Genomic DNA, 72089 nt, shown 5'->3' with positions numbered 1-72089 from the left:
AATAAACCTATTTAAAGTGTATGCGCACATAACTAATAAAAAAAACGAAGAAATATCTCTCGGTAATTTCCTGAAACATATTTTACTTCCGGCTAATATGTTGAATGAAATAAAAACGAAGAAATATATGTCGGCATCATTGTTGACGTTTTTGTAACGACTATCATCAAACGAAATAGTAATATATCTTAACGGAAAAGCAAAAGCGAATTTTTAATATATATCGACACATTGCCGGCGGTGTCATGTTGGGCGGTGTATGATACACCATGACGCGATTTTAAAAAATATATCTCTGCATTTTCCCGCGTGTGTGGATTGTTCTCAATTATTGCTGACACCGAGTCTAAAAGTAAAACCATCGATAAAAATGAAATCATATGGTGAGTTAGATTGGAGATAAAGGCGTGAGAGAGACTCAATGGCCTTGAAGTTACAGGCCTTTGAGAATTCATTTCGTTCTATAAACGGCAACTTTCATCGGATTTTCTTCCCGTTTTTTTTCAACCGAGTCTAAAACTATGTTAGCGACTGTGAAAAATGAAATGATTTATCGAATTTGATTTGAAATAAAACTGGGGGAGAGCAAGACACCACGGGCCTACAAAACAGGACTCAAAGCTATGCGAGTTAATAAAATGGTGGATATTTGTTTATAGCCACTCCCAGAATGGGTGGAGCTATGGGTGGAGCTACTCTGCAAACCGAGTAAGCCACACCCCGGACAGACACCCAACAGATAGACAGACAGACAGACAGAATCATCTACGGCTATTATAATATAGACTAGCGGGGTCACCCGTGGGAATCCCACGGGCATGGATGTGTGTGACATTTCGACATATTGAGTTATATGCTGCACATTCATTTTTACAAAATGGTTACTGGCAAGTCATCAGATCCAGAAATGGTGTGAATTTAGTTATTTCACATAATATGTGACCCCTCACTCCTCTCCACCTGACACTCTCCTGTCTCCACCTGACACTCTCCTGTCTCCACCTGACACTCTCCTCTCTCCACCTAGCACTCCTCTCCTCTCCAAACCCTCACATCCCTCTCCTTTCCAATCCCTCACCTCTCCAATCCCTCACACTCCTCTCCTCTCCAATCCTTCACACGCCTCTCCAATCGCGCCTCACACTCCTCTCCAATCGCGCCTCACACTCCTCTCCAATCGCGCCTCACACTCCTCTCCAATCGTGCCTCACACTCCTCTCCAATCGTGCCTCACACTCCCCTCCAATCACTCCTCTCCAATCGTGCCTCACACTCCTCTCCAATCACGCCTCACACTCCTCTCCAATCGTGCCTCACACTCCTCTCCAATCGCGCCTCACACTCCTCTCCAATCGCGCCTCACTCGCCTCTCCAATCGGCTTTCCCCGTCTCGTTTCTCTCCTTTTTCTCCCGTCTCGTTCTTTTTCTTGCTCCAAATCGGCCCGTCGGAATCGGAAATCGGCCCGTCTCGCCCGTCGGCCCGTCGGAATCGGAAATCGGCCCGTCTTGCTTTTGTGCTTGTGCGTAAATAAATTGTGTTCATGACACCATTTCTGGTGTTGGGCTAGCGGCTAGGGTGCCGGCTTAGGATCCTGGGTTCGAATCTCGGTCGATCGCCGAATTAATGCCAGGGGGGTTGACTCAGCCTGTCATCCTTCCGAGGTCGGCTAATTGAGTACCAGTTCACTGGTAATTCCCTGTTTGTCGTTGAAGGCGGCAAAAAGGGTTGGCGTCAGGAAGGGCATCCGGCCGTAAAACATTGCTTCAAAAAGGGGACAAAAAAACAACAACTACCACGGTCCCCGAAAAGGCCAACCCCCGCTTTGCGGGGAAAAATGGCCTCTAAACGGTGGTTTTTACACCATTTCTGGATCTGATGACTTGCCAGTAACCATTTTGTAAAAATGAATGTGCAGCATCTAACTCAATATGTCGAAATGTCACACACATCCATGCCCGTGGGATTCCCACGGGTGACCCCGCAAGTTTGCATTGACGTTCGTCGATGGACTCGTTCGCCGTCTCATTCGTTTTCTTGCTGCATCCTGTTCAAGTCTGCGTTCTTCATCGATCGTCTCATTCATTTTGGAAATAGAAGTTTCCACGCAGCGCATGAATTGTCACGATCCTCAAGAGGAATTTGTCTCGTAATCATCAAATGATAAATGGCAAGTAAATTATATTGTGGAAAATTAAAGATTTCAAATAAACCTATTTAAAGTGTATTCGCACATAACTAATTTTAAAAAACGAAGAAATATCTCTCGGTAATTTCCTGAAACATATTTTACTTCCGGCTAATAATGTTGAATTAAATAAAAACGAAGAAATATATGTCGGCATCATTGTTGACGTTTTTGTGACGACTGTCATCAAACGAAAAAGTAATATATCTTAACGGAAAAGCAAAAGCGAATTTTTAATATATATCGACACGTTGCCGTCGGTGTCATGTTGGGCGGTGTATGATACACCATGACGCGATTTTTAAAAATATATCTCTGCATTTTCCCGCGTGTGTGGAATGTTCTCAATTATTGCTGACACCGAGTCCAAAACCATCGATAAAAATGAAATCATATGGTGAGTTAGATTGGAGATAAAGGCGTGAGAGAGACTCAATGGCCTTGAAGTTGAAGTTACAGGCGTTTGAGAATTCATTTCGTTCTATAAACGGCAACTTTCATTGGATTTCCTTCCCGTTTTTTTTCAACCCAGTCGAAAACTATGTTAGCGACTGTGAAAAATGAAATGATATATCGAATTTTTAATATGTATCGACACGTTGCCGTCGGTGTCATGTTAGGCGGTGTATGATACACCATGACGCGATTTTAAAAAATATATCTGCATTTTCGCGCGTGTGTGGAATGTTCTCAATTATTGCTGACACCGACTCTAAAACCATCGATAAAAATGAAATCATATGGTGAGTTAGATTGGAGATAAAGGCGTGAGAGAGACTCAATGGCCTTGAAGTTACAGGCATTTGAGAATTCATTTCCTTCTATAAACGGCAACTTTCATCGGATTTTCTTCTCGTTTTTTTTCAACCGAGTCTAAAACTATGTTAGCGACTGTGAAAAATGAAATGATATATCGAATTTAAAATAGATATCGACACATTGCCGTCGGTGTCATGTTGGGCGGTGTATGATACACCATGACGCGATTTTAAAAAATATATCTCTGCATTTTCCCGCGTGTGTGGAATGTTTGTGGAAAATTAAAGATTTCAAATAAACCTATTTAAAGTGTATGCGCACATAACTAATAAAAAAAACGAAGAAATATCTCTCGGTAATTTCCTGAAACATATTTTACTTCCGGCTAATATGTTGAATGAAATAAAAACGAAGAAATATATGTCGGCATCATTGTTGACGTTTTTGTGACGACTATCATCAAACGAAATAGTAATATATCTTAACGGAAAAGCAAAAGCGAATTTTTAATATATATCGACACATTGCCGGCGGTGTCATGTTGGGCGGTGTATGATACACCATGACGCGATTTTAAAAAATATATCTCTGCATTTTCCCGCGTGTGTGGATTGTTCTCAATTATTGCTGACACCGAGTCTAAAAGTAAAACCATCGATAAAAATGAAATCATATGGTGAGTTAGATTGGAGATAAAGGCGTGAGAGAGACTCAATGGCCTTGAAGTTACAGGCCTTTGAGAATTCATTTCGTTCTATAAACGGCAACTTTCATCGGATTTTCTTCCCGTTTTTTTTCAACCGAGTCTAAAACTATGTTAGCGACTGTGAAAAATGAAATGATTTATCGAATTTGATTTGAAATAAAACTGGGGGAGAGCAAGACACCACGGGCCTACAAAACAGGACTCAAAGCTATGCGAGTTAATAAAATGGTGGATATTTGTTTATAGCCACTCCCAGAATGGGTGGAGCTATGGGTGGAGCTACTCTGCAAACCGAGTAAGCCACACCCCGGACAGACACCCAACAGATAGACAGACAGACAGACAGAATCATCTACGGCTATTATAATATAGATATTATATATATATATAATATAATATATATTATATAATGTTATAATATATTATAATAGGCTACGGTGATTAACATATATATATATAAACAGCATAATGATGTACCTGCCCCACTCACTATACAGTATAACTCCTTCCAAGGTAAATAAATCAGATAAACTGATAGCTTCAATTCATGTGGTGCTTCCAAAGTACAGACATGATGCCGATGGATTAAATGGACTCCTCTCATCTGTGTCCAAGTTCCAAGTCCAATCTAGAACGCCTGACAAATCGTAAATACTTCCCAAACAAAAACATCATTTTTTTTTCAACCATAATACGTTTGAAAAAGGGTAACTCACTTTGGATTAACAAACGTGCCGGCCATGTAATCATCTTCCATAATGCCCGTCCCGTTACGCTATTCCGCGTCGACCAAAAATTTAGACTCGGCAACGAGACTCAGGCCTCCTGAATGTTGCTCGCCAGCTTAACCTGTTCTTTCCTTGTCGAATTCATCCGCATTACCGATACCTCAAAAGAGTTGTAAACGTATCGTAACACATCATATAGTGCGAAATATCTTTCACTTAGGATATTAAAAGTTACGCTGATATGGATTAAGAAAAAAACGATCGGGCAGTAGATGATGCATACACCGAACAGAGAGGCACAACCAGCTACACCGCCCATGGAGGAACAACCAGCTACACCGACCACGGAGGCACATCCAGCTACACCGACCACGGAGGCACAACCAGCTACACCGCCAAACCCATTATCGGTAAGTAGTTGGAGCTGGAGTGGAGGTAAAGTCAGAGGTCAGTATTGGATTTGGATTTACTGGAAAATAAATACCCACTCCCTCCGTGAGTGTATTGGGATGACGGTGTGGGGTGTGAGGTGTAAGGTGTAAGGTGTAAGGTGTATGGTATAAGGTATAAGGTATAAGGTGTAGGCTGTAAGATTTATGTGTGGGGGGTGTTGGGTGTAGGATATAGGGTGTAAGGTGGAGGCTGTAGGGTGTGGGGTGTGGGTTTATGGTGGCCGGTGAGGGGATTGTTTGGGATTGTTGAGGAGGGCGGGGGGGTTGTTGGCATGGGCGGGAGGATTGTTGGGGAGGGCGGGGGGGTTGTTGGCATGGGCGGGAGGATTGTTGGGGAGGGCGGGGGGGTTGTTGGCATGGGCGGGAGGATTGTTGAGGCGGGCGGGGGGGAGTGTTGGGGAGGGGGGGAGGATATGTTGGGGAGGGCGGGGGGGTTGTTGGCATGGGCGGGAGGATTGTTGAGGAGGGCGGGGGGGAGTGTTGGGGAGGGGAGGGATGTTTGTTTTGGGTGTGTGTGTGGGGGAATGGGGGAAAGGATGTTGGGGTGGGGGAGATGTTTGGTGGGGGTGTGGGTGAGGGAGGGTGGGGAGATATTTGGTGGGGTTGTTTGGGAGGGCGAGGGGGAATGTTGGGTTCTGTTGGGGAGGGCGGGGGGAATGTTGGGTTCTGTTGGGGAGGGCGGGGGGGTTGTTGGGTTCTGTTGGGGAGGGCGGGGGGGTTGTTGGCATGGCGTGGGGGTTGTTGGCATGGCGTGGGGGTTGTTGGGGAGTGTGGGGGGATTGTTGGAGAGGGTGGGGGAGGGGTTGTTGGAGAGGGCGGGGGGAGGGAGTGTTGGGGAGGGCGGGGATATTTGTTTTGGGTGGGTATGTGGGGGAATTGGGGAAAGGATGTTGGGGTGGGGGAGATGTTTGGTGGGGGTGGGGGCGGGGGAGGGTGGGGAGATATTTGGTGGGGTTGTTTGGGAGGGTGGGGGGGAATGTGGGGTTGTTTGGGAGGGCGGGGGGAATGTTGGGGAGGGCGGGGGATTGTTGGCATGGGCGGGGGGTTGTTGGGGAGGGCCGGGGGACTGTTGGAGAGGGGGGGGGGGGAATGTTGGAGAGGGCGTGGGGGAGGGAGTGTTGGGGAGGGTTGGGGGGAGTGTTGTGGGTGGGCGATGTTGGATGCGGGTGAGCAATTGGGGGGGTGGCGGGGGAGGGTGGGGAGATGTTTGTTGGGGTGGGGTGAGGTGAGCGATGTTGGACGCGGGTGAGCAATTGGGGGGGGGGGGAGATGTTTGTTTTGGGTGGGTGGGGGAATGGCGGAGTTGTTTTGTGGGGTGGAGGAGATGTTTGTTGGGGTGTGGTCGGGAGATGTGGGTTTGGGAAAAGTTGTGGTGAGAGGGGAGACGTGAAGGAGGGAGATGTGGTGGGGTGGGAGGTGGTGCGATGCGGATGTGGGGTGGGTTGTGCCCATGGTTAGGATATGATGTGGGGTGAGTGGTGTTAAATGTTGTGGGGAAAATGAATTTTGTGCCCGCAGGATCCCTCCCTCCCTCCGGCCGGGCCCGGAGTCAGTGGAGAAACGTGCATATTGTGCCACGTGCTCAGGGGGGAAATCTGAAGTCATCAACCCACCCTCGCGGAGGTGGAGGTATATAAGGGAGGGAATTATTTTGTGACAATGACCTGACTCTGGGTACCCGCAGCACGTGAAAAGTTCGGTTGATAGAACTAGCCGTTTTTCAATCTACAAGTGATCCGTTCCTCATTTGTCCCTCGTTCACCGTGCTGGGACCAGGACTGCACTTCATGTCACCTGAAGATCAGTTATTTCCATATAAAACATTACAACAAATGACGTCACACTCGAAACGCAAACTCCATTCCACAAGTATGTATTTCAAGTAGAACGAAGTTTGAACAATGTGATATTAAAACACCCAAAGGTCTCCAGGGAAGGGTAACTAATTACCTCCACGGCCGAAGGTAGACGCAGGTTATGGTTTCACCGCTTTCGGTTTGTCTTTTTGAGCGTATGTCAAAAGGTTGTGGCAACAAACCTTGGTGTGTGAATACTTCCGTGGTTGACTTGTGCTCGTCGAAGTTTCGCAATTAGTGTACGGACTATGGTACTTGTTCGGAGAGTAGCAAACCTCTGCGGTAATTCACTTGGAATGTTTTTGAGTCTTTTGATTGTTCGACTCGGACCCTTATACAAAGAACAACAACAAAACAGGTTCTGATTATGTATTTTTAGGCCAAGTTGATTACGTATTTTTAGGCCAAGTTGATTACTCCCGCCAGCGAGTAATGCATTCGATCGTGTCCGTGTGTGTGTGTGTGTGTGTGTGTGTGTGTGTGTGACGTGTGTGTGTGTGTTTGTGAACAAGATATCTGGAAAAGTTCTGAACGGATTTGGATGAAAGCTGGTGGTATGATTGCCCTTGGGATAAGGAAGAATTGATTAGTTTTTGGTGAAGCTCAGGATATTATTCCGGATCCAGCAATTTTTTGAAGGATTTTTTTTACCATTGGAAGATGGGGCTCATTTTTTTTTAACATTATCTTCTATATATTCTATATTTAACATTATGATTTGAAAATAGTTTTCATATCTCTATATAATTCCAGCAATCTCTGTGTGTGTGTGTGTGTGTGTGTGTGTGTGTGTGTGTGTGTGTGTGTGTGTGTGTGTGTGTGTGTGTGTGTGTGTGTGTGTGTGTGTGTGTGTGTGTGTGTGTGTGTCTGTGTCTGTGTGTCTGTCTGTCTGTCTGCGACCGCTGTTTCTCGACAACTACCCGTCCGATCTAATTGAAACTTGCCAGGTATATTGCTGGGGACCCGAGGATGTGCCTTTTCAAGGTTTGAAATTAATCGGACAAGTGGTTCCCAAGGTATGGTCACCGTACTCGCAAGCCGTTCGCTTTGGCTTTGCGAATGGACCAAACCATTTCATGTAAATAGAGGGGGGGATTGGCCTATACACAGCCTCTCTGGATGTTAACTTTGCCAAAAACAAGAAAATAAAAACAACCGTTAGTTTAATTGGTCTATTATAGTTCTATTAAAGATGATAGGTTAATAATTTAATATTGAGAATTTGTGCTTCCCAAGTTATGGTCTCTCACATTCGCCTATATTTTCTTGCTCCGTATTCTGTGGTCGTTTCTGACACGTGGTGTCAAAAAAAATTTTTTTGTTGTTGTTGTTGTTGTTCTCTTCTCTTTTCTTTGTTTTCCCTTGCGAAAAGATAAAATACGTTTGCGATAATTGAATAATTGGCCATTAAAACTAAATTGCGAATAATCGTAATTCTGGCACGTGGTTTCAAAACTTTTTTCCTTTTGCACGCACGTACGGGCACGCCCGAGTCTCTATATAATTCCAGCAATCTGTGTGTGTGTGTGTGTGTGTGTGTGTGTGTGTGTGTGTGTGTGTGTGTGTGTGTGTGTGTGTGTGTGTGTGTGTGTGTGTGTGTGTGTGTGTGTGTGTGTGTGTGTGTGTGTGTGTGTGTGTGTGTGTGTGTGTGTGTGTGTGTGTGTGTGTGTGTGTGTCTGTCTGTATGCGACCGCTGTTTCTCGACAACTACCGGTCCGATATACTTGAAACTTGCCAGGTATATTGCTGGGGACCCGAGGATGTGCCTTTTCAAGGTTTGAAATTAATCGGACAAGTGGTTCCCAAGGTATGGTCACCGTACTCGCAAGCCGTTCGCTTTGGCTTTGCGAATGGACCAAACCATTTCATGTAAATAGAGGGGGGGGATTGGCCTATACACAGCCTCTCTGGATGTTAACTTTGCCAAAAACAAGAAAATAAAAACAACCGTTAGTTTAATTGGTCTATTATAGTTCTATTAAAGATGATAGGTTAATAATTTAATATTGAGAATTTGTGCTTCCCAAGTTATGGTCTCTCACATTCGCCTATATTTTCTTGCTCCGTATTCTGTGGTCGTTTCTGACACGTGGTGTCAAAAATTTTTTTTGTTGTTGTTGTTGTTGTTGTTCTCTTCTCTTTTCTTTGTTTGTCCTTGCGAAAAGACAAAATACGTTTGCGATAATTGAATAATTAGCCATTAAAACTAAATTGCGAATAATCGTAATTCTGGCACGTGGTTTCAAAACTTTTTTCCTTTTGCACGCACGTACGGGCACGCCCTAGTTTGTTGTAAATGTAGTTTAAACTTGTGGTTATGCGTTAGAGCGGTGTATTTTGTTAGCAGCGTCGTCTTCAAGGTTCTTCTTTTTTTTTCTAATAAAGACATATTCTGTCATTTTAAAACCACCAAAGTGTGTATTAGGTTTCCCCGTTTCATAAAATGTATCGTTTGATACGTATAATGCTTTAAAACTGTTTTTTGTTTGTTTTTGTTTTTTTACCTCAGAAGAGATATCAACATTTTAATACCTCACCGAATGTCAATCGCGGTGTCAGTATTTGATGAACTTATAAAGACTTAGGTGGGTTATAAGTTATAAGTGTGGCCAGCATGTGCACGGGATTCTTCCCAGAAGAATGAGTGGTCGCATTAGCTTGTACGACTTAAAATGAGCGAGTTTTGTTTTGACGTTTGGGCCAGTTTTACATGTTGTATCCCTAAGGAATGAAACGAACGTTTTCATGGCTTACAATTTTATTTGAAGTCACACACCTCAAAATACACTCACTTATATAGAATTGAACGCTGAATCCGAAAATGTAAGTGAAATTGCCTTGTTTTTTTTTTTAACATTATCTTCTACATATTCTAAATATATATCTGTGCAGTGTCTGTCTTGTGTTGTCTCGCCTTGAGTTGTCACTGAACTACTCCCTCAAACTTTTGTGAAATCGTACTATTCCAACTTGACCCACGGCGGGAGTATGCGCTCCACTGAGTGGCGTTCGAGTTGATTCATGAAAATGTCTCAGCTAAATAAAGAACAATTCAGAGAATGTTTTTGGGATTCTTTGAATAGCCATGCAAGGGTTGGCAGGATGGATTCCATGTACGAACTCTCCTCTAAGCTGCTCAACCTGAGTTCGAATCCCCTCCGCCTCCACCCCCCGATGGTTGAAGATTGAATAGCTCCCAATAGATCTCTTGATTTGTCTCCATTGCACTTTCTATTGTGGGGGTCACATGAAAGGAAATGTTCCAGAACTTAGTGTTGAAGTTCAAGAACTTGTGACGTTTCACAAACTGCAGGATTAAGTAACAATATTTGGACTGGAATTCCTTGATGCATCGAATAATCTTTCCTTTCAAGTTACTTTCTCATCACCATAAAACTAGGAAAAAAAAAGTTTGAGCACTTTAATCTGTGTAACTTCTTGAGGTACAGGTGAGGAAAAGATCCAGCTCTATCATGTCTCCTTTGTCGATGGTTACTTGTCCAGGTGTCATCCTAATCAGGATGTTAAAACCAGGTTCCCAGCTTGTAGAAACGTACAAAACAATCTTCCTCCATGTAACAAAAACCAACACCAAGCGCTTAACTTCTGGCATTCTTGATGGCAAAAGATGGTCATTATCTCAGCCACCAAAGGTGGATGGAGGTTATGTTTTCACCCCTGTCTGTCTGTGAACAAAATATCTCAAAAAGTTGTGGCCGGATTCGGACGAGATGTAGCGTGTGACAAGGTCGAAATGATTAGATTTTGGTGAAGATCAGGATTCGGATCCGGCTACTAGAAATTAAGTGAATCTTCACCATTGGGAGATAGGGCCAAAATCGATACATAGCAGGATATCGAAAAAAGTTGTGGACGGATTTGGACGAAACTTGGTGGACCGATTGGGTGTGTGACAAAGACGATTCGATTTTGGTGAAGATCTGAATATGGATTCGGATATGAGAATTATACGATCCTATTTTATCCACAACCACAACTATTTAATCCACTGCCGACCCCCACAACCACCCCACTCTGCCGACCCCCACAACCACCCCAATCTGCTGACCCCCACAACCACCCATCTGCCGACCTCCACAACCACCCCACCCAGAACCACAAATAGGATATGATCCTATTTATTTATGTAATAATAATTAGGATAGGTTAAAATGGAGAAGATTGTCATGGGGCCCGCAAGGCTAACCCCCGCTCAAGCAGGGAAAATTGTCTTAAAATGCAAGTTGTTGTTGTATATGATAATCATTTTAATTTTTTTTTTTTATAGTTATTCTTCACCATTGAGTGATATGCCCAAACAGGTGGAGGAATGCTCTCTACTGAGCCGTTCTAGTTTTAGCTGTGACAGTCAATCCGGATAATTGGCCCTTAAACCTTTTGACCCAAGCTCCTTGGACTTTTTGCTCCTCCACCCTGGGTTCCTTGGAGGAAGAAAAAAAAAAAATCACTGAAAAGTTTTATTGCCCGGCTTTCAAATACACAAGAAATCTTCACAAAAACCTCCCTCACAATTAGCGGCAACAGACCAAAGATTGGGTGTACTATAACGAGCCAATAATTTCTCAGGAAATGTTTGTAAAGAGAAAATTAGCTTGAGAACATGTTCAGAGCTCCATTATGAGCCTTAGATCGTGAAAATAAATAAAGCGTGTGGCGGCCGGTAGACACAGAGTATATGGAGGTTTGAATAGCAGCCAATATACCAGCTGTTAGGGTTCATAGGGTGAAGGATTAGCAGGGCCAGAGACACTCGAGGGAGAAAACTTTTTGAAATGAAGTCCATTCTGCTGAATGAAGCAGAGGCAGGAAGTTCCCAAAGGTGTTGAACACAAAAAAAATCTTTCAATATCTCTTCCAAGTTGGATACAGTAATAACTTAGCTCCAGAGTCGAGGCTATCCTGTCAGCCCAATACCGAGCTCTAAAATCTCCAATTTATATTTGGACAAAACTTTGACACATTAAATGACTGGCGATTCAGGTTTGTCATGATCAACAAACAATCAACCACAATTTACCCGGAACAATGTTGAATCCGTTGTGGCAATTCCACCACCCGTCGGCCCTCATGCAATGAAGGAGCTTGAATTCCAGGCCCTGATCCATACAACAAACTGAAAGATTGAGCCCAGTGCTTTATTATGTAAAAAGAACAGCAAATCATCTTGCACTGCGAGGGATTGCCCGAAGCATATAAGGTATAACATGGCAAAAGCCTAAAAAAGGACAAACCAAAGTAAGGTTGCCGATTCACAAATTCCCAAAGCTGATATAACCAAACAATTGAGAACAATCCCCGTCTGCGGCCATTTATCACATCAAAAGAACACGATCGACCCGTTCACCTGGGGTAAATATCAACCAGCAAATGATAAAGGCAACCTCCTCATGCATGGTGGCACGAACTTGAATTAGATCACAAAGTACTTAAACTTGAAATACAGGTAAAGAAAAAAAAAAAAAAAAAACCCCCCAAAACAAAACAAAAAATAAGAAAGCCTAATGCATGTTACTACGAAGCAGTTAAAACTCAATCAACTATCAAAATGAACTTTTTTTTCCACATCAATGAATAATTCATTCACCAGGTCGTCAGACATTGGAGATAATGCAGACCTGCTTCAGTTAGCACTACTATAACAGGCACGCTAGGCCCAATCAATCACCTTTAGATTATGGTCCCCAAAATCGAACCCTTTCTTCGAAGCCATTCACAAACAACCAATGAGAGGGGCGGGGAGATCGAGGTGGGGAGTGGGGGTGGGGGTGGGGAAGCTTGAAGTTCCATCATCCAACATCTTGTGTCCACCACTGAACTGCTCATAAGCTGTAATAATTATAATCATACCTGTGGAAACAAAGAAAGGTACAATAAAGCAAGACACCGAAAAAAACAAACGTACTAATGCATGGACAATTCAGATTAAAAAGCATTCGACGTCATATTAAATTTTTATCAAAAACACATTGGAGGAGATTATCCAAAGCTCTCAGAGGAAGTATGCGAGAAGTCCGATTTTAAAAGAACAAGGACAATACCAGTTATGAATACTTCCCTGGCCTGTCTAACACACTGATGTTGAGAACAACTCAAATCCATTTTGCACAGGATTTTAATTTTTACGCATCTTTTCACAACAAAATTCCATTTTACTTCCAAAATTCCATTTTTGTGATTAATGGAACACCATCTAAAATGGTTATCTCCATCGATCCATAAGCAAAACACTGCGTTTGAGTTGAATAATTTTCTAGTCATGAGCTGGAGTTCATATTTTGAAATCTTTGTGTGAGGTTTTAAACTTGAGGGTTTCACCTCGGAGATTACAATCCACATTGGAGTCTCCAAATAACAATAATGAAATTCATTTGCTTTACAATGAAGAGAATTGAACACTCCCTGGCTAAAAGATAAAAAGCCCACTTTAAATAATTAAGTGGCCAATGCTTGTGCATTTAGTGCCTTTTGTAATCAAGCAAGTCGACCTCAGAGGCTTCATAAAGGGCACGACAGTCAGTACCTTCAGAGTTGGCTCATACCTAAATGCAGTGGGATGGAATGACCAATGTGTGCCTCTATCACCAAGAATGGAGTGCTGACAAATGGAGGAACGTCATGTAGTCAGATGCATCATCTTTGACCCTGTTTACAACAAATGAAGATTAGAACGTGGCAAAACAGGACTTCACTGCATATCAGTGTTGCCAGGTTGCTGAGAAAGGTCAGTTTATATCCTATTACGCAAATAATAAAAATTGAGACGGGAGGGGGACACAGCCACGTGAAGCAAGCAGCGGCTGGAAAAATCGCACACGAAGTTTATCTTCCAATGGGATCAATCCAGGAGGAAAACTAAACCCCCCCCCCCCCCACCACCACCACCACCACCACCATCCAATTCAGCTGCTAATCAGTAATCACACACACACACACACACACACACACACACACACACACACACACACACACACACACACACACACACACACACACACACACACACACACACACACACACACACACACACACACACACACACACACACACACACACACACACACACACACACACGGGTCAATAAAAGCAAGTCACAAATCAAACATTACCAACACCCATTGGAATGGTTATAAAAACGCACCACAGGCATTTCCACGCACCACAGGCATTTCCACACACCACACTCAGGGGAATGGTTAAAATCGCACCACACAAGCATGTCAAAACAACACTCGGGAATGGTTAATTATAATTAAATATATATATAAAAATCATACCACACCACACTCAGGGGCATAGATAAAAATCACACCACACACCACTCAGGGGTATGGATAAAAATCACACCACACACCACTCAAGGGTATGGATAAAAATCACACCACACTCAGGGGCATGGATAAAATCACACCACACACCACATATACCACCCTCATGGAAATGGTTAAAATCACATCACACACAAGGGGATGTAATGTAATGGATGCAATCACACTAGTATGTATCCTGTTCTCTACAAAAAAAAAAAAAAAAAAAATAAGGTTATTGGAAAGATGAGTGAATTTGTAGGATTGAGAGCAAAGGCTTATGCTAATATGAATGAATGAATATATGAATATATTGATAATAATATTGATACAAGGTTAAAGGAGAGTAAAGAAAAAAATTAACTTCGACCATTATATTATAGTTGTTTAACTCTTCAGAAAGAAGAATATAAAAATTTTAATATGATAAGTTATAAACATCAATTATATACAGAATAAATAAATAAAAAGACATTAGGGCTTTCCATGATGAAAGATATATTTTTACCTCCACCACCAAATGTGGATGGAGGTTGTTTTCTCAACCCTGTCTGTCTGTCTGTCCGTTTGTCTGTCTGACCGTCCGTTTGTAAACAAAATATCTCAAAAAGTTGAGGATGGATTCAGACGAAATTTGGCTGAGATGTAGCATATGGGACACCGACGAAATGATTAGATTTTGGTGAAAATCCGGATTCAGATCCGGCTACTACAATTATTTTTATTTTATTTTAAGTGATTCTTCACCATTGGGAGATAGGGCCAAAAACGATACATAGCAGGATATCTCAAAAAGTTGTGGATGGATTTGGACGAAACTTGGTGGACCGGTTGGGTGTCTGACAAGGACGATTCGATTCGATTCGATGAAGATCTGAATATGGATTCGGATATGAAAATTATTTAATTCTTTAAGTGATTCTTCACCATTGGGAGACGGGACCTAAAACGATACATTGCAGGTTATCTCAAAAAGTTAGATGGATTTGGACAAAAGTTGGACAGGTCGTGTGTGTGTGTGACAAGGAAGAATAGATTCAGTTTTGGTGAAGATCTGGATCCAGATCCAGCTAGTAGAATTTTTAAAGCGATTCTTCACCATTGAGTGATATGGCCAACTAGGCGGAGGTATGCTCTCGACTGAGTGCCGTTTTCGTAGAAAATGGGATAGACAGCCTCCCTTATTGATAGAATAGTAAAGTGTTAAGATATGCACAAGAGATAAGCTATAAGATAAAGTATAAGAGTTAAGATATACAAGTCTAAATGATAAGATATACGCAAGGAAAATAAATAAATTGGGGGATTTTAACGGGCTATCACCACCTTTTTAACTGGTATATAAATGATAGAGCCAAGCAATAACTAAACCAGAGTCGACAAAAACACAGCCTTGGCCATTCAATGGCAAACACAACAAATGCGGTAAATATCAAAAAGGTCTTAACGAAGAAATAACTAAGACAAACGTAAATAAAACAGAGAGGGGTTTAGAAAGATTTCATGGATGTCAAGAAATCAAAGGAAAAATAATTTACGACAATCAAAATGATATGGAGCTCAAGAGGATCTCAAACCAGAACAGTCAAAGGTTTGTTTTTTAAATTTCATATCCACTCAACAATGACATTTAAACGAAGAACCAAGTTCCAACATATTTTTGTTAATGTACTCGATGGTGATGTGTCATGAGAAAATAAAGTTATTCCCTAAAATGAAACAGATATTCATTGGTTCTCTTCATAAGTTTAAAGATATTGGTATGGGTTCGAGTATATTAGGTCTCTATCTCACAAAAGATGGGAAGATGTCAGTATGATAATGAGGTTAGAGTATAGTGTGAATAAAGTGAAAGACCATCTTTGTCATCACATCAGTAATAATCAACCTGACTCTGACACACACACTCTGACTCTGACACACACACACACTCTGACACACACACACACACTCTGACACACACACACACACTCTGACACACACACACACACACACTCTGACACACACACACACACTCTGACACACACACACACACACTCTGACACACACACACACACACACACACACACACACACACACACACACACACACACACACACACACACACACACACACACACACACACACACACACACACACACACACACACACACACACACACACACACACACACACACACACACACACACAAAAGGACTTCAGCAGGTGAGCAAGCGTAACCGAGCATGCATGCGAGTGGTCCTGCAAAAAAATTAAAAAAAATAGTCTGGAACCAACATTCTTGAACTACTCGAACCACACTCCAGGGAATGGTTAAAATCACACCACACTCAGGGAATGGTTAAAATCACACCACACTCAGGGAATGGTTAAAATCACACCACACTCAGGGAATGGTTAAAATCACACCACACTCAGGGAATGGTTAAAATCACACCACACTCAAGGAATGGTTAAAATCACACCACACTCAAGGAATGGTTAAAATCACACCACACTCAGGGGAATGTTTAAAATCACACCACACTCAAGGAATGGTTAAAATCACCACACTCAGGGAATGGTTAAAATCACACCACACTCAGGGAATGGTTAAAATCACACCACACTCAGGGAATGGTTAAAATCACACCACACTCAGGGAATGGTTAAAATCACACCACACTCAGGGAATGGTTAAAATCACACCACACTCAGGGAATGGTTAAAATCACACCACACTCAGGGAATGGTTAAAATCACACCACACTCAGGGAATTGTTAAAATCACACCACACTCAGGGGAATGTTTAAAATCACACCACACACCATTCATCACACAAAGGAATGGTTAAAAATCACACACCACATTCACCACAAAGAGAAATGGAAAATATCCCAACACCCCACGCTTCTGTGAATGGTTAAAATCACACCACACTCAGGGGAATGGTTAAAATCACACCACACTCCGGGGAATGGTTAAAATCACACCATACTCCGGTGAATGGTTAAAATCACACCACACTCCGGTGAATGGTTAAAATCACACTACACTCAGGGAATGGTTAAAATCACACCACACTCAGGGAATGGTTAAAATCACACCACACTCAGGGGAATTGTTAAAATTCATCATTCATCACCATTCATCATCACCATCACAATCATCACCATTCATCACACAAAGGAGTGGTTAAAAATCACACACCACATTCACCACAAAGAGAAATGGTAAATATCCCAACACCCCACGCTTCTGTGAATGGTTAAAATCACACCACACGCAGTGGAATGGTTAAAATCACACCACACGCGGCGGAATGGTTAAAATCACTCCACACGCGGCGGAATGGTTAAAATCACACCACACGCGGCGGAATGGTTAAAATCACACCACACGCGGCGGAATGGTTAAAATCACTCCACACGCGGCGGAATGGTTAAAATCACTCCACACGCGGCGGATTTGGTTAAAATCACTCCACACGCGGCGGAATGGTTAAAATCACACCACACGCGGCGGAATGGTTAAAATCACACCACACTCGGCGGAATGGTTAAAATCACACCAGTCGGTGGAATGGTTAAAATCACACCACACTCGGTGGAATGGTTAAAATCACACCACACTCGGTGGAATGGTTAAAATCACACCACACTCGGTGGAATGGTTAAAATCACACCACACTCGGTGGAATGGTTAAAATCACACCACACTCGGTGGCATGGTTAAAATCACACCACACTCGGTGGAATGGTTAAAATCACACCACACTCGGTGGAATGGTTAAAATCACACCACACTCGGTGGAATGGTTAAAATCACACCACACTCGGTGGAATGGTTAAAATCACACCACACTCGGTGGAATGGTTAAAATCACACCACACTCGGTGGAATGGTTAAAATCACACCACACTCGGTGGAATGGTTAAAATCACACCACACTCGGGGGAATGGTTAAAATCACACCACACTCGGTGGAATGGTTAAAATCACACCACAATCGGTGGAATGGTTAAAATCACACCACACTCGGTGGAATGGTTAAAATCACACCACAATCGGTGGAATGGTTAAAATCACACCACAATCGGTGGAATGGTTAAAATCACACCACACTAGGGGGAATGGTTAAAATCACACCACACTCGGGGGAATGGTTAAAATCACACCACACTCGGGGGAATGGTTAAAATCACACCACAATCGGTGGAATGGTTAAAATCACACCACAATCGGTGGAATGGTTAAAATCACCCCACTCGGGGGAATGGTTAAAATCACACCATACTCGGGGGAATGGTTAAAATCACACCATACTCGGGGGAATGGTTAAAATCATACCACAATCGGGGGAATGGTTAAAATCACACCACACTCGTGGGAATGGTTAAAATCACCCCACTCGGGGGAATGGTTAAAATCACACCATACTCGGGGGAATGGTTAAAATCATACCACAATCGGGGGAATGGTTAAAATCACCCCACAATCGGGGGAATGGTTAAAATCACCCCACTCGGGGGAATGGTTAAAATCACACCCCACTCGGGGGAATGGTTAAAATCACACCATACTCGGGGGAATGGTTAAAATCATACCACAATCGGGGGAATGGTTAAAATCACACCACACTCGGGGGAATGGTTAAAATCACACCACACTCGTGGGAATGGTTAAAATCACCCCACTCGGGGGAATGGTTAAAATCACACCATACTCGGGGGAATGGTTAAAATCACACCACAATCGGTGGAATGGTTAAAATCACACCACACTCGGGGGAATGGTTAAAATCACACCACACGCAGCGGAATGGTTAAAATCACACCACACTCGGGGGAATGGTTAAAATCACACCACAATCGGTGGAATGGTTAAAATCACACCACACTCCGGGGAATGGTTAAAATCACACCACAATCGGTGGAATGGTTAAAATCACACCACACTCGGGGGAATGGTTAAAATCACACCACAATCGGTGGAATGGTTAAGTTCACACCACACTCGGTGGAATGGTTAAAATCACACCACACTCGGGGGAATGGTTAAAATCACACCACAATCGGTGGAATGGTTAAAATCACACCACAATCGGTGGAATGGTTAAAATCACACCACAATCGGTGGAATGGTTAAAATCACACCACAATCGGTGGAATGGTTAAAATCACACCACACTCGGTGGAATGGTTAAAATCACACCATACTCGGGGGAATGGTTAAAATCACACCACACTCGGTGGAATGGTTAAAATCACACCACACTCGGGGGAATGGTTAAAATCACACCACAATCGGTGGAATGGTTAAAATCACACCACACTCGGGGGAATGGTTAAAATCACACCACAATCGGTGGAATGGTTAAAATCACACCACACTCGGTGGAATGGTTAAAATCACACCACACTCGGGGGAATGGTTAAAATCACACCACACTCGGGGGAATGGTTAAAATCACACCACACTCGGGGGAATGGTTAAAATCACACCACACTCGGGGGAATGGTTAAAATCACACCACAATCGGTGGAATGGTTAAAATCACACCACAATCGGTGGAATGGTTAAAATCACACCACAATCGGTGGAATGGTTAAAATCACACACCACATTCACCACACTCCCGGTATTGGTTGAAATTGCACCACACCACAATCAGCGAAATATTTAAAATCAGTCGCACCGCACGAGCATTTCCAGCACACTCAATCACAATCGCAATGTAAACGTGCATTTCATTCAAGCAAACGGTTCAAACAGGACAATTCGGCCAAGCAGGGGAACCACTATTAGGATCAATAAACAGCCTCAAAACAATCGCCGATGATCAAACATGGGTCGTGATCATCGATTCAACCATTCAAAAAATACCTGTTGCCGCTCGGGGACAGCCTCGTGCGCTCGTAGCCGTACGAACCGGACGCCGCCATCGCCGAGCCGCCCCTAACCGGACTCCGATCGCGGCCGTACACGAAACCCGTCGCCGTGGCCGCCGTGGGAGCCGCCGCCGCCGCCGCCGCCACACGGCTAGAGTAATCTACGTCCCGCTGGGTGGCCACCGGTGGAACCGTCGGGTACGGCATCGTGCCCGGGAACGTGGGCCGGGCCCGGTAGCGTTCGTAGTAGTCGACCATGCCGAACGGTCTATCGGCGCCGTACCCGTACGCGGCACCGGGCGTGGGCGCCATGGGGGCCGGGGGCGGAGGGGGGTAGGCACCCGGAGGCGGCGGGTAGGCGCCGTACATGCCCGTCGCGGCCCCGTACGCTCCCGCAGCCGCCACCGCGGCGGCAGCCGCTGCGGCCGCGGCCGCGTCACCGTTTCTTTTGCGCATGCCGCCGTCGCGGGGACAATCCTGCGACCAGTGGCCCTCTTCGCCGCAGCGAAAGCACTCTCCCCGCCCACCCATGCCCGGGTAGGTCCGCAGCTTACTTCGGGACAGCTCTACCTGGATGCGTTTCGTCTTGAACTCGGTGTTGTTGAGACGGCGGATGGCTTCCAAGGCTCCTTCCTCGCGGTCCATGTGTACAAAGGCGTAGTCCTTGACTATGTCACACTCGGCCACGGCCCCGAATTCCTCGAACTTGGCGCGAAGCTCCAAGTTGGTCACGTCCTGTGAGATGTTCGCCACATAGAGCTTCGTGGCTCCCGGCGGAACCATCTTAGGTCGCCCGCGAGATACTTCGACGTTGAGTTGAGCGCCATGGAGTCTGTAGCGGTTGAGGTTCTTTATGGCCTCGTCCCCCTCATCGGCCTTTTCCATGTGCACGAACGCATATTCCTTTATGATCTCACACTCTGTCACACGACCATACTGCTCGAAAAGGTCGCGGAGTTCTTTGTTCGTCGCCTGGAAAGGCACGTTTCCTACAAATATCTTCATGGCGAGCTTTCAATTACCTCAGACAAAGCGTGATCGTCTTCTCGTTCGAATCACAAAATGGCGCCGAGTACCCGGATGAACCAACGGTCCTCGAGTGAATGTTCTTCTTCTTCTTCTTAAATAAATGTGCGGTCCTCAAAGGCGCAAAATTCAACGTACGTCACACCCCCAAAATGGAGGCGCGAACAGGAAATACATCCAAACCCAACTGACGCCTCAAAATAAGCATTCTCTCCATTGGGAGAACGCTTACTTCATTACGTCCCCATTAAAACCAGTTTTGCGTAGCTAATAAATATATTCCTCTCACACACCGCATCCAGTTTCGTTTTCTCCACTTTGACACACGTTTTTACGTCATTACGCAATGTTTATCCCTTTCGTGTTTACGTCATCACGTTTCGTTGCACGGGCTTCAATGGTGCCTCGCCGCCATAGGCTGTGGGAGTGTGGGCTGTGGGTCATGGGTGTCCTATTGCGTTGACGGGTATAGTTGAGTGAAGAGGAAGTGCAAGTGAACGAAGAAGAAACTTAAAAATCCCGCAATCTCAGCCTTCCATGAACTTCGATCTTGTTTCGACTATAGCAGACCAGAGGGGTTAAAGATCTCGCTGTGTACCTAATAAATATGACACATAACGTGGTGACTGTGAAGGGTATTTTATAAAGCAACTCTTAAGATAATGACTAATTAATCTATAATATAAGCGTGAAAGGTTGTCTGTTTGTTTGTTTGTTTGTTTGTTTGTTCTGAAACAGCGTCGGCATGTCTCAACGGATCTTCACCAAATTTGGCACGGGGGTCCCTATGCACCACAGAATCACTGATGAACCAAAAAATTCCACTGCCCCCCCCCCCCCCACCCGCACTAGAGTCCCTTTATAGAGAGAGTAGCGACAACTAACGATTTGACGCCATTTTGAGTCCATTCAGTGCGGAGCCGCCGTATGGCGCTAGTGCATTGAACCATGTATTCCATTATGTTCTCTATGTATGAGAGATGGGAATGGTCTTTTCCACGTTGATAATGAACAAATTATGTGAAGATGACAAAATAGAAGATTTATGACAACTAAGAGCCATATGATAAAGAAGAAAATCACAGAGCTGGTTGTGATTTAACAGTCACAGACATTTAGAACCACGACAAAGAAGGAATGAACGAGACAGGTACACGTGCTGCTTATTTCAGCCTCATTTTAATTTCAGGGAGGCAAGAGCGAGAACTCGAACTCTCACCTCCCTGCTTATACATGTACATGTACAATACAATGTTAAGAGTTATCTTTGTATTTCTGCAGTTGTTTGACCTTGTTTATCGTGTGTGGGTATATATTTGTGTTTGTTTAATTTTCATATTTAAATTGTTAATCTAAACTTTGCTGCATGTTGCCGATCATATATTAATCCCACCAAAAATAGATTAGCCCCCCTACCCCGGCCCCCTCTTTCCCTCTCTCCCTCTATCTCTCTCTCTCTCTCACACACACACACACACACACACACACACACACACACACACACGCACGCACACACACACACACACACACACAATCTCTAATACATATACAAATTACATATTTACAATCACACACACACACATACACGCATGTGATAATGCACACACATACAAATTATAAATTGAAAGTCACACACACAAACACAAGTTAATGTCCTCACACATTCAAATCAACAGAGACAAATACATACATTCAATGCATGCCCCCCCCCCCCCCTTTCTCAGTTGTGGCATACAACTGTATCACTGGCATTAATTGGTTTCTAGCAAATTCTTTCTGAAGCATCATTGAAATTTTGAATGACAATAATCGTATCTTCCATGTGAAAGTCCAAAAAATAAAACTTATTTTATTATTTGTTTTACGAAGGTCTCAGAGACCATTGTGAAAGGCTTTGAACTCATTCACGATTAATACTCAAACCGTGAACCTGTAACCTTCCACTTTTATAGCAAACTAGCAGAAGTACCCGGCATTGCCGGGCAGGGGGAGGAGAGGGGAGGGAAACGGGGGGGGAGGGGAGGGGAACGGGAGGGAGGGGAGAAGAGTGGGAGGGGGAGGGGGAGAGGGGAGAAGAGGGGGGGAGGGATGGGAAGGGGTGGGAGGGGGGAGAGGGGGGAGGGGAGGAGGGGAGGAGGGAGGGGGGGGAGGGGGGGAGGGGAGGGGAGGGGATGGCCAGTCAACAATGACGTTGCAGTTCTCATGGCCGGAGAGCAGCACAACAATCGGACATAGTCCTGCATATTCGCAACAGCACGAAGCGGCTTTTGGAGACTCACCGATCCTGTGACGTCCTCCAGTACCGGCGTTGCCGGGCGGGGGAAGGGAGACCCGTACATTCCCAACCCGTACATTCGCCCTCTCGACTCACGCTCACTCGGACAAAAGCCTCGCACAAATTACACCGTGAAGGCCCAATGGTCATGTCTATGCCACAAATCACGGGCGCACTGAATTGAAAATATATAGAACGCTCATACTCCGTGAAAAGTGAAGCCGCCGTGTCGCCATCTTGGTCAGCACGACTCGACCAACTCGCTTCGCGGATCTCGTTTTGTGCGGCAAGAAACTGCTCCAATCGGTTACGGAAGGGTTGTGCAAAGACGTTTCACAGCTGTTTCAAAGTCATTTTATTCATATCGCACAAAATCGATACAAAACACGATCGCATAAAAGGTGAAGTGACGTGTGACGGGATGGAACATCACGTGATCGCTCTGAGCGAATCAGTCTGGCGGCGGGAATGGAACATCACGTGATCGCTCTGAGCGAATCAGCGAGCTGCTCTGGAACCGGCTGAGATTAGCGGGTACTTCACTGAAATGCGCTGAGGTAAATATGAATAAAAAATATGGATCGTCAAATATTTTGAGTTCGGCCATGTTCGTCCCACGCTCAATGGCCATGTCTATGTCAAATATCAAGCACGTAAGCCTCTCCGTTTAGGAGTCTATCGGTAACATTACACACACACAAACTGTGTTTTATATATATAGATTACATAATTTTGTTAAAAACAAAGCATGTCATTCACTTGTTGGAGTACTAACTACCACAGGCAGGAAAGTGCCTTTAGCAGAAGGCATTGGTACATGTATATAAACAACAATTTGTAAGCTTTGATTCATGTACCTCAAAACAGAGTATACAACTATACATGCTCAAATTCTCATCATTCATAAAGAGCTCCTTTGCGAGATATTCTTACAGTACATTTATTTAATTTGCAACCAATATTACAATCATTCCCTCTCAGAAATATCATGTTGAAATGTATGTTCGTCCATAGCTTTAAAATAACTTGGATATGTGTATTATTCCCTGTTGAAATAACATATTAGAGAAAATGTTAATGATAGCATTTTCAAAATGATTATTTAGTCCAATTATCCACGTAGGTTGCTAGCTTGTAGGTGTACAGCACATTGCAGTCCTGCAACTGAAGTCCAATGGAAATATCTATTTCACTTTTGCAGCCAATTGTCTCATTTACCATGCTCTTGCTGCCAAGTTCACCCCCTGTTTTGCTTGTGCAGCTTGTTGCCTGCGTTGATGTGTCTTTTTCTTACAAAAGATGTGTAGGTGTGTGTTGATGAATTTTGTAAGCAGTTTGGCTTTCAGATTGTGGCACGTTGGGAAGTGAACATCTCTCGTTATCTGCTCTGCTCTCTCCACAAACATTGTTGCGACGTTCTTTTCAGCCATGAAAGCATCCTGTGCACCACGAAACATGGCCTCCACAGTTACCAACATGTTGATCACTTTTTCTGAAACATGAACAAAGACACCCTTGCTTATACTCTTTCAGTACAGTAAGCTCTGCAGCTTGGTTAATTTCTTCACCTTCAGCAACAATCACCTGGCTAATGCAGTCATCACACGTCTTCTGTTTTTTCCTTATACTGTGAACACAGTAGCCAGCAACGTTGTACAAGCTATCGCGCTCAGGTTGAGACAGCTCCTGCACGTCTTGGATATCTGGAATGACAAGGCCCTGTAGATTTTCCTCGGACGGTACTCTCACTTTCTATTTGTTCTATTTGTGCACCCACAGGCGCTACAACCTGTCATTTTGTCGTAAAATCGATGTAAAACACGAATGAGAACGCTGCGTACAGCGGGAATGTTAAAACGCTGACCGATATGTGTCCGATCCTGATCCTGTCCGCGATGGACTCAAAATGGCTCCACGCAATCACGTGACTAGATTTTTCCGGACCCTCTATGTCGCAACTCTGTATATAAAGGGACTCTAACCACCCCCACCCCCACCCACACCCCCCGGGGACAAAATTTGCCATTTCTGCACTGCCTCCAAATCAAAGCTATTTCATCCTAGGATACTCTGTCATGTGATGTTTCAGTAGGCAATTGTTCACAGCCATTTGCAATAATATTTACAAATACTGGTATTTTCAATACAAAAGGTAAGATATAGTTATATTGATTTTGGTGTATGTTTTTCAGTCAATACGCATATTGTTTTTCACTCAGTGGTGTCATATACTACTCAACACTAACGTATGTTTTTCAGTCCATACGGATATTATTCTTCACTCAGTGGTGTCATATACTACTCAACACTAACGTTTCAATACATTTGTGTTTTTCTCCTTTCTTACAGACAATCACTTCTCAGTAACTTCGTAAATGGGACCTAAGAGGCAACGTTCTGCAAGTGCAGATGCACATGCAATACAAGTACAACAAAAGAGACAAAGAGAGTCCTCAACAGAGAGAGAAGCTCGACTTGCAGCCCAGCGAGCCAGACAGGCACAACTCAGATAAGCTCAAACTCCTGCTCAAACACAAGCGTGAATTGCTGCACAGCAGACCAGACAGGCACAACTCAGATAAGCTCAAACTCCTGCTCAAACACAAGCGCGAATTGCTGCACAGCAGACCAGGCAGACAGCACTCAGGGCTGCAGAAACTCCGGCCCAGACAACTTCTAGAAAAGCGGCTGATTTAGCCAGGCAGACATTCAGCAGCCAGGGCAGCAGAAACTCCGGTCCAGACAAGAGCACGACTTGATGCACACCGCACAAGGCAGACAGCAGTGAGAGCAAGCAAGTGGCAGAACAAGTGGCTTGCTGCCTTTCAATATGACTCCTCCATCAACTATGAAGGTGATTCTATTGTTCACATAGGTGGAATGTATGTCATCTGTAAACACTGTAGAGCAAAGAAGTGGAAGGCTGAATCACCTGGAATGTGTTGTGCTGGAGGCAAAGTGCTTCTCCCACCCCTCACAGAACCACCTGAACCACTAAAGTCACTTTTATTTTAGCTGGCAGGAACAGAGACCCCCACCATTTCTTGGCAAACATACGAAAGTACAACTCCTGCTTTCAAATGACCTCATTTGGTACTACAAGCATTGTGCAGCAACAAGGATGGATGCCAACTTTTAAGGTTCAGGGACAGGTTTACCATTTGGCTGGTTCGCTTTTGCCCTTACCTAATGAAGACCCAAAGTTTCTTCAAATTTATTTCCTGGGTGATGAGCAGCAGCAGGTACAGCAGCGCTGCAGAAATATTACAACTGTCAGAGAGGAAATTGTGCTGGTCCTTCAGCAAATGCTCCATGCTCATAATAATTATGTTAAGAGTTTTTGCACTACTTTGCATAATCTAACACAGCCAAACTGGAAAGTAATCATCCATGTTGACAGAACTCAAACAGGACAGCATCCACGGCGCTTTAATGCTCCTACTGTTTCGGATGTGGCTGTCCTCATATCTGGACAATAATTCAATCGGCGAGACATCATTCTCCAACAGCAAGATGACAAACTGATTCGTTTTTCTGAAACTAATAAGGCCTATGATGCCTTGCAGTATCCTCTCATATTCTGGAAAGGTGAGGATGGATATCACTTTGAACACCAAAGACGTGATGGAAAAAAGTGTCTGCCAATGACTTCTATTCCTACCGAATTATGGTCAGACAAATGGACAGTCATATTTTGCGATATGGTCAGCTTTCCACCAATTCATTGTTGACATGTATGCCAAGATTGAGTCTGAGCGATTGTGCTACATCAGACACAACCAGAAGAGATTAAGAGGGGAACGCTATGTTCACCTTAGAGATGGTGTTGCAAATGATGATCATGCTGCCAATGTTGGACAGTTGGTTTCCTGCCCTCTTCCTTCACAGGGGGTCCTCGCTACATGCATGAGTACACACAGGATGCCATGACTTATGTTCGCTACTATGGTAGACCTGATCTGTTTATCACTTTTACCTGCAATCCTACATGGCCCGAGATCACAGCAGAACTTATGCTTGGTCAGACAGCCCAAGACAGGCATGATCTTCTTGCCAGAGTGTTTCGCCAGAAGGTTATTTCACTTATGAATCTCATCACAAAAGGTGCTGTTTTTGGAGATTGCAGATGTTACATGTACTCCATTGAATGGCAAAAGCGTGGATTGCCACACATCCACATTTTGGTCTGGCTTAAGGATAAGATTCGTCCAGCTCAGGTCGATGATATCATCAGTGCAGAGATTCCAAATCCTACCGAGGACAAAGTATTGCACGAAGTAGTGGTGAAGCACATGCTCCATGGTCCCTGTGGTCACATCAACACTCATTCTCCTTGCATGAAAGCCGGAAAATGCACAAAACAATACGCCAGACCTCTTCTTACAGAAACTCAGACAGATCAGGATCGATATCCTTTGTACAGAAGAAGAAAGCCAGGTGATGGGGGCTTCACCACTACTCTCAGAGTGAAACAACAAGAAATTGTCATTGACAACCAGTGGGTGGTGCCCTTCAACCCTCTCCTTTCATGCATCTTCAAATCACACATCAATGTTGAAGCATGTTACTCAGTCAAGTCTATCAAGTATGTCTTGAAGTACGTCAACAAAGGTACTGATCAGGCAGTCTTTGGTCTGCAGAGAGAGGAAACCAAAAATGATGAGGTATCAGCATATCAGATGGGTCGTTACATCAGCAGTAATGAGGCTGTGTGGCGTATTCTCAACTTTCCCATTCATGAACGCCATCCCAGTGTTATGCATCTTGAGATCCATTTGGAAAATGGGGAAAGAGTTTACTTCACAGAAGAAACCGCGCTGCAGCGAGCCCAGCAGCCACCTAGCACCAAACTAACTGCATTCTTTGATTTGTGCAAACAGGATTCCTTTGCTAGAAGTCTTCTCTATTGTGAAGTGCCCAGATATTACACCTGGCAAGAAGGGAAAAAGGCACTTCAGCCAAGAAAGCAAGGTGCAACAATCCCTGGACACCCTCACATCAGATCCAGTCAAGTGTTAGGTCGTGTCTACACTGTTCATCCCAGCAACTCTGAGTGCTTTTATCTCAGACTCCTCCTGCACAACATTCATGGTCGAACCTCATTCCAGGATCTCAAGACAGTTGCTGGATATGTCTGTGCAACATACCGTGAAGCTTGCCTGAGAAGAGGTCTCTTGGAAGATGATGCACACTGGAACAGTACCTTGGAAGAGGCTGCAGTCTCGCATTCTCCAAGCAAGTTGAGGAGCCTCTTTGCTATCATTATCTGTGCCTGTTCACCATCCAATCCTGAGCAACTTTGGCATAATCACCAGGACAGCATGACAGAAGACATACTGTATCAAGCACAACAAGAGTCAAAAAACCCAAACCTGCAGCTAACCTCTGCCATGTACAACCAAGCACTGGTACTCATTGAAAATACTGTACAGTCCATGGCTGGCAAGGATCTTCAACAGTGTGGACTGCCTGCTCCTGTACGAACTGAACCTGCAACTCTCAGTCGAGAGATGCTTCAAGCAACCACCTATGACATTCAACAGCTGCAACAGTATGTCCACCAAAATGAACCACTCTTGGTTCCAGATCAAAAATAAGCTTAGACAAGGATCAAACAATTGTTGACATTTGATTCGAGTGGAATTGTTTTCCTTGATGCCCCTGGTGGAACAGGCAAAACGTTTTTGATCAACTTAATTTTGGCACAAGTTTGTTCACTACAGCAGATTGCTATGGCAGTGGCCTCATCTGGAATTGCTGCAACTTTGCTCACATGTGGCAGGACTGCTCATTCTGCCTTTAAGCTGCCACTCAACCTGGCCCACAATGAGAGTCCTGTGTGCAATATTGGCAAAGGATCTGGACAGGCACAGGTTCTAAAGCAGGCCAAGCTGATAGTATGGGATGAGTGCACAATGTCTCACAGACTTGGATTTGAGGCTCTCGATTGCACCTTACAGGATCTCAGAGGTAACGCTAAAATCATGGGTGGAGTCACACTCTTGCTCTCTGGAGATTTCAGGCAAACTCTACCAGTCATTCCAAAGGGTACACCTGCTGATGAGTTGAGAGCATGCCTCAAAGAATCCTATATTTGGAGATGAGTGGAAAAACTCCATCTTTCTACCAACATGAGAGTTGCACTTAATAGAGATGTCTCAGCAGGCCAGTTTCCAAAGGTTTTGCTTCAACTGGGCAATGGTCAGCTACCAGTAGACACTGAGACTGGAGATGTCACAATACCCCCCAAATTGTGGAACAATCATCAACACATCTGAAGAAATGCTATTAAAGGTTTATCCTAGCCTCTCACAGAATTATAAAAACCATGAGTGGCTTTGTGAACGTGCCATCCTTGCTCCCAAAAATGACATTGTGCAGGATATTAATGCCACCATCATTCAACAGCTACCAGACTAATCCACATGGTACAAGTCAGTTGACACTGTAGTTGATCTTGACGATGCTGTCAACTATCCAACAGAGTTTCTAAACTCTCCTCAGCTCACTGGCGTTCCACCTCACAATCTGCAACTGAAAGTGGGAGCCCCCATTATGTTGCTACGAAATTTGGATGCACCAAAACTCTGTAACGGTACAAGACTGGCTGTCAAAACTCTTATGCCCCATGTGATCGAAGCCACCATTATGACTGGTTGTGCCAAGGGAGAGGATGTTTTTATTCCACGGATTCCCATCATCCCAACAGATATGCCATTTCAATTCAAGCGCCTTCAGTTTCCAATGAGACTATCATTTGCTATGACCATCAACAAGTCTCAGGGACAGTCTCTCAAGGTTGCTGGAGTTGAACTGACAAGTCCATGTTTCTCTCATGGTCAACTCGACGTTGCATGCTCACGTGTTGGGGCAAGCACACATCTTTTCATCAGAGCACCAAACGGCAGAACAAGAAATGTTGCCTACCCCAGAGCTCTTGCTGACTAAAGCACATGTCTGTTAATATTTTACCTAGGCAGCGCTGGTGGCCCAGTGGATCATGTGCTTGCTTGCCACGCAGACGATCCGCATTCCAATCCCAGCAGCGGCAAAAATTTGTGAAGCCATCCAAATGTGGCCCGTTCTGGGATATAGTCCCCAACAGGATTGAACTTGGACCTAAATCACCAACTCACTCACTCTTTTTCTAACTTAAATGACAACTTATAGCAAGTTCTTATGTTATGTACATTACATACAACATGAACTACATAACAACTTGCTATAAGTCAAGTCATTTACTTTCTACATATTTGGAACCCGGGCAGCGCCGGGTACCTTTGCTAGTAACGAATAAAAGTGACACTTGTGAATGCCACTGCCACCTGCCCCAGATGACGAAGTACCGGTCTATGAAAATTTCCAAAATGAGTGTGACTCGGCGCGCTCCGCGTGCCTCACTGCGCTCCGCGCGCCTCACCACATGTCGTTTCAGAGGGATAGGCATCTTTGACCATTTCGGTGTCTTTTGGGTCTTTTGGGTCTTCATGGCCATTTAGGTCTTCAGAGTATTTTGGATCCTCTGGGCCTTTAATGGTATTTTGGGTCTTTGGGGTATTTTGGGTGTTTGGGGTATTTTGGGTCTTCGTGGTCTTTTGAGTCTTCGGTGTCTTCAGGGGCTTTTGGGTCTTAAGAGTCTTTTGTTTCCTCTGGGTCTTTAAGAGTCTTTGGGGTATTTTGGTTCTTCGGTGTCTTCATGGAATTTTGGGTCTTAAGGGTCTTTTGGTTCATCTGGGTCTTTTGAGTCTTTGGGGTATTTTGTGTCTTCGGGAACATTTGGGTCTTCAGGATATTTTTGAGCCTCAAGGCCTTCAAGGGTATTTTGGGTGTTTGGGGTGTTTTGGGTCTTCGGGCTCTTTGGGGTCTTTGGGGGTATTCAGGGTATTTTGGGTCTTCAGGGTCCTTAGGGTCTTTGTAGTCTTCAGGGTGGTTTGAGTCTTCAGGGTGTTTTGGGTCTTTGGGGTCTTTTGGGTCTTCGGGGTCTTTTGGATCTTCAGGGTCTTTGTAGTCTTCAGGGTGTTTTGGTTCATCTGGGTCTTTTGAGTCTTCGGGGTATTTTGGGTCTTCGGGGATATTATAGTCTTCAGGGTATTTTTGAGCCTCAGGGCCTTCAAGGGTATTTTGGGTCTTTGGGGTGTTTTGGATCTTCGGGCTCTTTGGGTTATTTGGGGTATTCAGGGTATTTTGGATCTTCAGGGTCTTTAAGATTCTTTGTAGTCTTCAGGGTGTTTTGAGTCTTCAGGGTGTTTTGGGTCTTCAGGGTGTTTTGGATCTTCAGGGTGTTTTGGGTCTTCGGGGTGTTTTGGATCTTCAGGGTCTTTAAGGGTCTTTGTAGTCTTCAGGGTGTTTTGAGTCTTCAGGGTGTTTTGGGTCTTCCGGGTATTTTGGGTATTTTGGGTCTTCAGGGTGTTTTGGGTCTTTAAGGGTCTTTGTGGTCTTCTGAGTGTTTTAGGTCTTCGGGGTCTTCGGGGTATTTTGGGTCTTCCGGGTCTTCCGGATATTTTTGGTCTTCGTGGTGTTTTGGGTCTTTGGGGTGTTTTGGGTCTTTGGGGTGTTTTGGGTCTTCGGGGTCTTTTGGGTCTTTAAGTCTTTGTAGTCTTCAGGGTGTTTTTGGTCTTCATGGTGTTTTGGGTCTTCGGGGTCTTTTGGGTGTTCGGGGTATTATGGATCTTCCGGGTCTTTTGGGTCTTCGGGGTGTTTTGGGTCTTCGGGGTGTTTTGGGTCTTTGGGATCTTTTGGGTCTTTAAGTCTTTGTAGTCTTCAGGGTGTTTTTGGTCTTCATGGTGTTTTGGGTCTTCGGGGTCTTTTGGGTGTTCGGGGTATTATGGATCTTCCGGGTCTTTTGGGTCTTCGGGGTGTTTTGGGTCTTTGGGGTGTTTTGGGTCTTCGGGGTATTTTGGGTATTTTATGTCTGCGGGGCCATTTGAGTTTTGAGGGTCTTTTTGAAAGTCTGGGCCTTCAAGAGTTTTTTGGGTCTTTGGGGTGTTTTGGGTCTTCGGGGTCTTCAGGGTCTTTAAGAGTATTTTGGGTCTTCATGAGTCTTGGTGGTATTAAGGGTCTTGGGGTAATTAAATGGTCATCAAAGGTCTGAGGGGTCTCAGCAGTCTAAACGTAATTAATAGGGTTAATGAAGAGGGTGTTAATTTTATTTGAAGAAGAAGAAGACGTTTGCCTCCCATATAAACAAACATACATAACGACATAACTACATAACCATATACGTTTGCTCTATTATAATGAATATTGTATGATATTGTTACAGACACGACTTTGATGTTATGGTGGGCCGAGCGGAATGGCCGCCGTGTCCGCACAAGTTACCCGATTATACTCGAACGTTGCCGAGTCGCGCTACGCTAGGTCAATGAAGGAAAAGGACACAACGGCTGGGATTCAAATGACACGACACCAAGGGTTCAGTTCTCAAGACCTCCGGAGGAGGTTATATTAGGGCGGAAGGTCAGATTACAACGACAAGAGGGACAGCATAGAAAGACAGGCACTTAGACACACTTATCTTATTCCCTGACAGACGACAGATAAACAGGACAAAAACTGACTCACACGGGGATTGATGGCAAGGAAAGCGGGCAGTCGATGGCTCAAGGTGCACCGTTCTCGGAGGTACTGCAATACCGGGTCGATGCGTGGAGCTCGCTCAGCGCTTGGAGGTGGTGACTGGCTCTTCTTCAAGCTGGGGGCGCATCTCCCGTCACGTCCGGTAAGTGGCCGCGTATATCCGGCGGGGAGTGACACGCCCTCGGCTCGTTAGCTCCGCCCCAGATGGAATCGGTCCGCCCTTCTTATTGGGTGCGGGGGGGTTACCAGGCTCCGCCCTTGACGAGGAGCTGACAGCCAGCCCCTTCGTGGTAACCCCGTCGGAGCGCATGGTCAATGGCGGCTAACCGAGCCGGTGTGAGGACGCACACTCCCCCCGCGCCGCGCCGTTGTTGTAGTTGTTGTTGTAGTTGTTGTTGTAGTTGTTGTTGTAGTTGTTGTTTGGGGAAGAAGATGGGAGGAGGTATGGGAAGGTCCTAAACTCACTACTGGTGCCATATAATCACATTCTGGTGCAACGAAGAGTCAGAATTAATGGAAACGAGTCCTTAACTGACATAGACTAAGAATAACTAGCAAGATGTCCGAAAGTTGTCTACGTGAGATGCGGTGGACCTGGGCACGACATTTAATGGGGGAAAAAGGGGAAGGTCGGTTCTACAGAGTGTTATTTACAGGCAATGGGACTAGGGAATGGGGGATTGGGGATAGTTGGGGAGTATTGGGGAAATAGGGGAGTATTTACAAGCGGATATTGAGGCCAAGTCCCATATCCGCAACATTGCACCCTTCTCTACCCTCGGGGCGGCCCGACCCGATAAATTTTTACCTATTTTAGTGTGGCACTCAGATGTAGTTCCCTCTACTATTAACTCTACCCTGAGTACGACAGTTTTACAGATATTCACAACGAGTAAATATGTCCCCCTGCGACGTTGCACCCTTCTCCTCACAGAAACACACCCACAGGATAACCGAATCCGGAAAGAATTCGCAAACTAAACATACAGCCGGTAGGGAGCATTATTTACAAGACTACGCTGATATTTACACTACGATCCAGGACCTGTTTTTGGAGGAACACATGCAGATGTTATGCATAGAGAGAGAGCACGCATGCCAGCATCGATACACCAACCCACGAGTGCTCTGTGGCCTACGGCCTTTAATAATGTGCAGAGCACCCCTTCCCAGCACCAAAAGCACCACCCCATCACACAGTCAGCACCATCCGGTGCACCAATAAAGTGTTTATAAATCACCGGTGGTGTCGCAGCCGGCCGATGTTCTGCCGCTGGTCTTGCCTTCGTGTGGTGCACTTGGTGTTCTTGCCTCTTTCAAAAAAAAACAAAGAAAGGCGCCAACCGCGTCCATTTCTGTATTGTGGCCTTCAGTGGTGTCAACTAAAAGTGGTTCACCTGTATGGCATAGGTGCCACGTTGACCCATAGGTCCATCCACGGGTGGTGCTTGGCCGCAAAAGAACTGCGGTCCATGGTGGGTGGCCACAACATTGCGGTCCATATGGTGTATCGATCCAGGCAGCAAGCAGCGAAAGTGCAGGCCCACAACTGCGAAGCCAGCACCTCTCTCTCCTCTCTCTCTCTCTGCCCCAAAGCCAGATCCTCGGAGGTGGGAGACAAAAGAAATAGACAAGTGAGTAAGGTGGTAAGGGCGCAAAAGTGCACGCAATACAAGGTGATGCACACTGGGGGCACATGGGAACCAGGTGAGACAGGTACGTTCATACCGTACGCCCCCCCCCCCCCACCAGGTAACCTACATGGCCCCTCCCTTACCCCTTACTGTATCCACAAAACACAACACTACCCATAAACATCTATTTTACAAATCAACAAACATCCCTACTGTCTTCCCCGTTCCTCCCATATACCAAATTCGTCTTCTCTCCCTCCTAACCAATCAAATTTGCCATTTTCAACTCTCATCACAATTTGCCATCTCCAACTCAACATCAAAATTTGCCATTACCAATTCATCATCAGTCCCTCCTAGGGAGGGAGAGATGGAATCACCCCAATGTCTCATCCACGTCGTGATGCGTCTCACCAATCCACACAGCAATTCTCATTTCCTGCACACAGAACAAAGAAACACAGGTGTGGAGTCCTCATCATCACCACAGTTAAGTGGCTGCGTATGGTGCGACAGGTTCATCAATCCTAACTATCTCCTAAATGACTTTAACAACTTTACACTACCCGGGGTCTTTCTCCGGCCAAACCATTGGCCCTCTTACACTATGGGTTCTAAAAACCAATTCCCATTGGCCAAACTGTGGTGCTTTTCAATTTGGGGTCTCACTCCCCCGATTCCTCTCCCGGTGCCCTCGCACAATTTCTGGGCTGCGACGTGTAGCTTTCCCAGCCGGTCTACCCACCTGCACACCCCCACCACTGCAGTTGCCTCCGAGCTTACCTGCTCCTCACCCTAACCTAACTACCTGGGGAAGGCCCTCTGGCGCTCTCCCCACTCGGTGCCCTCTCTGGCACTGGGCTACCCGGGTCCGTCCTCCGGATCCTCGGGCCCCATCCACAACTCTACCGGCTCCCAGAGCCCACCTGCGGCCTCACCTGGCCGACATCCTCACAGTGGTGGAGTGCCCAACCAACTACACACACTAACAGGCTACACGCCCAGCCATTTCCACAACACTAATGCACCCATCCACAATACCATTCTGCAACCGCACCACAAGTGCCAATATCCAACCACAATTTACCTGTACCCTCTACCTAACACTTACACTACCCGCCCCGGGTACTCGTGAAAGGGGTCCACTCTTCCCCCATCCACACCTTCGCACCATGCACACCACTCCGTACCACTTACTCCAACTCTCTCCACACACCTGTACTTGCACACCTGTGCTCTCACTCTTGGTGCCGCCTGCACCCTTCTCTCCCCAAGCGCATTCGCGCTGATCCACAACACTCACTACTCATACACTGCTCCCCACACCTGTCCAGTTGCACACCTGTGCAATCACACCTGTTCCATCCTCACACACACGGCATCATCTCAGCTAACTACTCCCTTCTGAAACTTGCGCTTCCCAGTCGTCCCTTTAAACTATTGCGCTCCCTCGTCATTATCATCCACACTAATCTACCTGCGTCCCCACTACAGGTATCAGTCACTATCTAAACTTAACGTCACCTAATGTCATCTTCTAGGGCCCTATCAATATAACCTAACCCACCCGGGCTAGTTTTCACTGCCATACACCCCATAATCTAGTGCTCCTTTGCCCCCCATGGGAAGGGTGGCAGGGATGCCCCCCCTTACCCACCGGGCCCATCGCTCACTACCAATTTTGCACATCAAATTTCAACAAATTAAAAATTTGCCAATCACTACCCATCATCTGCCAATCACTACTGCCAATCCCTTGCCAATCATCAAATTTTGTTTTTCTCTAATTTTGGGTCCAAAACACTAACCTCATCACCCAGTCTACTCACTAATGCCTCTCGGTGCGCCAATTCCTGTCCAAAGCCAGGCTTCGTAAAGCCAAGCCATGAATGCGGGTTGTTCTGTGCCAGTGGCTGGACACGTCCCGCATTCGGTGCAGGGACGGGGGCTTACCCGGGCCGAGATCCCACGCACCACCTCGGCGTGGAGCCATCCAATTGCCCGATCTCGACCTGCCGGCACGTCTCACCAAAAAGTGGTCGCCATGACGACCCTTTCTATCCAGCTGCCCGCTCCGCCTAGTGGAGCACGGACGCGGCCGTTCAAAGCGAGGCCCGGCACGCACCGAGGGCCCGCTTCGGCTAAAAGTCGACCTAACCTCTAACCTGGTTACCGTCGATGCTTCACCTGGATTCTTACACCCCGCAGCCCGTTCCTTGCTCACACATCCAGCCGTCTCCATGCTCCTCGTACCTTTCCTTACACACCTCGGTACTCTCATTCCACTCACAGCCTTGGTCACACACCTGACCACCGAACACTTTGGCACACATTCGTTGGTCGCACACCTCACCAACACACCTCTTCGCGCCCCCTCCTCGGTCACCTCCTCTGTGACAATCACAGGTGTGCTCTCATTCGCACACCCAACCACGTGCCTCACTACCAATTCCAGCGTGCATTCCCACTCACGCTCCTTGTCACTCTCACTACTCTCACCACCCCTCTTGACAACGCACTCACCCTTACTCTTGACAGCGCACTCTTTCCCCATGCACCTGTCCGTTACACACCTTTCTCGCGCACACTCTCCCGTTACACCCTCTGTAACACTCACCACAGGTGTGCATTCTTCCTTACTTTTGACAGCGCACTCTTTCCCCATGCACCTGTCCGTCACACACCTTTCTCGCGCACACTCTCCCGTCACACCCTCTGTAACACTCACCACAGGTGTGCATTCTTCCTTACTTTTGACAGCGCACTCTTTCCCCATGCACCTGTCCGTCACACACCTTTCTCGCGCACACTCTCCCGTCACACCCTCTGTAACACTCACCACACCGCGCTTCCATGTGCTCCCTCGCACACGCGCTACGACCGACTCACTCTCGCCAGTACCCTCACTCCTTGGCACGCACTTTTTCCTCACACACCCCTGAGTCGGACTTTCTCGCACACCTCCTTTTTCGCACACCAGACCTGTCGCACACTTCACCAACGGCCTCTCACGAACACCCGGGTCCATCTCGACCCCCAAGCTTCTTAAATCCCCTGGCGCATCATACGCACGACCATATTGGTCACCACTTACACCGGGTCCTCTTCCTCTTCGCTTCTCCTCCATCACCTGCGAATCCCTCATCCGGTTAATGAGCACATCATCACGATCCAAACACAGACTTCGGACCAATTCTTTTATCTCCTCTTTTATCTCTTTCTTATCCCCTCTCCGTCGCTTCTTAATTTCGCTCATCCCTTCTTCCACTTCTTCTAATTTCTGCTTCACCTCTTTTATTCCCCGGTACATCTCCTCAAGCTCGTCCTCTAAGGCTACCTTGACCGTTTCCAGGTGCGTCCTCACCTGCCGGTCCTTCGTCTCCATTACCTCTACCACCTCGTCCAACCTCGCTGTCAGTCCCCCACGTACCATCTGACATTCCCTCTTTGTCGCTATTAAGTCGTTTTTTATGTCGTTTTGTGTCGCTTTTAAACCTCCTAATACCGCAGTGTTCTTCTGAACCTGCTCCACTAACTCCGTCTGTCCCACCGTCAGCTGCTCCACCTCCTGCGTCAGGTCCTCTATGCCCCCTTGTAACTTTACAGTCCCCTTTCTCACCTCCTTCTCCATGTGCTCCTTACAGTGCCTCACCTCCTCGCGCACTCCTCCGACCTCCTCACTCACACCTCTTCTGATCTCCTCTCCCATCACTTGCATCTCCTGCCCAGATGCCACCCTCATCTGCTCCATTTCCTCCCTGTGAGCATCCAGTTTAGTTTCTACCCCCATTCTGACCCCCTCTATCTGCTGCTCCATTTGTTTAACTTCCCTTTCCGCTTGGTCCCTCATGTCCCTCAATTTGCCTTCCATACTGTTTTCTAACCCTATTAACCCATTTTTCATCCCTTCCATTTGATTCTCCTGAACGGCCATTCTATTTTCTACCCCCTCTAACCCCTTTTGCATCCCTTCCATTTGATTCTCTTGAGCGGCCATTCTGTTTTCTACCCCCATTAACCCATTTCTCACCTCTTTTATCCCGTTGTCTAACCCCTCAAAATTATTGTCTAACTTCTCACCGGTACCCCTCGCTTCGTCCCTCATTACCCCCATTTGGTTTCCCATTACCCCCAATTGCTCACTCTGAGCCCTCGCTTCGTCCCTCATTACCCCCATTTGGTTCTCTAATCGCTCACTCATTTGTTCCATAAGGGCCCTCATTTGCAGGAGGAAAAGGTTCGAATCCACCAGGGGCGCTGCCACGGTCGCGGGCGCGGTGACCAGCGAGGCGCCATTTTGTGCGTCTGCTACCCTCGCTGCTTCGCTCTCCTCACGTCCCTCAATTTGGTCCTGGACCGACCCTGCCTCACTCTCCACTACCGGACCCCAGCCGACTTGGTCTGCCATAGCGCGACTTTCAAAATTCGGGTTTTTATATTTTGTAAAACACAATCAAATTTCGCCTTTATAATTTCGAGCGCGTAAACGCGCTCCGAGTCGAATTCTACCTTCCAACACCAATTGTTACCCTAGTGGTACAATTGGTGTTCCAAAATTTGGGCCTAATAAATTTAGTCCCAGGTTCGAATCCCACTCCTGACACCAATTGTTACAGACACGACTTTGATGTTATGGTGGGCCGAGCGGAATGGCCGCCGTGTCCGCACAAGTTACCCGATTATACTCGAACGTTGCCGAGTCGCGCTACGCTAGGTCAATGAAGGAAAAGGACACAACGGCTGGGATTCAAATGACACGACACCAAGGGTTCAGTTCTCAAGACCTCCGGAGGAGGTTATATTAGGGCGGAAGGTCAGATTACAACGACAAGAGGGACAGCATAGAAAGACAGGCACTTAGACACACTTATCTTATTCCCTGACAGACGACAGATAAACAGGACAAAAACTGACTCACACGGGGATTGATGGCAAGGAAAGCGGGCAGTCGATGGCTCAAGGTGCACCGTTCTCGGAGGTACTGCAATACCGGGTCGATGCGTGGAGCTCGCTCAGCGCTTGGAGGTGGTGACTGGCTCTTCTTCAAGCTGGGGGCGCATCTCCCGTCACGTCCGGTAAGTGGCCGCGTATATCCGGCGGGGAGTGACACGCCCTCGGCTCGTTAGCTCCGCCCCAGATGGAATCGGTCCGCATTTCTTATTGGGTGCGGGGGGGTTACCAGGCTCCGCCCTTGACGAGGAGCTGACAGCCAGCCCCTTCGTGGTAACCCCGTCGGAGCGCATGGTCAATGGCGGCTAACCGAGCCGGTGTGAGGACGCACACTCCCCCCGCGCCGCGCCGTTGTTGTTGTAGTTGTTGTTGTAGTTGTTGTTTGGGGAAGAAGATGGGAGGAGGTATGGGAAGGTCCTAAACTCACTACTGGTGCCATATAATCACATTCTGGTGCAACGAAGAGTCAGAATTAATGGAAACGAGTCCTTAACTGACATAGACTAAGAATAACTAGCAAGATGTCCGAAAGTTGTCTACGTGAGATGCGGTGGACCTGGGCACGACATTTAATGGGGGAAAAAGGGGAAGGTCGGTTCTACAGAGTGTTATTTACAGGCAATGGGACTAGGGAATGGGGGATTGGGGATAGTTGGGGAGTATTGGGGAAATAGGGGAGTATTTACAAGCGGATATTGAGGCCAAGTCCCATATCCGCAACAATATTAATAAGGCTTACGATATAGTGTCATCCCTTGAACACGATCAATGGGCTCCCCCAATATACGCTGTGTTCACGGTTTGAATTACGCTGAGGTAATGTGGAGGTGTTTCTTGGATCTTTACTATAATTCACCAAATGTCCGTCTGTCCGTCCGTCCGTCCGTTCCCAGGTACCGCAAAAACGGCTGAAACAGGTGCAACAAAATTTTGGGTGGGTTAGCCTAGGACCACCTGGAGTAAAATAGGCTATATTGTTTTTCCAATTTCAGCTTTGGTCTCCAGCATTTTCAGCTTTGGTCTCCAGCATTTTCAGGTTTGGTCTCCAGAATTTTCAGCTTTGGTCTCCAGCATTTTCAGCTTTGGTCTCCAGCATTTTCAGGTTTGGTCTCCAGCATTTTCAGCTTTGGTCTCCAGCATTTTCAGGTTTGGTCTCCAGCATTTTCAGGTTTGGTCTCCAGCATTTTCAGGTTTGGTCTCCAGCATTTTCAGCTTTGGTGTCCAGCATTTTCAGGTTTGGTCTCCAGCATTTTCAGCTTTGGTCTCCAGCATTTTCAGCTTTGGTCTCCAGCATTTTCAGCTTTGGTGTCCAGCATTTTCAGGTTTGGTCTCCAGCATTTTCAGCTTTGGTCTCCAGCATTTTCAGCTTTGGTCTCCAGCATTTTCAGCTTTGGTCTCCAGCATTTTCAGCTTTGGTCTCCAGCATTTTCAGCTTTGGTCTCCAGCATTTTCAGCTTTGGTCTCCAGCATTTTCAGCTTTGGTCTCCAGCATTTTCAGGTTTGGTCTCCAGCATTTTCAGGTTTGGTCTCCAGCATTTTCAGCTTTGGTCTCCAGTATTTTCAGGTTTGGTCTCCAGCATTTTCAGCTTTGGTGTCCAGCATTTTCAGCTTTGGTCTCCAGCATTTTCAGCTTTGGTCTCCAGCATTTTCAGGTTTGGTCTCCAGCATTTTCAGCTTTGGTTTCCAGCATTTTCAGGTTTGGTCTCCAGCATTTTCAGCTTTGGTGTCCAGCATTTTCAGGTTTGGTCTCCAGCATTTTCAGCTTTGGTCTCCAGCATTTTCAGCTTTGGTGTCCAGCATTTTCAGGTTTGGTCTCCAGCATTTTCAGCTTTGGTCTCCAGCATTTTCAGCTTTGGTCTCCAGCATTTTCAGGTTTGGTCTCCAGAATTTTCAGCTTTGGTCTCCAGCATTTTCAGGTTTGGTCTCCAGCATTTTCAGCTTTGGTCTCCAGCATTTTCAGGTTTGGTCTCCAGCATTTTAAGGTTTGGTCTCCAGCATTTTCAGCTTTGGTCTCCAGTATTTTCAGGTTTGGTCTCCAGCATTTTCAGCTTTGGTCTCCAGCATTTTCAGCTTTGGTCTCCAGCATTTTCAGCTTTGGTCTCCAGCATTTTCAGCTTTGGTCTCCAGCATTTTCAGGTTTGGTCTCCAGCATTTTCAGCTTTGGTCTCCAGCATTTTCAGCTTTGGTCTCCAGCATTTTCAGGTTTGGTCTCCAGCATTTTCAGCTTTGGTCTCCAGCATTTTCAGGTTTGGTCTCCAGCATTTTCAGCTTTGGTTTCCAGCATTTTCAGGTTTGGTCTCCAGTATTTTCAGGTTTGGTCTCCAGCATTTTCAGCTTTGGTCTCCAGTATTTTCAGGTTTGGTCTCCAGCATTTTCAGGTTTGGTCTCCAGCATTTTCAGCTTTGGTCTCCAGCATTTTCAGGTTTGGTCTCCAGCATTTTCACCTTTGGTCTCCAGCATTTTCAGCGTTGGTCTCCAGCATTTTCAGCTTTGGTCTCCAGCATTTTCAGCTTTGGTCTCCAGCATTTTCAGGTTTGGTCTCCAGCATTTTCAGCTTTGGTCTCCAGCATTTTCAGCTTTGGTCTCCAGCATTTTCAGCTTTGGTCTCCAGCATTTTCATGTTTGGTCTCCAGCATTTTCAGCTTTGGTCTCCAGCATTTTCAGCTTTGGTCTCCAGCATTTTCAGCTTTGGTTTCCAGCATTTTCAGGTTTGGTCTCCAGTATTTTCAGGTTTGGTCTCCAGCATTTTCAGCTTTGGTCTCCAGTATTTTCAGGTTTGGTCTCCAGCATTTTCAGCTTTGGTCTCCAGCATTTTCAGCTTTGGTCTCCAGCATTTTCAGGTTTGGTCTCCAGCATTTTCAGCTTTGGTCTCCAGCATTTTCAGGTTTGGTCTCCAGCATTTTCAGGTTTGGTCTCCCGCCTAACGTTATTTTCCGACACCTCTGGATACGTTTCGTTTTCTTTCGACCTTACTGGTTGACGTGAAACGAAATCGGTGGATAACTCATGACACCCAGGAACATGTTGTGCTTGCCGACTTCGTTCACATCATTTCGGAGTACACTTGACATTTTCCCTCTGGGTACACTTGACATTTTACCTCTGGGTACACTTGACATTTTACCTCTGGGTACACTTGACATTTACCTCTGGGTACACTTGACATTTTACCTCTGGGTACACTTGACATTTACCTCTGGGTACACTTGACATTTTACCTCTGGGTACACTTGACATTTACCTCTGGGTACACTTGACATTTTACCTCTGGGTACACTTGACATTTTACCTCTGGGTACACTTGACATTTTACCTCTGGGTACACTTGACATTTTACCTCTGGGTATACTTGACATTTTACCTCTGGGTACACTTGACATTTTACCTCTGGGTACACTTGACATTTTACCTCTGGGTACACAAGACATTTTACCCCTGGGTACACTTGACATTTTACCTCTGGGTACACTTGACATTTTTCCTCTGGGTACACTTGACATTTTACCTCTAGGTACACTTGACATTTTACCTCTGGGTTCACTAGACATTTTACCTCCGGGTACACTAGACATTTGACCTCTGGGTACACAAGACATTTTACCCCTGGGTACACTTGACACTTTACCCCTGGGTACACTAGACATTTTACCTCTGGGTACACAAGACATTTTACCCCTGTGTACACTTGACATTTTACCCCTGGGTACACTAGACATTTTACCTCTGGGTACACTTGACATTTTACCTCTGGGTACACTTGACATTTTACCTCTGGGTACACAAGACATTTTACCTCTGGGTACACTTGACATTTTACCTCTGGGTACACTTGACATTTTACCTCTGGGTTCACTAGACATTTTACCTCTGGGTACACTTGACATTTTACCTCTGGGTACACTTGACATTTTACCTCTGGGTACACTTGACATTTTACCTCTGGGTTCACTAAACATTTTACCTCTGGGTACACAAGACATTTTACCTCTGGGTACACTTGACATTTTACCTCTGGGTACACTTGACATTTTACCTCTGGGTTCACTAAACATTTTACCTCTGGGTACACTTGACATTTTACCTCTGGGTTCACTAGACATTTTACTTCTGGGTACACTTGACATTTTACCTCTGGGTACACAAGACATTTTACCCCTGGGTACACTTGACATTTTACCCCTGGGTACACTAGACATTTTACCTCTGGGTACACAAGACATTTTACCCCTGGGTACACTTGACATTTTACCCCTGGGTACACTAGACATTTTACCTCTGGGTACACTTGACATTTTACCTCTGGGTACACTTGACATTTTACCTCTGGGTACACTTCACATTTTACCTCTGGGTACACTTCACATTTTACCTCTGGGTACACTGACAATATGTCGTAAGCACTATATCGTACACTATGTCGTATTCATGTCCACGATACACCTCCCTCCACATTACCTCAGCGTAATTCAAACCGTGAACACAGCGTATATTGGGGGAGTCCATTGATCGTGTTCAAGGGATGACACTATATCGTAAGCCTTATTCATATCATACAATATTCATTGTAATAGAGCAAACGTATCTGGTTATGTAGTTATGTCGTTATGTATGTTTGTTTATATGCGACGCAAACGTCTTCTTCTTCTTCAACTAAAATTAACACCCTCTTAATTAACCCTATTAATTACGTTTAGACTGCTGAGACCCCTCAGACCTTTGATGGCCCTTTAATTAACCCAAGACCCTTAAGACCACCAAGACCCCTGAAGACCCAAAATACCCCTAAAGACCCTGAAGACTCCGAAGACCCAAAACACCCCAAAGACCCAAAATACTCTTGAATCATTGGAATCTTCAGAATCATTGGAATCTCCTGCGATGAACCTAACTCCGACGGCCTTTCACTCACTCACCGCAGGCAGGTTGGTGGTCTTTCTGTCTTCTACCGACTCCTCTCCGGCCTTGCTACCCCAGCTCTCTCTGTGCTCTGTCCCCCAAATATTTCTACAGGTCGCACAAGATCTGCCTGCAACCCTCTTATGGTTAAACTGCCAAAATCAAGGCTCTCTGGTCACCTTCACTCTTTCATTCTCCTTTTCTCCCGCCTCTGGAACAAACTCCCTCACTCCCTTCAATCCCACTCCTTCCTCCAGGTCTTTAAAACAGCTGTTCCCCACCATCTCTTATCTTCCCCCATCCAAAACCTTGATCTTTTCTACCCCCGCTAATTTTCACCCCAGATACACTTTTTGGAAATTCCAACTTCTTTCCTGGAAGTCCTTGCAGTGTTCATATGTTTTATACCTATCCCACCTCCCCCAAAGCCATCTCCCTCCCACAGTTCTCTCGATGTCCTTGCTCTCAAATGTTGTGTTTGTGTCCGTCCTTCCCCCTCTCTCCCCATCTTGTCTACCGCTCCCATAATTTTGTGTTTTGTGTGTCGGTTTGACTTTTTGTGTGATTAATGTTAGCTCTTTCACGAGCCTCGATCTTGTATCCAAAAAAAAGAAAAAAAGAAGGCCCAGACTCTCAAAGGACCCTCAAAACCCAAATGGCCCCGAAGACCCAAAACACCCTGAAGACCCATAACACCCCGAAGACCCAGAAGACCCAAAATACCCTGAAGACCCAAAAGACCCCGAAGACCCAAAGCACCAGGAAGACCCAAAACACCCTGAAGACTACAAAGACCCTTAAAGACCCCGGAGACCCAAAACACCCTGAAGACCCAAAATATCCCAAAAACCAAAAACACCCCGAAGACCCAAAATATCTGGAAGACCCGGAAGACCCAAAATACCCCGAAGACCCTAAAACACCTTGAAGACTCAAAACACCCTGAAGACTACAAAGACCCTGAAGACCCAAAATACCTTGAATACCCCCAAATAACCCAAAGAGCCCGAAGACCCAAAACACCCCCAAAGACCGAAAATACTCTTGAAGGCCCCGAGGCTCAAAAATACCCTGAAGACCATAATGTCCCCGAAGACCCAAAATACCCCGAAGACTCAAAAGACCCAGATGAACCAAAAGACCCTTAAGACCCAAAATCCCATGAAGACATCAAAGACCCAAAACACCATGAAGACCCCAAAAACCCTGAAGACCCAACAGACCCTTAAAGACCCTTTAGATCCAAAATACCCTTAAATACCCCAAAGAACCAAAATACCACAAAGACTCTTAAAGACCCAGAGGAAACAAAAGACTCTTAAGACCCAAAAGCACCTGAAGACACCGAATACCCAAAAGACCCCAAAGACCCAAAATACCCTTAAATGTCCAGAGGATCCAAAAGACTCTGAAGACCCAAATGGCACTGAAGACCCAAAACACCATGAAGACCCAAAATACCCAAAAGACACCGAAATGGTCAAAGATGCCTATCTCTCTGAAACGACGTGTGGTGAGGCGCGCTGAGCGCGCCGAGTCACACTAGTATGAATAATGCTTACGATATAGAGTCAGTGTACCCAGAGGTAAAATGTCAAGTGTATCCCAAAGTGATGTGAACGGAGTCGGCAAGCACGATATGTTCCTGGGTGTCATGAGTTATCCACCGATTGCATTTCACGTCAACCAGTAAGGTCGAAAGAAAACGAAGCGTATCCAGAGGTGTGGGGAAATAACGTTAGGCGGGAGACCAAACCTGAAAATGCTGGAGACCAAAGGTGAAATTGAAAAAACAAATATAGCCTATTTTACTCCAGGGGGTCCCAGGATTACCCACCCAAAATTTTGTTGCGATCGTTTCAGCCGTTTTTGCGGTACATGGGAACAGACGGATGGACAGACAGACAGACGAACATTTGGTGAATTATAGTAAGATGGCTCCTCATTCAATCTTTTTTCTCTCTGCATCTACTTTTGGTTGTGAGAAGTATGCATGTTCCTTGGTATCCCATGAGGGTTGCTGCAAGTTGTGACGCAGTTCGAAAATTAAAACACTCTATCGACGTATTGTAGCGGCTACCGCTGGGTTTTCACAATCGCCTTGCACCTATCAAGGACGCGGAGTGATCACCATGCCGGGCTCGTCCAGGACGCCCGGGCAGGCCCGCGCTCAACTTGCCAGGCCTCGGTCGGGACGCCCGGGCATGCCCAGGCATGCCCGGGCAGGCTCGCCCTCAACTTGCCAGGCCGCAGCCACGACGCTGGGCCACGCCCCCTCTCGCCTTTCCTGGGCAAACGCTCCGGGATAATATGTATATTATATATTGCTGCCCGATAAACGGGCTTTTCTGAGTGCCTGAGTGTTTGGTTTGATTAAAGCAACTCGGATGAATTCCAGCTTTTTGTCGCGTCCATTCTTCCGATCGACGTGGGAGCCCCAGCTCCTTCATTGGTGACCTACCGACATGGACACGGCAGTCGCCCTTAAACTGCCTACCTTCTGGGAGGCTCATGCGGCGGTTTGGTTCGCACAGGCGGATTCCCTGTTCGCCCTGCGAGGCATCACGGCCGACGACACCCGCTTCCACCATGTGGTAGCAGCGCTCGGTTCGGCCACCGCGGCCCGCGCCCTGAGCCTCCTCGAGAGCCCGCCAGCCGCTGACAAATACGGCGCAATTAAGAAGCTTCTCCTCGACGCTTTCGTCCTCCCATCGGCGGAACGCGCACGGCGCCTGCTCGACCTGCCCGAGCTCGGCGACACGCGCCCTTCCGAGCGAATGGACTACATGCTTTCACTGCTCGGCGAGCACTCTCCGGCATTCCTGTTCCGGGAGCTGTTCCTCCGTCAGCTGCCTAACCCGGTACGCCTCGCCCTGGCAAGCACGACGATCACAGATCCCCGGGCCCTTGCCAGAGAAGCCGACAAGATCTCCGCCGCAGGACAGCGCATCGCAGCGGCGACATGGGACCCACCGCCGTCCGACGCAACACCCATGGCGCCCGAGCACCCGGCACGGTCGACGACCGAACTGCCGACGCAATTGGCGGCCGCTACACCGAGCCGACCACCTCCAGCATGACGACCGGGGCCTCCACCTGACCAAGCGTGGTGTTACTATCATGCCAGGTTCGGACAGAAGGCCCGGACATGCCGACCCCCGTGCACCTTCGGCAAGCCGGGAAACGGCCGGGCCGGCGTTCATTACCAGCCATGAGCGCCGGCCACACGGGCAACTTACTGTTCATCACGGATAAAGCGTCCGGACGGCGCTTCCTGTGCGACACCGGCGCCCAACTGAGCGTCATACCCGCCTCTGACCAGGACAGGCAATCCGCGGTTTGCGGCCCCTCCTTGGTTGCGGCCAACGGATCGACCATCCGCACCTTCGGCCCGCGCAACGTCACCCTCTGCTTCGGCGGCCAACGCTTTGCTTGGACGTTTGTAACCGCAAACGTGCCCATGGCTCTGCTAGGCGCCGACTTCCTCTGCGCACACGGACTGCTGGTGGACGTCCAACGGCGTCGTTTAATCAACGCCGAAACCTTCAGCTCCCTGGTATGTACATTGAGCAGCTCCGCGCCGACCGAGCTGGCATGCGCCGTCCCGGCGGCGAACGAGTTTGCTCGCCTGCTCACGGAGTTCCCGGCCCTCACGCGGCCGACGTTTTCGGCCGTCGCATTACGGCATGGGATCGAGCACCACATACCAACCACGGGCCCGCCGGTCTACGCCAGGGCCCGCCGCCTCGACCCAGCCAAGCTCGCCGTGGCGAAGGCCGAATTCGACGCGTTGGAGCACCTCGGCATCGTGCGGCGCTCCGATAGCGCGTGGGCCTCGCCACTGCACATCGTGCCAAAGCGGGGGGGGGGGGGTGGATGGCGCCCGTGTGGCGACTACCGCCGTCTCAATGACGCTACCACCCCCGACAGGTACCCGTTCCCGCATATCCAAGACTTCTCCGCCCGTCTGGCAGGACGGGTCATTTTTTCGAAAATTGATCTCATGCGGGGATATCACCAGGTACCTGTCAGGGCGGCCGACGTCCCTAAAACGGCAGTCATCACGCCATTCGGCTTATTCGAATTCTTGCGGATGCCGTTTGGTCTCAAGAACGCGGCTCAGGCGTTCCAGCGCTTGATGGACGCCGTGCTGCGTGACCTGCCGTTCCTTTTCGTTTACCTGGACGACATCCTCGTCGCCAGCACGTCCCGGGCCAAGCACCTCCTCCACCTCCGAACACTGTTCGGGCGCCTCAGCGAGCACGGCCTCATCGTCAACCCGGCCAAATGCCACTTCGGCACGACGGCCATTGATTTTTTGGGCCACCACATCACCAAGAACGGGGCCGTGCCGCTGCCAACCAAGGTCGAGGCCATCACCACGTTCCCGCGTCCCCGCACCATAAAGGCCCTGCAGGAATTCCTGGGAATGGTGAATTTTTATCACCGCTTCGTGCCCCGCGCTGCTCAACTCATGCGGCCCCTCTACGAAGCCCTCCGGGGCAAGCCGGCCAAGCACGACATCGCCTGGTCCGCAGCAATGGATGCGGCCTTCCAAAGCTCAAAGCGGGCCCTCGCCGACGCAACACTGCTCGCTCACCCGGTGCTCAACGCTCCCATCGCCCTCACCACGGATGCCTCCGACTACGCGGTGGGCGCCGTACATGAGCAATGGGTGAACGGGGTTTGGCAGCCACTCGCTTTTTTCAGCCGGCAGCTCCGGCCGAACGAGCTCAAATACAGCACGTTTGACCGGGAGCTCCTCGGTCTACACCTGGCCGTCCGCCATTTCCGCCACCGCCTGGAGGGCCGACCTTTCACGGCGTTCGTCGACCACAAGCCGTTGGTTTACGCCATGGCCAAGGTCACGGAGCCGTGGTCGGCCCGCCAACAGCGCCACCTCTCTGCCGTGTCGGAGTTTACCACGGACATCCGGCACGTCGCCGGCAAAAACAACGCCGTGGCCGACTGTCTTTCCCGGGCCAGCGCGAACGCGGTCCACCTGGGCGTGGACTTTGCGCTTATGGCGGCAGACCAAACCACCGACACCACGGTGCAAGCCCTCCGGGCGGCGGACACGGGCCTCCGCCTGGCCGACATCCCCTTCGCGGCCACTGTCCTGCTCTGCGACGTCTCCCAAGGCCAGCCTCGCCCCATCGTGCCCGTCACCTGGCAACGCCGCATCTTCGCCTCCCTCCACGGCCTTTCCCACCCGGGCCGGAAAGCTTCCCAGAAGCTGGTGTCGGCGCGATTCGTCTGGCACGGCCTTCGTCGGGACGTCCACGATTGGACCAGCACCTGCACGGCCTGCCAACGGGCCAAGGTCCACCGACACACCCAGGCCCCGCTGGCACCTTTCACCGTGCCCGAACGACGTTTCGACCACGTCAACGTGGATCTGGTGGGCCCCCTCCCCCCGTCACGGGGGTTCACACACCTGATCACCATGGTGGACAGGACCACCAGGTGGCCGGAGGCCGTTCCCCTCGTCTCCACCACCACCGCCGACGTGGCGCAGGCTTTCATCGCCACCTGGGTCGCCCGCTTCGGCGCACCGGCGGAAATCTCGTCAGACCGCGGACCACAGTTCACCTCCGAGCTGTGGGGCGCGGTCGCCCGCAACCTGGGGGTCAAGTTCCACCGTACTACGGCCTACCACCCCCAAGCAAACGGGTTGTGCGAGCGATTCCACCGCTCCATGAAGGCCGCGCTCATGGCCGGCCTTCAAGACGGCGGTTGGGCCGACCGGCTGCCGTGGGTCCTTTTGGGCCTCCGCACGGCCCCCAAGGAGGACCTCCAGGCATCCACCGCCGAGCTTGTCTATGGCCAGGCGCTACGCGTCCCGGGCGAATTCGTGCCTGACGCTACCAGTCCCTGGTCCGCAGCTCACCAGCGCTCGGACCTCCAGGAGGCCGCCCGACGGTTTGCCCCCGTGCCAACATCCCACCACGGTGACCCCCAGTCCTATGTCCCCCCAGCACTTCGCACAGCGGAGTATGTTTTTGTGCGTCACGACGCACATCGGGGGCCACTCCGGCCGCCGTACGACGGGCCCTTCCGGGTGCTGCGACGGGACGACAAGTCGTTCGTCATCGACATCGGCGGCAGGTCGGACCGGATTGCGGTGGACCGCCTCAAGCCGGCGCACGTGGACGTCGACCACCCACCACGGGTGGCCCTTCCGCTGCGGCGAGGCCGCCCCCCGTCCACGGTGCCCCCCACTCGACCGCCCACCACCACACCGGACCCCCTCCCACGACCCGCCAGGGGTCGCTTCGGCCGGGTCATCAGGACCCCCGTCAAATTGACCCTGCCGGTGCAAGTCGATTCTGGGGGGACGTGTGTAGCGGCTACCGCTGGGTTTTCACAATCGCCTTGCACCTATCAAGGACGCGGAGCGATCACCATGCCGGGCTCGTCCAGGACGCCCGTGCAGGCTCGCCCTCAACTTGCCAGGCCGCAGCCAGGACGCTGGGCCACGCCCCCTCTCACCTTTCCTGGGCAAACGCTCCGGGATAATATGTATATATATTGCTGCCCGATAAACGGGCTTTTCTGAGTGCCTGAGTGTTTGGTTTGATTAAAGCAACTCGGATGAATTCCAGCTTTTTGTCGCGTCCATTCTTCCGATCGACGTGGGAGCCCCAGCTCCTTCAGTATTATGATTTTATGACATCATAATAAATCATTACAAATCAACCACTAACTTTGTTTGGATTTCGTTCCAAATGTCAAAAGTATTTAATTATCTCTCATTATCCTATCCGAACCATGATAGGATATGGCATGGAGGTAGTGCACTTACCTTTGTTCTGTCTAGTCTGGGTGGGAGAAGTATAAAACACAAGGACACTGCAAGGACTTCCAGGAAAGAAGTTGGTATTTCAAAAAAGTGGATCTGGGGTGAAATTAGCGGGGGTAGAATTAGCGGGGTTTTGATTTCTTGTTTTTGATTTCTTGTTTCTGATTTCTTGCTTTTGATTTCTTGTTTCTGATTTCTTGCTTTTGATTTCTTGTTTCTGATTTCTTTCGTTTGAGTTTTTTTTTTTTTTTTGTTTTTTTTGTGTATACAAGATCGAGGCTCGTGAAAGAGCTAACATTAATCACACAAAAAGACAAACCGACACACAAAACACAAAAAACAAGGGGAGCGGCAGACAAGATGGGGAGAGAGGGGGAAGGACACAAAAGAGAGGGGGAAGAGGGGGAAGGACACAAACACAACATTTGAGAGCAGGGACATCGGGAGGACTTGGGGGGAGGTGGGAGAGGATTAAAACATATGAACACTGCAAGGACTCTGGGGTGAATTACCAGGGGTAGAAAAGATCAAGGTTTTCGATGGGGGACGATAAGAGATGGTGGTGAACAGCTGTTTTAAAGACCTGGAGGGAGGAGTGGGATTGAAGGGAGTGGGGGAGTTTGTTCCAGAGGCGGGAGAAAAGGGGAATGAAAGAGTGAAGGTGAGCAGAGAGCCTAGACTTTGGCAGTTTAACCATAAGAGGGTTGCAGGCAGATCTTGTGCGACCTGAAGGAATATTGGGGGGACAGAGCACAGAGAGAGCTGGGGGAGCAAGGCCGGAGAGGAGTCGGTAGAAGACAGAAAGACCACCAACCTGCCTGCGGTGAGTGAGTGAAAGGCCCTCGGCGTTGACTACATCGCAGGAGATTCCAATGATTCTGAAAGCTTTGGCCTCAACAGCGTGAAGCCGAGCAAGGTGTGAGGCAGGAGCACCAGCCCAGAGGGGGGAACAGTATTCCATTGAGCTGCGGATGAAAGCCTTGTATGTGGTGAGGAGCTCAGGTGTGCCAAGGAAGGACTTCGCACGACGGAGGATGCCCAGTCGGCGACTGGCTTTGGAGGCCAGCTTGGAAATGTGGTTTTCCCAAGAAAGATCATGGCAGATAGTGAGACCCAAAAGCTTGAGCGACAGAACTTCTTGGAGAGGATTGTTGAGAAAGTAGATGGGAGGGTTGTCCAGTCGGTCCTTTCGGAGAGACATTGTAAGAGTGTGAGATTTGTCAGGATTGAAAGACATGTTCCACTTGTTTGACCAGTCTGTGATTTTGTCCAGGTCTGCAGAGAGTGAGGAGGCTGCAGACTGCCGATCTGAGGGATGAGGAATGGAGCGACAGAGAGTAGAGTCGTCAGCAAAGAGATAGAGAGGATTTTCAAGAGAGTCAGAGAGATCATTGATGAAGACCAGAAAAAGCACAGGGCCCAGAACACTACCTTGGGGAACTCCAGCCTGAACAGGAAGAGGAGATGAGAGAAACCCATTCAGGGCCACACGTTGACTACGACCAGAGAGGAAGTCCGCCAGCCATGCGTGGAGATTTCCATGGATACCAAAGGAGGAGAGTTTGGAGAGCAGAGCAGGGTGCTAGACCGTATCGAAGGCACGTGAAATGTCAAGGGAGACAGCTCTAATTTCCTGTTTGGCGTTGAGGACCTCCATCCATTGTTGAGAAAGCAGAAGCAGCATGTCCAGAGTAGAGTGACCAGGTCTGAAACCAAATTGATGATCAGAGATCAAGCCATTGGAGAAGAGGAAAGATTTAATATCTGAAGCAATGATGGATTCCATGACTTTGCTGATAATTGGGAGAAGGCTGATTGGTCTGTAGTTGCTGGGATCTGTTTTTGCACCTTTTTTGTGCAAAGCGGTGATGTTGGCTGATTTCCAAGCAGATGGCAGATGACCTTGAGCAAAAGAGAGGGTGAAGAGAACAGAAAGAGGGAGTGAAAGAGCAGAAGAACATGATTTTAGGACCGGTGGGCTGATGCCGTCAGGACCAGTTGCAGAATCGGAGTCGAGGGTTGACAGAAACTTTTCCACCTTGTCAGGAGGAAAGGACACAGAGTCCAGGAGCAGCTGGGTACGACTGGGTACGGTGGGTACAGAGAGGGATGGGTTTGGGACACAAGATTTAGAGGCAAACACAGAGTTGAGGCATTCAGCTTTTTCACGTGCGGAGTCAGCCGTTAAGCCGTTTGAGGTGAGGGAGGGGATGGAGGGGGAACAAACACCAGAAACAGATTTGACCAGACGCCACCAGAATTATAGTTCTTGTTTCTGATTTCTTACTTTTGAGTTCTTGTTTTTACACACTTTTATTTAACTTCATCTGAACTTTGTTTGTTTGTCCCGTTTCAAAATTTTGAGCCGGTCGTTTTCGAGGTTCCATACGTCCTAAATAGCTGAAATTTGGCTCAGTCCTCTTTTCTGGTACATTTTCATTTATCAAAATGTATTTAAAAAAAGAAAAATTACATTTTCTAAAAACAAAAATAGGTTTAAAACGTTTAAAAAAATAAAAGTATGTCGGCCTAAAACATGTTTTTTCCTTTACTTGTTTTATTTCTCGTTTCTGATTTCTTGTTTTTGATTTCTTGTTTCTGATTTAGTGTTTCTGATTTCTTGTTTTTGATTTCTTGTTTCTGATTTTTTTTTTCTGATTTATTGTTTTTGATTCTTGCTTTTGATTTCTCCTTTCTGATTTTTTGTTTTTGATTTCTTGTTTCTGATTGCTTGCTTTTGATTTCTCGTTTCTGATTTCCCATTTCTGACTTCCTGTTTTGAAACATTTACTTCATCACGTCATCACGTTTACGTCACACGTAATGATTTACGTCATCACATTTATGTCATCACATCACATTTACATGTTTTAAAACAAGAAATCAAAAAGGGTAAATCATAAACGAAAATCAAAAGCCAGCAATCAGAAACAAGAAATCAAAAACAAGAAATTAGAAAGGACAAATAAAAATTTATTTTTCGTTTCTGATTTCTTGTTTTGTATTTCTTGTTTCTGATTTTGTTCCTTGATTCTTTGTTTACTGACATGTTTTTTGGTTTTGAGAAGGCTTTTACCACTTTTACCACAGACATAGTCTCATTGAAAAACTATAACGACACTCTTCGACATCGCGATGTCGATCAATATGCATCTGCTCACATTATTATATTGAAGCGCGGTGCTACGCGCGCTACTTGCTTACCAAGGAGGAAGCGGACAACGCGGTAAATCAAAAGAGTCCTTATTGAAAGAGCCCTACTGTAGCACTCGAGTGCTCGGGGCTGCGCGCCCCGTATATATCCCGAGGCCACGCCTACCCCTCGGGCGTGGCCGACGCCCACTTGGTGCGCGGAATGATGCCATCACGCCAGTGAGCTTTCGTGTCCGCCACACGCGCCCCCCCAGAATTCCCGCGCACCTGGAGGGTCAGTTTGCGGGGCAAACGGATGACCCGGCCGAAGCGCCCTCTGGCGACTGGCGGCGTCCGGGGTGCAGGGATGCCCGCTGGAATGCCTCCGGCTGCACCCGGGATGGGTGCAGGACCGGGGGGCGGCGTGCCGGCGGGGCTGGGCGGTGCCGGGGGTCCGCCCGCAGGGGGGCGGCCCCGACGCGGGGGCCGAGCGACCGGCGGTGGGTGGTCCACGTCGAGGTGGGCCGGCTTGAGGCGGTCCACGGAGACGTGGTCGGGAGCACCGCCGATGTCGAAGGTGAAATGTTTCACCCCGGTCTCCAGCACGCGGAAAGGCCCGTCGTACGGGGGCCGCAGTGGTGTCCGGTGGGCGTCGTGCCGGACAAAGACGTACTCCGCGGTGTGAAGCTCCGGGGCGACGTGCGTAGGTGGGTGCCCATGGTGCGCCGTCGGCAACGGGGCGAACCTCCGGGCGGTCTCCTGCGCCGCGGACCATGGTGCCGTGGGGTCGGGGAGGAACTCGCCTGGCACCCGCAGCGGTTGTCCGAAGACCAACTCCGCTGCGGATGCGCGCAGGTCGTCCTTGGGCGCCGTCCGGAGGCCCAGCAGGTCCCAGGGGAGCCTGTCGACCCAGCCGCCGTCGCGGAGGGTGGCCCGGAGCGCGGCCTTCAACGAGCAGTGGAACCGCTCGCACAGGCCGTTGGCATGGGGGTGGTAGGCTGTGGTTCGGTGCAGCTGGACCCCGAGCCCCCGCGCGACCGCCCCCCAGAGCTCCGAGGTGAACTGGGGGCCGCGGTCAGACAAGATGTCCGAGGGGGTGCCGAACCGGGTGACCCAGGTGGCGAAGAACGTCTGCGCGACTTCCGCCGCCGTCGTCGCCGCCAAAGGCACAGCCTCCGGCCACCGGGTGGTGCGGTCCACCATTGTGAGGACATGGGTGAAACCCCGCGAGGGGGGCAGAGGTCACACCAGGTCCACATGAACGTGGTCGAACCTACGTTCCGGCACCGTAAACGGGGCCAAAGGGGCCTGGGTGTATCGGTGCACCTTCGCGCGCGATGGGCACGATGGGGCGAGGCCGCCCGAGGGAGACGTCGCACAAGCGGGCCGTGCCCGCGCCGTCGAACGGCACCTCGGTGATGCGGAGGCCCGTGACGGTGGTCCGCAAGGCCTGGACGCCGGGGCCGGCGGCTTGGTCCGCCGCCATCCGGGCATAGTTGATGCCGAGGTGGACTGCGTGGGCGACGGAACGGGAAAGGCAATCCGCCACCGGGTTGTCCTTCCCCGCGACGTGCCGGATGTCGGTCGTATATTCGGACACGGCCGAGAGGTGACGCTGCTGCTGGGCCGACCACGGCTCGGTGACCTTGCCCATCGCGAAGACCTGTGGCTTGTGGTCGACGAAAGCCGTGAACGCACGGCCCTCGAGCAGATGGCAGAAGTGCCTGACCGCCAGGAGAAGCCCGAGCCGCTCGCGGTCGAAGGTACTATAACGGCGTTCGGGCAGGCGAAGCTGCCGGCTGAAGAACGCCAGTGGTTGCCAGGCACCACGCACCCATTGCTCATGCACCGCACCCACCGCGTAGTCTGAGGCGTCGGTGGTGTGGGCGATCGGTGCATCGGGCGCCGGGTGCGCGAGCATGGTGGCGTTAGCCAAGGCGAGCTTCGCGCCCGCGAATGCCGCGTCCATCTGCTCGGTCCAGGTAACGTCACCTTTTCCCGGCTTCCCTTGGAGGGCCTCGTGCAGGGGGTGCAGGAGCTGGGCGATGCGGGGCAGGAACCGATGGTAAAAGTTTACCATGCCCAGGAACTCCTGGAGCCCCTTGATCGTGCGGGGCGCGGAAACCCCTTCACCGCCTCCACCTTGGCCGGTAGGGGAACGGCCCCGTGCCTGGTGACGCGGTGCCCCAAAAAGTCGATGTCGGCGACGCCGAACCGGCACTTGGCGGGGTTCACGATGAGGCCATGCTGGCCCAGGCGTTCGAAGAGCGTGCGGAGATGGTGGAGGTGCTCTTCGCGGGACGCGCTGGCGACGAGGATGTCGTCCAGGTAGACGTACACGAAATCCAAGTCACGCAAGACGCTGTCCATTAGTCGCTGGAACGCCTGAGCCGCATTCTTCAACCCGAAGGGCATCCGAAGAAATTCGAAAAGTCCGAATGGCGTGATGACGGCCGTCTTCGGGATGTCCTCCGGCCTGACGGGGACCTGATGGTAGCCGCGTATGAGGCCCACCTTTGAAAAGAAGGACATGCCCGCCAACCGGGTGGAGAAGTCCTGAATGTGGGGGACGGGGTAGCGGTCGGGGGTGGTGGCGTCGTTGAGGCGCCGGTAGTCCCCGCACGGTCGCCATCCCCCGCCGGGATTTGGCACGATGTGGAGCGGCGACACCCAAGCACTCTCAGAGCGCCACACAATGCCGAGCCGCTCCAGCGTAGCGAACCCCGCTTTAGCTACCGCGAGCTTCGTCGGCTCGAGGCGGCGTGCCCGGGCGTAGACCGGTGGCCCGGCGGTGGGGATGTGGTGTTCCACCCCGTGCTTGACGGCCCCCACCGAGAAGGTGGGCCGCGTGAGGGCCGGGAAGCCAGCGAGGAGGCGGGTGAAAGCCGGCGAGGAGGCGGGTGAAAGCCGGTGAGGAGGCCGGCGAGGAGGCTGCTGGAAGCGTACAGATCAACCTGGCCAGAACCGAACCGCTCAGCAAGCCGCTCGATGAGCCGCTCCGTGAGCTGCTCAACGAGCTGGGCAGCGCGCAAGCGAGCGAGCTGAACGTCTCGGCCTGGACGAGCCGTCTGTTCTTTACGTCCACCAACAGCCCATTTGCGCACAGGAAGTCCGCGCCAAGCAATGCCATGGGCACGTCGGCAGTGACGAAGGACCACCGGAAAACCTGCCCTCCGAACCGCAGAGAGAGGCAGCATTTTCCGTATGTGCGTATGGACGTACCGTTAGCAGCAAGCAGCGCGGGGCCCCGGCCTGCGGTTTGCTTGTCGGACGTACCGGCGGGAACGACACTCACCTGCACTCCCGTGTCACACAGGTAACGGCGCCCGGACAAGGTGTCCGTTATGAACAGTAGGCTGTTTGAACGGCCGGCGCTCAGTGCCACTACCGAGGGCCGGCCCGGGCGTTTCCCAACCTGCCGAATGAGCACGGCGGGCGACACTGCCGAGCCTCGTGGCCGAACTTGGTGTGAAACCGGCACCAGGCTTGCGGTTTTTTCCGCGGCGGCGGAGGTGGGCGTGGCGTGGCGGCCGCCACGAGGCGCCCCTCGCAGTAGGGGTGGTCACCCGCAGGAGGTTCAGCGGCCATGCGGTGCGTCGCATAGTAGGGGTGGTCACCCGCAGGAGGTTCAGCGGCCACGCGGTGCGTCGCGTATTAGGGGTGGTCACCCGCAGCAGTTTCGGGCTTGGAGTAGGGGTGCGCAGCCGCAGCCGCCGCAGCCCCGGGAGCCGCGACGGCCGCACCGAAACTCACCCACGTGTCTAAAGCCGCGAAGAACTTGTCAGCCTCGGCAGCAAGAGCTCGGGGTTCCGTTATCATGGAACCTGCCAACGCGAGGGGTACTCGTGCCGGCAGCTGGCGTCGAAATAGCACTCGGAATAGAAAATCTGGGGTTTCATCGCCCAGCAGCGACAGCATCTGGTCCATTCGGACCGACGGTCGCGTGTCGCCGAGCTCGGGGAGGTCCAGGAGGCGGTCGGCCCGTGCGTCCACCGTGAGGCCGAACGTGGCGAGGAGGAGACGCTTGATCGCCTCGTACCTGTGGTCGTCCGGCGGGTTCCTCAGGACAGACATGACCCGGGCGGCTGTGCCGGGCCCGAGGGCGGCGACGACGTGGTAGTATCGCATCGCGTCGCCCGTGATGCGCCGAAGCTGAAACTGGGCTTCGGCCTGCACGAACCAGAGCTCGGCTTGGGCCTCCCAGAACTCAGGGAGCTTGACTGCGTTGATTGCCATTGCTATGGCGGCTGAGGCAACGTCGGGGTCACCAAATGAAGCGCGGTGCTACGCGCGCTACTTGCTTACCAAGGAGGAAGCGGACAACGCGGTAAATCAAAAGAGTCTTTATTGAAGAGCCCTACTGTAGCACTTGAGTGCTCGGGGCTGCGCGCCCTGTATATATCCCGAGGCCACGCCTACCCCTTGGGCGTGGCCGACGCCCACTTGGTGCGCGGAATGATGCCATCATGCCAGTGAGCTTTCGTGTCCGCCACAATATCATTATACATACTTCTACCAAATTTCATTTAAATCTCTTCTGCTGTTCAAGTGTCACATTTTTACGTAACATGAGCTCTGAGCTTTGCCGAAATCTCATCATTTCATCTTCTCATCAAAATATATACTTGTACCAAGTCTGGTCAAATTCCCATCACTGGTTCACAAGTTAGCGCAGTAACCGAATTTTTACCTAATGCCACCTCCGACCTTTGACTTCTTGACCCCATAATGTAATCCATTTATCTTTTCCTCATTACGCATACCTGCACTAAGTTTTACTTAGCTCCAGCTTCAGCTGTTCATAAGTTATCATGGTAACCAAATAATCATAACTTAACATGACCTTTGACCTCTTGCCCCCAATATATAATAAGTTTATCTTTCCATCATAATATTGTAATGTTTGTGGGGTAGTGGACGTCGTCATCTCGACATCTCGGTGGGTGACGTCGTCGTCATCTCGGTGGGACCTCCATTTGCTGCCGAGGAGTGGGATTTTGAACCCTCTGGAACATTTGGTGTCAAGAGTGTAGGATTCGGAACGAAATTTTTCGTAGTACCGAGGCGACAAATTTCATTTTTATAGTCGATTGGTGTCGGGAAGGGTGCAAACAGCGCGTCACTAAATTTAAATTTTCATTTCTGAGGTCAAATAAATACGCGCACGGGAAAACTACCTCCTCACAGCGGATGGAGGGGGTGAGTGATATGGAAGAACAGATAGGGGATGCTGAATACTATGGAAGTGGGCCGGGGATAGAGGGGTAATGAGCATAGAGATGGAACCTCCCCATCCCGAGTATTAGTCCACCCCCCTCCTCCATGGGGGAGCGGGGAACAATAGGAACGGCCACGATACCTGACCAGGCCCTGTCTCAATTATTGAGGGAAATGAGTAAAGAAATGAATAACAAAATGGATGCCCAGAGTGATGAAATGAAGGGAATGAATAAGAAAATGGATGCTCGGAGTGAGCGATTGGAAAACAAAATGGATGAACAAAAGAATGCAATGAAGGGAATGAGTGAGCAAATTAATGCTCAACCTGGCAAAATTGATGGATGGACGAGTGAATTGAAGGAAGAGCAAAATAGTGGTGCCAATGGGGCACAGGAAAAGCCAAGGGTGGCAGAATTTGAATCTAAACGGGGGGAATTGACAGTGGAAGAGTGTGAGACCCAAGCTGATGTGTTTTGGGTGCAGGAGGGGAAAAATTTGATTACGGAATGTTTGGAGGTAAATTGGGAGTATGCAAATGTAAACAGGAGAAGCTCAAATTTAAATGGGGAATGTTTAATGAATGAAGACCTGGAAGGTTGTCAGCTGGTGTGTATGCCGCAATGCAACAGCAGGAGGAATTTGGAATTGTGCAGCACCAGAGCAGTTGTGCGGAGCAACATGGGGTAAAAATATTGGAGGTCCGTGTAACGGAACCGGACCGGGTATTTATTGATGAAGGCCTGTTGGGGCCAGGAGTGATTGGGGGTGATGATGATGTACATGATTTGACCCAGCGGCTGGACACCTGTGACAGTGTGACAGTCTCGTCGAGGAAGAGGTTGCTCAGGTCCAACAGAGCATGGGGGATGAGGTGAGTCGGTCGGTTGATGAGATTAAAGTGAGGGGACCCTCACCACAAACAACAAATTGGTACAAGAGGCTCCAAAACTGGATACGCAGCAGGGGGGGGTGTGTTTTAGCTCCGAACTGGATTAGGATGTGGAAGAGTCGGGAAATAGAGCCTCGGAGAAACTGGTCCCCATAGGGAATTTGGAACAGCTGCAGGGAGGGGAAGAACAACCCGAGGAAGGGGTTGTCACCTACAGCTGCAGTGGTTGGACACATGAGGCCAAATTTTTTAAAAGGAAATTTAAAATTAAATGGAAATGGAAATTGGATTTGGAACAGCCTTGGTGGGAATTGGTCCCCAGGCTACGGAATTCGGACCAGGAGAGGTAATTGGGGATGGCCTCGTGCAAAAGTTGCCCCATTGGAAATTGGGTCATGCCAGCCAGCTGGGGGGCTGTGCTGGCGAGATTTGGATGTGGGGTCTGACCATGGGTGTCATGGTACGACCTGGACCCACGGGGGGTCTGGTGAAGTGTGGCATCCCTTGTCCATTGGGGCGCCACCCGAGCATGTGTCTCGGGCTGGCAGGGTCACCCTGCCTCCGGGGATCCGAGGTGGTTTCTCACAGGTACCTAGGATGGCGTATTATGAGGACCACTAGGGAGAGGTGTTGTAGGTTGCGCTTTGGTGGCGGCACCACGGACGGCCAACATGGGACTGATGTTGTGACTGCCTGGGCATGCGGCCTGACAGCCTCTCTCTGAGACTCTGGGACAGCCAGCATGTGTTGACCTGCCATGCTGTGCTGGTCTATGGACGCAGGTCGATCCGCATGGATGGGGATTGATTATAGCCCACCGGACAACCAGAGGGGCATCTGTGGAACGTGATGGTGTGAGAATGATCTTCCACAGATGTTCTGTTGTGATTTGTGGACTCTCGGCTTGGGGAGAGAGCCATAGGTTTGATTGATTGGAAATGTGTGACAAGCCGAGCATATGGGCCATGCTCGGCTGGCATGTGTATGGAGAAGCACCCTTCTTTGATGAGATTAGTGAATTGGAAAAAATGATTGGCACGGGTAATCTGAAGGTTAGATGCAAATTTAAGGGTGAATTTTGTGTGAGGCAATGGTGGACACTGCACAGTGACACCATTATTGATCCAGGTATGTTAAACCAAAGTGTTGGAGGCTGGGATAAAAATGGATAGAGTAGCAGGACACAGCCTTCAACTGGCTACCGGGGTGATGGCACCGATATTTGGGACGCGGGGTTGTGGTGATGTAGTTGGGTAGTCTGGAGGTCAACGTGGTGTTGTGGGTGTCCGAGGTGTGTGTACCATGTCTTCTGGGTGAGTCTCCTGGGGGAGCATGGCTGTCGACTCGACCTTGGCGTGGTCAAGTGTGGGTGGGCACTGGGGGCTGCCGTTGTGTGGACTGGGGGTGTGGGCAGTGCAGGGGATGTGATGTGGATGCCACGCACTGCGACTGTTCCCCCCAGGGCCGAGGTTTTTGGGAATGGTCGAGTTGGCAGCAGGTGCTCACCACGTTGACCAACTGGGGCTAGTGCAGCAGTGTTCCTAGCATGGGGGGGGGGGGGGGCAAAGGATGGATGGTGGGTCACACCCTTATGGACACTTATGTGCCATGTTGGCGTTTCGGCTGCTCAGCTTGTCCCGATGACCCTTGCATGGTAGAGGTGCGGAGTTGTCGTAGCCAAATGTAGTTTACTAAAGGTCACCGTAGGAGGTGGATCCACATACTTTCCAGTACAGTAGGGATAAAAGAGCAATTTTGGTGAAATTTGACAGGCCCAATGGTGTAAATTTTGGGATTGTGTAGGGTCGATGGCATTCTTGGACCCGACCAACCTGCAAGTACCTACACATCAAGGTGAGGTAAGTGCTTTGAGGTGTACTGTCCCAGGCTTCAGTACTTGCTCATGCAAATTGGGACATGTAATTTGGAGTAGGGGGCAGGTGAGAGTGATGGCATGGCCGGTGAGGAGATTGGTATGTGAGCCACAAAGTGTCTTGTGAGTGGCGTTTGTTTATGTGTAGAGGTTATGGTGTTTTTGTGTGGTCAAGAGGATGGAAATGGAAATTGAGCACGAGTGGTGATTGTATCTGGAAAAGTGGTTTTAAAATATGAACGGGGACTTCGCATAATGGCAGACCATGGGAGAACCATTTTTGTGACATCTTCTATGAATTTGAGGTGGAGAATTGAATGGCAGCGGGGGAGGAAATGTTTTTGTGGATTTTGTGGGTGGGGGGTGTGTGTGTCCGCAGGTACGGATCAAGCTCTGGAGGAGCAATGACTGCGCCCCCCCCCCCCCCTCTGCAGTGATTGCCCCTGGCAGCCAGTGGTGTCTGGGAATTGGAGCCTGTCGGTGGTGGGGGTCTGTTTGGGCCCTTGGGGTATGAGACTCCCGGCGACCCGTGAGGCTGTATGGAAGCCTGAGGTGACGGAGCCTCGTGTGTGGAGACCTCCCACCCCCCCCCCCCCACCCCCCGTGGGACGATAGCGTAAGGAGCTGTTTGGCTGTCATGGGGCCAAGAGGTAAAGGGGGGGGGGGGGCGAAGAAGTCGTAAGTCGGGCAACTTGTTTTGGGACTGCGGGCACCACAGCCTGAAGCGCCCCCACCATCTTGCTTGTACGGTACCTCCCCGCTGCCTAGTAGAAACGCACACACATGTGTATGACATCTATACCATGGTCCTGCAGGGGGGTGAAATACGTGCTTTGCAATGAGTTTTGTGTCTTCATGATTTTGGAAATGTGTATGAGTGGTTATGGGTTTGTGTTGAATGAATGTGGGCGAAATCCACCGAGCCATGTCACTCACCTGTAACAACAGGACAGGGCCCGTGGAAATTTGGGGAGTATTGGGATGGCCCCGCAGGTAACGTTGAGTCTTGTGGCATCCACCGGGTTGTACAAATGTTTTATTGGAATTTTTGAATTTTTGATGGATAGGTTTTGTGGTTAAGATAGATTTTTGCATGTTGTTGTTTTTTCTCCTGCCCCAGGAGTTAGGGCCAAGGATTCCACAATTGTACATATTTGCATGGTTGCTTAAGGGGGTAGAACGGTAAAGAGAATAGGTAAGTAGCTTCGGCTCACTTCCCACAGCCCTCCTAATTTATTTCATAGGTTAATTAAGTGTGAGTCGGTAAGTGGTAAGACTGGAATGGCAGCGCCTGCAATGAACCTTGCTGGGGCTATGGTTCCAGGGTGGGAGGGGGGGGGGGGGGGCTGTGCGATTTTCGTGGGGTAGTGATATGTAGAGTCAGGTAGATTTGTGTCGGTATCATGCTCCGGATGTCGGGCAAGAACCATCACCATGTAATAAGTATCTTCGTCCCTGTCACGGGGAGGGGGGGGGGCGGGGCATGTTAACTAGCTTATGGGATAAGGATAAATTATCCCTTGTAAGTCTTACCCTATGTGATTTATCCTTTGTTCTTTATGGCACCGCAATAGCCACTAGTGAGGAAATGCCCATCTATTGCACTAAATGATAACCATGAAATCAACCGGAAGCCAGTTCTGAGCACAGCCATTTGGGACGCACCAGCTACATCGCCATGGAAGATAGGCAGGCCGAAGACACACCCCGAGGAGCCGTGACTGGCTAGGACGGAGCAAGAAGCATCTCGTTATTGGGCAGAAGTTGACCAACGGGAAGGCCGGGGTAAGAAGGGACACGGTGATTGGCCAGGGCGGAGCAAGAAGCTACCCGCTGATTGGTGGAAAGAAGGCCAAGGAGGAAGCAGAGCGCCAATTGGCAAAGACCACCGATGACGTAAGAGGCGAGCAAGGGCGGCGCGCTGATTGGTGGAAAAGCACTGATGATGTCACGCCTGACGTTAAAATAACTAATAACTCAAGGACCGACATTTTCTCTCTTACCCTGGACTCTTGCCCTCCGCTCTTGCCCTCTTGCTTTCTGACCGTCTCTGACCCTCCGATCTTGTCATGTGATTGCCCTCCTCTGGTTCCCTTGTTCTTCTCCTTCACGCGTTTCTGCTTGGACGGCGGGCTCCAGGAAGCGATCAGAGACGCCATCGGGAGACGTGCAGGGTTTTGCCAGGCAGAAACGACGCGTGGACGAACGCTCGCGTCTGTGCGAATGAGGCCTAGTTCCAGCCAACACGTGCGCTTCGTGCGCAACGCCGGCCGGACCTCCGGAGTCTTGGATTCCTGGCGAGACCCCCCCGAGCTGATCAGAGCTAAGTGCACGATAAACCCACACATTTTTATTTTCTAGTTTATTCCCCATTTGTCCGTGTTATAAGTCTGGTGTGAAGGATCCTATAGGAATTTAGCTTTACCGTCGCGTTTTCTTGTTATCGGCATTACTTTGAATAAATCCTTTCATTATTTTCTGTGCACTTATAAACCCTGTTTTTGTTTGAGTTTATTTTCTGCAGGTTGGGTTTGCCGGCGATCGCGACAGGTAAGCTTCAGCTTCCTCTTCCCATTTCTTTCCCCGCGTATATAAAATCCGCATTTGGGCATCGCCTTCAAGGATGGCAAGATGACCTGCGTCCATAGCACAGCATGGCAGGTCAACACATGCTGGCTGTCCCAGAGTCTCAGAGAGAGGCTGTCAGGCTGCATGCCCGGGCAGTCACAACATGAGGAATTAAAAGCTCGCTATTGTCCATCCATGACTCTCCCGGTATTAATCAAGGGGAGTCACATGACAATATATAATTATATGAAGATTGGTCAAAGTCCCATGACTGGTTCACAAGTTAGCAAGGTAACATAATTTTTACCTAATGGGAAGTCTGACATTTGACCTCTTGACCGAAAAATCCAATAAGTTCATCTTTATCTCATTATACATACAAGTACCAAGTTTGACGTGTGCTTCTTCTGCTCCAATCGGTTCTTCTGATCATGTGCTCGTTAAAGTGGACATCTCTCTGGCCATTCTCAGAGAGCCTCCTCAGCGTCGAAGAGCCTGGCATTCCACTCAGGCCGACTGGCACGGGCTGCAAGCAGCCATCAATCATCTGGACTGGTCTCCCATCTCGACTGCCTCTGACATCAATTCTTCCTGGGAATTCTTCCAAAGCAAACTGCTCTCTCTCATGCACAGATTTATCCCATCTCCCCTCAGTTGTCTTACGCTTCCTCCCATCCATGGTACACTGAATCTTGTGGTGAGGCAGTTGCCCTGAAACAACTTGCCGTTGCCTCTTGGAAGGCAAATCCAACTGAAGGTAATCTCAGTTCCTTCCACCAAGTTCGGAACAAGTGTGTGTTTACCCTCAGGAGTGCCATGTGTTAGTTTGGCACATGTGTTTGTTTGGGGGATGTCCCAGTGTGTACCCTGGATTAGAATAGGTACACTGTATCCCTGCGTGTCGTAAGAGACGACTAAGAGGGTTGGCGTCAGGAAGGGCATCCGGCCATAAAAAAAAAAGCCTCAAAAAGAGAACCCTGATAATTACAACTACATATGGGCAGGGTACAGCCCGAAGTGAAGATCGGTTTCTGAGGTATGGGATGTGGAATGTAGGGACAATGACAGGGAGATCAGGAGAAGTGGTGGAAGTATTGGTCAGAAGAAGAGTGGACATATGTTGTGTGCAAGAGACGAGATGGAAGGGAAGTGGTGTGAGAATGGTGAAGGGTAGGCAGGGACAGAAATACAAGTTTGTGTGGCAAGGGTGGCCGGAGGGCGTGAATGGTGTTGGTGTCCTGTTTTCTGAGGAGTTTGTAGACAGTGTGGTGAGTGTGACTAGAGTGAGTGATAGGTTGATGATGGTGAAAATGATGATTGGAAAGCTCTTGGTGAACGTCATCTCGGGATATGCTCCGCAGGTTGGTCGGAGCGATGAAGAGAAGGACAAGTTCTGGTGTGCGATAGAGAAGTTGATGGAAAACGTGAAAGATGAGGAAGTTGTTGTGGTGGGAGGAGACCTGAATGGACATGTGGGAAGGAGTATGGATGGTTTTGAGGGAGTTCATGGGGATTTTTTTTTTTTTTTTTTTGTATACAGAGTCGAGGCTCGTGAAAGAGCTAACATTTATCAAACAAACAAATCAAACAAACAAGCAAACAAAGTATATAAAAAGGGGTTACGGATATGGTGTGAGAAATGGAGAACGTGTAAGGATTTTGGAGTTTGCTGATGGAGCTGATTTGTTGATTTGTAATACTCAGTTCCAGAAAGAGGATAATAAGCTTGTTACATACACGTCAGGTGGGTCGACGACAACCGTTGACTACCTGATGGTGCGTAGGCGAGATAGGGGGCACCTCCGAGACACAAAGGTGATCCCGGGGGAGGAGGCTGTTTCACAGCACCACTTGGTTGTCTGCGACATAAGGGTGAAAGGTGTGAGGAGAGCTCGGTGGGTGAAGTACCAACCGAGAATGAAGGTGTGGAGGTTGAAAGAGGTGACAGTAAGGGAGGCATTAAAAGAGAGGCTGAGTAGGGTAGAGGATGATGTGGTTGAGCTTGAAAGTGGTTGGATGTCAATGAAAGCAAGTCTGTTGGGAGCCGTTGGTGAGGTATGTGGATGGACAAAAGGACCACCGAGCCACTCGGAAACATGGTGGTGGGATGATGAAGTTGGAAAGAGGATTGACGAGAAGAGTAAGAAGTTCAAGGAGTGGCAGAAGGCGAAGGGTACGGGAGCAGAAACAGCAGAGCATGAAAGTTTTAAGGCAGCCAAGAAGGCTGCAAAGAAAGAGGTAGCAAAGGTGCAGGAGGCATGTCGGAAAATGTTCGGAGAACGCTTGGATTCGGAAGAGGGTCAGAGAGCAGTATTCAGGATTGCAAAGCAGATAGCGAAAGAAAGAGAGGAGTGATGTGATGGGGGTGAGTTGCTTGAAGGATGAAGTGGGACAAATCGTTGTGGACCCAGATGGAATTAAAGGAAGATGGAAAAGATATATGGAAATGCTGTTGAATGCAGAGAATGAATGGGATGGCAACATAGAGAGTAACCCAGTTTTAGGACCGGCAGAGAAGATAAATGAGAAGGAAGTTGAGGAAGCGATAAAAGCAATGAAGGGTAGAAAAGCGGGAGGGCCGACGGGAGTTGTGGGAGATATGTTGAAGGCAGCAGGAAGTTGTGGTGTGAAGAGAATGACAGAGATCTGTAATCTGGTGGTGAAAGAAGGCCGCATTCCAGTGTATTGGGAACTGAGTACCCTCGTCCCTCGATACAAGGGGAAAGGTGACCCTCTGGAGTGTGGCTCGTACCGAGAGATAAAGTTATTGGAGCATGGAATGAAGGTATTGGAAAGGGTGTTGCAGAGGAGGATTTTTTTTTTTTTTTTTTTGTATACTGAATCGAAGCTCGTGAAAGAGCTAACATTTATTTCACAAACAATACAACCAGACAAACAAAATATATAAAAAGAGGGTGCGGAAGACAAGATGGGGAGAGAAGGGGAAGCACACAAACATAACATTTGAGAGCAGGGAGATGTGTGGGAGGGAGAGGGCTTGAGGGGAGGAGGCGTGCGAAGGGGGGGGGGGGGGGAAGTATAAAACACAAGGACACCAAGGACTTCGAGGACAGAAGTTGGTATTTCAAAAATGTGGATTTGGCGTGAAATTAGCGGGGGTAGAATAGATCAAGGTTTTGGATGGGGGAAGATAAGAGATGGTGGTGAACAGCTGTTTTAAAGACCCGGAGGGTGGAGTGGGATTGAAGAGAGTGAGGGAGTTTGTTCCAGAGGCGGGAGAAAAGAGGAATGAAGGAGTGAAGGTGAGCAAAGAGTCTTGATTTTGGCAGTTTAACCATAAGAGGGTTGCAGGCAGATCTTGTGCGACCTGTAGGAACATTTGGGGGACAGAGCCCAGAGAGAGCTGGGGGGGGGGGGGCAAGGCCAGAGAGGAGTCGGTAGAAGACAGAAAGACCACCAACCTGCCTGCGGTGAGTGAGTGAAAGGCCCTTGGAGTTAGCTTCATCGCGGGAGATTCCAATGATTCTGAACGCTTTGGTTTCAACAGCGTGAAGACGAGGTCGGTGTGAGGCAGGAGCACCAGCCCAGAGGGGAGAGCAGCATTCCATTGAGCTGCGGATGAAAGCATTGTATGTGGTGAGCTCAGAATGGCCAAGGAAGGACTTCGCACGACGGAGGATGCCTAGTCGGCGACTGGCTTTGGAGGCCAGCTTGGAAATGTGGTTTTCCCAGGAAAGATCATGGCAGATAGTGAGACCCAAAAGCTTGAGTGACAGAACTACTTGAAGGGATAGTTGAGAAAGTAGATTGGAGGGTTGTCCAGTCAGTCTTTTCGGAGAGACATCGTAAGAGTGTGAGATTTGTCAGGATTGAAAGACATGTTCCACTTGTTTGCCCAGTCTCTGATTTTGTCCAGGTCAGCAGAGAGTGAGGAGGCTGCAGATTGCCGATCTGAGGGATGAGGAATGGAGCGACAGAGAGTAGAGTCATCAGCAAAGAGATAGAGAGGATTTTCAAGAGAGTCAGAGAGATCATTGATGAAGACCAGAAAAAGCACAGGGCCCAGAACACTGCCATGGGGAACTCCAGCCTGAACAGGAAGAGGAGATGAGAGAAACCCATTCAGGGCCACACGTTGACTACGACGAGAGAGGAAGTCCACCAGCCATGCGTGGAGATTTCTATGGATACCAAAGGAGGAGAGTTTGGTGAGCAGAGCGGGGTGCCAGACCATTTCGAAGGCACGTGATATGTCAAGGGAGACAGCTCTAATTTCCTGTTTGGCATTGAGGACCTCCATCCATTGTTGAGAAAGCAGAAGCAGCATGTCCAGAGTAGAGTGACCAGGTATGAAACTAAATTGATGATCAGAGATCAAGCCATTGGAGAAAAGGAAGGATTTGATGTGAGAAGCGATGATTGATTCCATGACCTTGCTGATTATTGCGAGCAGGCTGATTGGTCTGTAGTTGCAAGGATCTGTTTTGCACATTTTTTGTGTAAAGCGGTAATGTTGGCTGATTTCCAAGCAGATGGCAGATGACCTTGCGCAAAAGAGAGGGTGAAGAGAACAGAGAGAGCGTGAGATAGAGCGGAAGAGCAGGATTTTAGGACCCGTGGGCTGATGCAGTCTGGTCCAGTTGCAGAATCAGAGTCGAGGATTGACAGACTTCTCCACCTTGTCAGGAGAGAAGGACACAGAGTCCAGGAGCAGCTGGGTACGAATGGGTATGGTGGGTACAGAGAGAGACGGGTTTGGGACACAAGATTTTGAGGCAAACACAGAGTTGAGGCGTTCAGCCTTTTCACGTGCAGAGTCAGCTGTGTAGCTGTTTGAGGTAAGGGAGCGGATGGAGGGGGAACAAACACCAGAATCAAATTTGACCAGATGCCACCAGGATTTGGAGGAGGGAGACAGGTTTGAGAGTTCAGTTTTGAGAGCAGAGAGATATTGTTTCCTGGCTCTCCTGAGGGTAGACACACACTTGTTCCAAGCTTTGTGAAAGGAACTGACATTACCTTCAGTTGGATTAGCCTTCCATGAGGCGAAGGCAAGTTGTTTCAGGGCAACTGCCTCACCACAAGCTTCAGTGTACCATGGACGGGAGGAAGGGTACGACAACTGAAGACGAGAAGGGATAAATCTGTGCATGAGAGAGAGCAGTTTACTTTGGAAGAATTCCCAGGAAGAGTTGATGTCAGAGGCAGTAGAGATGGGAGACCAGTCCAGATGATTGATGGCTGCTTGAAGACCATGCCAGTAAGCCTGAGTGAAATGCCAAACTCGTCGGCGCTGAGGAGGCTCACTGAGAATGGCCAGAGAGATGTCCACTTTAACAAGGAAATGATCAGAAGAACCAATTGGAGCAGAAATAGAGCAGCAGACATTTGCAGGGAAGTTAGTCATAACCAAGTCTAGAAGAGAAGGTACTCCATTGACTGAGATCTGGGTCGGGAAATTTACAGATTGTGTCAGTCCCAGTGAGTCGCAAAAGTCCTTTGCTAAGGTGCCATGGCTGGTGTGAGAGGAACCCACACCCAGCCAGCTGGCATGATGACATGACATTTGAAGTCGCCACATATGAGGAAGAGAGAGTTGGGATGAGTGGATAGAAGTTGGTCCCTGTTATCAGACAGGGAGATGTAAATGGAGTCATCACTGTTTGTAGGACAGTAAAGAACACATGAACAAAAGGTGGGAGCGGAGAGGAAGCTGTAGCCAGAGGTACTCCTGGGGGTGTGGTGGAGTGAGGGCAGTGCAAGGAGAGTGAGGAAGAGGGTTTTTGATAAAGATAGCAACCCCACCACCAGGACGAGGCTCAAGTCTATCATACCGGAGGATATATTAAGGAATCAGAGACAACTTGAAGGAGGAAAGTTTCTGTTAGGCAGATTACATCTGGTTTGTCAGAAGACGTTTCGTCTTCATTGATATGGAATGAAATGAAATGAAAAACATCGGCTACATCATGAAAACGCTTCAGGGGATGTTCGACTAGCTGCGTAAACAAGTCAACCCCCTGAGTTATGGGATGAAAACGTTTCATTAAATCTATTACGGAAATTAGCAGATCGGCATCATCGATATGGCATCATCCGATAACATCCCCCACAAATAATGTGCAGAGTATTCACCCCTTCTGCAGCTACCCATAATACCCACATTTCTACATATACCGACTGTGTCTTGGGTCTCAATCATTCTTCTTGTCCGATTACTTTGACCTGTGTTTTTGACTATCGCTCTGCTTATTGTTCAATTATGGCTCCCAAGTGCAAGACCAATGCCGGAGATGCGTCGACTACCAAGAGGCAAAAGAAAGTGATGAGCCTGAGCCAGAAAGTGGAGCTGCTGGACAGGCTTTCGAGAGGAGAGAGAGTGCGGCCTCTGTGGGCAGGCATTACGGCATCAACGAATCCAGCATTTACTACATATGGAAGGAGAAGGTGATTCATCAGAGTGTTTCAGCGAGCGCTGCATTGAGTATGAAGGTGCGCCAAACTAACACATCCGCCAAACAAACACATGCGCCAAACTAACACATCCACCAAACAAACACATGCGCCAAACAAGCACATCCGCCAAACAAACACATTCGCAAAACAAACACATCGGCAAAACAAACACATCCGCCAAACAAACACATCCGCCAAACTAACACATCCGCCAAACTAACACATCCGCCAAACTAACACATCCGCCAAACTAACACATCCGCCAAACTAACACATCCGCCAAACTAACACATCCACCAAACAAACACATGCACCAAACAAACACATCCGCCAAACAAACACATCCACAAAACAAACACATCCGCAAAAAAACCATATCTGCCAAACAAACACATCTGCCAAACTAACATATCCGCCAAACAAACACATGCGCCAAACTAACACATCTGCCAAACCAACACATCCGCCAAACCAACACATCCACCAAACTAACACATCCGCCAAACTAACACATCCGCCAAACTAACACATCCGCCAAACGAACACATCCGCCAAACTAACACATCCGCCAAACTAACACATCCGCCAAACTAACACATCCGCCAAACTAACACATCCGCCAAACTTACACATCCGCCAAACTAACACATCCGCCAAACTAACACATCCGCCAAACAAACACATGCGTCAAACTAACAGGTCCGCCAAACTAACACGTCCGCCAAACAAACACGTCCGCCAAACAAACACGTCCGCCAAACTAACACGTCCGCCAAACTAACACGTCCGCCAAACTAACACGTCCGCCAAACTAACACATCCGCCAAACAAACACATGCGCCAAACTAACACATCCGCCAAACAAACACATCCGCCAAACAAACACATCTGCAAAACAAACAGATGCACCAAACGAACACATGCGCCAAAGAAACACATCCGCCA

The 72089-nt window shown here is 48.6% G+C and overlaps 3 protein-coding genes across 5 annotated transcripts in view; 1 reads left to right on the top strand and 2 right to left on the bottom strand.

Moving 5' to 3' along the window:
• GPATCH11 (G-patch domain containing 11) overlaps nt 1-4725 on the bottom strand; it is a 66814-nt gene extending 62089 nt beyond the window's left edge. Inside the window, exon 1 of the mRNA XM_068097951.2 lies at nt 4368-4725. Coding sequence (XP_067954052.1) covers nt 4368-4408 — 41 coding nt within the window. The 5' untranslated portion in view covers nt 4409-4725. The remainder of the gene's footprint in view (nt 1-4367) is intronic.
• Nucleotides 4726-11829: 7104 nt separating this feature from the next.
• On the bottom strand, nt 11830-21234 carry LOC137412666 (RNA-binding protein 4.1-like). 3 transcript variants are annotated; one of them, XR_010981525.2, is made up of 3 exons: nt 20454-21008; nt 13248-13350; nt 11830-12555 (listed from the first exon to the last, which is right to left on the bottom strand). XR_010981525.2 is itself a non-coding variant. In XM_068097952.2 (3 exons), exons 1-2 carry the CDS (start codon nt 20886-20888, stop codon nt 13287-13289), a joined length of 1074 nt encoding a protein of 357 aa, XP_067954053.1. In that variant the 5' UTR covers nt 20889-21234; the 3' UTR covers nt 11830-12555; nt 13248-13286. The 3 variants fall into 3 exon arrangements, 1 of the variants encoding a protein (XP_067954053.1); XR_010981524.2 differs by having other exon boundaries at nt 20438-20994; XM_068097952.2 differs by having other exon boundaries at nt 19879-21234.
• A 5505-nt stretch (nt 21235-26739) lies between these two features.
• Nucleotides 26740-30132, top strand: LOC144892165 (uncharacterized). The gene is given in 6 exon segments (XM_078777420.1): nt 26740-26772; nt 26860-27046; nt 27049-28383; nt 28588-28735; nt 28967-29154; nt 29669-30132. Coding segments are annotated over 6 exon segments (2355 nt in total).
• The last annotated feature ends 41957 nt before the right edge of the window (nt 30133-72089 follow it).

This window comes from Myxine glutinosa, chromosome 5 (assembly GCF_964187855.1).
Source record: "Myxine glutinosa chromosome 5, kmMyxGlut1.1, whole genome shotgun sequence".
NCBI classification, from domain to species: domain Eukaryota; kingdom Metazoa; phylum Chordata; class Myxini; order Myxiniformes; family Myxinidae; genus Myxine; species Myxine glutinosa.
The sequence above is the reverse complement of the archived record's forward strand: the minus strand, read 5'-3'. Positions and strand labels throughout refer to the sequence as shown.

Excerpts from the sequence above, each read along its gene's own strand:
- LOC137412666 (XM_068097952.2), bottom strand. The coding sequence starts at position 20,888 with ATGAAGATATTTGTAGGAAACGTGCCTTTCCAGGCGACGAACAAAGAA. Across the intron at positions 13,351-19,878 it reads CTGTCCCCGAGCGGCAACAG|GGTCAAAGATGATGCATCTG; the intron begins GTATTTTTTGAA and ends TGTTGTAAACAG.